We start from the raw sequence: 72089 nt of genomic DNA on the forward strand, positions 1-72089 counted from the left end.
AAGAAATCCAGAATTTCTACAATGTACCATTCACAATGTTCAAGATATAACACAAAATTTCTACACACACTCAAGCAAAATGGAGACTCATTATGAGATAATTCAAAGGATGCAATAAATAAGGATTTTCAAGTAGACATTATAACTATTCATTAAATTTTTTAAATAGATCATATGAAAAAACATAAACAACATATTTAGCACCACATAAAATAAGTAAATAAAATAAAGGTATTGTATCTGGCTACAACTAAAAATATAAATAAATAAATAACATTACCCAAATCCCAGATTTTGGGGAGACTGAAGTAACAGATTCACACAAAATAATATAGAAAGGACCAAAAGAAAATTCCAGAAGTGAAAACTACAACATGTAATTTTTTAAAAGCACTGAAACTTTAACAAACTCAACATGAAATTTTAAAAAAAGAGGTGCAAGTAAACATAAACTTAATAGTAGTTACCTAAGTTAAAAAGAGAGGTAAAGAGTATATGATCAGTTTTCTACCAGAAAACTCAAGTGACATAATAGATACACAATAGCAATTTCTTTTCTTTCTTGATAACAAAACTGAGATTTATATTTAACTATCAGCTTCATGGTCAGGAATGGTGGGAAAGAAGCAGCATGTTTATTTCAGGCTAAATTGGTAAATCCTATTTCCTTTTGTAACTGATGTTATGTTTGGTCTCGAAAATTAGACTGAGATGAATGAGACAGACTTTTTGGGAATGCTTCTTGCCCTTAAGAAGAGCAATAGGCAGGGACCTGATCTATGTTCCTGACTTTTCTAGTATGAGGATTTGATTTCTGTGACTGCCAGCACGATAGCAATAACCAAGAAAAATGGGAATAACATGGATGGTGGAAGGAGACCCTCATCATTATACAAAATACATGTATGAAGATGTGAATTTGTTGTCAACATACCTTATATACAATCAGAGACATAATAAATTGTGGTATAAAGGTGTATTAAGAATTGTAATGTAAAAAATAATAAATAAATAAATACAAAAAAAAATAAATGAAAAAAAAAACTAGAAAACCCTTGGGTCCTTGAAAATCTCTCTAAGTCTTGAGTCTATTAAGCTATGGATTTCCTGTTAAGTGCGTTAATAAATGCTTTACTTTATAATACACTGTGAGGTTGCATTTTCCCTAAGTTGCATCCAAGGAAACTTTTATGACATGAAAAACTTGTCACTGAGTCTATTCTACTCAAATATTTCCTGATTCTCATGACCAGATAAGGTAATAATTTTTTCCTTTAAGTCGCTACTTTTTTCTTTGCACATATGCTCTATTTTAATCTTGAATAGTTGTAATGTTATTTTATTAACAGTGTCTACTTTTATTTTCAGAAGTGCTACATATAGAGGAAATATTTTGAATCTCCAAATCTACTATGACATTTCTAATAGTTTCATTTAGATTGTCTCCTGCTTATTGATGATTCCATACTAATCTTTATGACAAGGACTTGTGTTTATCATTTTGTATATCCATACAACAATGACTATTTTGCATCAAAATTGGGCAAAGGACTACCACATAGGTCCTATTTCCTTTTAATTTTAAAGGCAAACAGAGGTGAAAAAACGGAAATGAGAAACACATATGATGCCACTAAACTGTAATTGATTGCTTCTCTTTCAAATTATGTGTTCTATCCTCTCATTTGGTATTGAATTTACTTTAAATGAGTTAAGTCCTTGAGAACAACTGTTCTAAATAAGGCCTACATGCTTATATAGGTGTTAAAAGACTACAAGAGGAACATAATTAAAATATTAAAATCTGGAGGTAGTACAGCATGTGCAGGGTTAAGGAAGTTGAAATAGGATAAGTAGAGGAAGAGGACGCTACCAGGGAGCCATGGCAGGAGTTTGTTGTTCATTCCCTAGAGGATACATGTCCACAGCTTTGGTTGTTACTCACTTATATCTATTTCACAGAACCAAGAAAAAATGTATTGCACACTCACTCATTTTCTATTCTATGTAAAGGGCATTACAAAATTTATGATAATTGGAATTAGATTTTATTAATAGGGAATAAGAATAATGCCCTCCAACCCTGTAATCATCTTAATGCTGAAGACAAGTAGAAAGTACCAAGAAATTCAAGAGGGACCTGTATAATTTCCACTCATCCATTACACAGGTTTTCTTCCTCTCTATATTCCATTTGAAAATGATAGGTTTCATTAAACACCTTCTTTAAAAATAACATGAGCCTGGGGCTGGGGTTGTGGCTCAGCAGAGGAGCGCTCACCTAGCATTTTTGAGAGGCCTTGGGTTCGATATTCAGCACCACATAAAAGTAAATAAATAAAATAAAGGTATTGTATCTGGCTACAACTATAAAAATAAGATTAGTCAAATCCCAGGTTTTGGTGAGACTGATGTAACAGATTCACAATTTTGAGGCCACCCTCAGCAACTTAGTGAGACCCTGTCTCAAAATAAAAAATAAAAGGGGCTGGGATGTAGCTCAGTGTTCTCTCTAGGCTCAATTCTCAGTACCATAAATAAATGGAATCAGAAAACTTATAAAATGAACTTTAAACAGAAGGTTATAAAATAGCAATTATATATGTATGGAGTATAATTGATAGCATGCTATCAATTATACTCCATACCTTATAAAGTATATTCATGAAAATATACTAAAATTTCAGTACTTATATCTAAAATTATAAATGACTTTCATTTCCTTCTTTGGCCTTTTCTGAATAAATGAATTCTCTACTATAAATTTATATTATATCTAAAATCAGAGAAAATTAATTCAAAGAAGAAAACAATGCTATTCAATGAGTAAGACATGATTAGGTCTTTGAGACATTATCCTTAGTATTCTACAATTTGTTACCATTAGGAAGATTTAAATTCAACTTTAAATCACTTGTGGGATTATAGAGTCTCTTAGAAGAAATCAAAGATGGATTTTAAATTGGCTGCCAGAAGCACCAATAGGCCCACTGGAAATAGTAGGAACCCAGAGGTTAGAGAGTACATAGGTGGCAGATTGACTTACTACAAACTCCAATTTATGACATGGGTTTGTATTAGACATAAAAGCTTTACTTTGATCTGCCTCCCACTGACTCCAACTACTAGCATTCATCAGGAGCTGCAGGATTCTAATGTATGGCTTCTATGGTATTAATAAGCTCAAAGAGAAGATAAATAAGTTTAAAACTAATATGAAGAGGAACAATCACAGCTACTTAATTCTTGAATTTATACTTCAGCATGAAGCCATGAAGTATCTTCATACTTCAATATATAAATAGAAAAATTAATGATATTCTAGAGGAAGTGAATATTAGTGATATCCATGGTTATGTCTACAATGTCTTAATTGTTTTGAAGATTGTAGTCCCAATAAACCAGGTAATTTATTCTATGTGGAGAATTTGGAAATCCTACACTAATATTTAAATGAGGTAAATTAGAGCAGAGTTGGGGAGAGCTATTTTCAGAAAGCAAAAAGGATGTAGCAGGTAAGAATTCTGAATGATTTATTATATTTGGTAAGATTTTAATAAAATAGTGAAAAGAACATGGGATATATTTATTTGATGAAGGAAATACCTTCAATATTTATGAACATCATTTTAAATTATTTTCTTCTTACCTTGGAAAATTAAAATTAAAATATGGCAGTTTAGGAGTTCAGAGTGAACTGACATACTATATACTGTGCACTCCCTTTGTGCCAAAATCTTCAGGTATGTTATGTTAATCATCTTAACACTGCAATAAGGGTATGATTAACCAATTTTTCATGACGCTCATGACACACAAGTTTGTATAGCTGGTAAATCACAGACCCAGACTGAACTCTAGGAATCCTGACTCTAAATCAACTGCTCTTTCCATTAAAATGTGGTCCTTCTCCATAAAGATACATAACTAACAATAATAACAAAAAAGAAGCTCAGACAAAATAGGCTTACATGGTAGAGCCTTAGAAATAACTGAATGTGTTGCATGTGCTAATCAATCCCAGAGATCATATGGCACAGATAGAAGTTCCTATAGGTAAGAGTTTAAAGCTTCCTCTGTATTCCTGGTATGGGAGGGATGCATTTTGTTCTCACATAATGATGGTAATTTTAAAAAAGAACTTAAAAAACAGACTGTTTTTTAAGACTGTTTAAAAAAAGAAAAAAGAGGGCTTAATTCTAACTCATCCACTATTGTTTATTATCAACTCCTTTTGGGGCTTCAAGGAAGTAATTTATTTAGATAAGCATTAGGGGCCTCATGCCAGTGAGTGATGTTTCATGCTGTGAAGACAAAGGCATTTTGTAAACATTAGGAAAACCTGTAGGAAGTGAGATGATGTTGTCAAACTGTTCAAACATTCCATGGGTTAAAATCAGAGAATTTGGGTGAATAACATACTTTACAACTTAATACTTTTTCTTTTTGATAAACATGCAGAGAAAAAGAGTGAATGCTTCATGATCAGCAGTTGCTTTCTTTCTTTCCACAAGTGATGCACAATGGTGAGGACCAATCTATGACTGAGTTTTTGGAGAGATGAATAAAATGTGGAGGACCAGGAATCAATATTATACAGTTTTCTGAGAGAAAGAAGAGAGGTAAAGAAACCCCTGATCTTTCCTCATGCTTCCATTTGTCTACCAAGTAACTCTGCTTCTGTGTGTGTGTGTGTGTGTGTGTGTGTGTGTGTGTGTGTGTGAGAGAGAGAGAGAGAGAGAGAGAGATTACAACATGATTTACAATGACTCCTATATACACTGCCAAACTTGATCACATATATGTAAGTGTGTGTTATATGTTCTTTTTATTTATACATGACAATAGACTCCATTTGAACAGATTTATACAAACATGAAGTATATCTTATTCTAATTAGGATCCCAGTCTTGTGGATGTACACAATGTTGAGATTCTAAATGGTGGATTGTGGAATTCTTTTATAATAACTGAGACTGTGTCAGGCTGTTTGCTATTAGTGGGTATCTGTGTGGGATTTACTGGATGAAATCAGAACACTAAATGGCATTGTATTCATCTAAATAATATAACACAACAAAAGTTTCCTTCAAATTTCCTGCCCAATGACTGTTTTATTTTCTGCTTGAGTTTGAAAGAAAACTGGTGTGAAAGTTGTGGATGTCCATTCTACTATTCTCTTCCTTTAAAAATTAGGAAATCATATATTTTATATTTACAATGATAAAATCTAGATCAATTAAAAATTATTTGGAAAATATGGACAACATTAAATTGGTAATGCTTCAAGTCTCACATTCCAGGGAAAACCTCAAAAAAGACAGTGTAATTCTTTTGGCAGTTTTTTTTTTTACAAAACTGCAATCATTTATGTAGTTTTTGGAAACTTCTTTTCTCTGGAAATATGTCATGAGCATTATCCTCCATTGTTTTCAACACTTCTCTAAGACTACAATTTGCATTGGTAATATTACATGTGACTTTATGTCTTTTCACTTGTTACACCATGGCCATAATATGCCAGAATTTCAGTATTAGAGGAGATAATATAGCAATTACTAAAGTATAATTTAACTTGAAATAAGAGACTGTGTGCAATGTCATTTATTTTTATATTCTGATCCAGTTGTTGGAACTGTCCATTAAAATGTCAAATAATAATAATGCATTTTAATGGCTTTTAGTAAAATACTTCCAGCATCTCAACACTTGAAATTATTTTGATCAACACTTTGAGAGAGATGATTTTATCATCTTAATAATTTATCTTCCTCAGTCTAGATTCCCAAAAGTTTATACCAAGAATGAATCCTGTATTCTATCAAATGCTCTTGCACATAGAGCTAGATGGCAGTGAATCTTATTTTTGTAACTAATTCACTTCATATATTGTCTTGACAATCTTTCAGGCATTAATGTGGAATTTCAAGCATTAATAAAAAATAAGTAATTTCACTTTATTGTGTAGTTGGATGTACCTTGTATGCTTTGCATATACAGTCATAAATTGGATTGAACAAAACTTTATTGGCTCTGACACATTTGGATAAAAATGATATTTTAATTTCATAAAATAATTTGTAACAATTTTCCACATTAAAGTGTTAGATAGCATATAAATTATTTGTTTCTTAAAATCCCAATAGTTATTCTGCATCCAGTGTCTATTTGGAAAGTCTCACATTGGAGCCCTGCTATATATCACAATAAAAATGGCATGGTTTGTGTTGGACAAATAAGTAAATGAAGTATTCTATGAAAGTAGGAAGCAAAGGGTTGTGTGACATAGCAGGAGCATCACCCTCTCAATAGAAGGTGACAAAGTTTCCTAGAAAAAAACAACATCTGAATTGAAAGAAGTCCTTCCAGTTTAAGAAAACAGCATGCACAAAGGCAAAAAGAAAAAAGATTTTAGTGTTTCAGGATGACTAAAAGATACTCAGCGTGGTCATCACATAGCTTTGGAAGTGTCACTAATGGTTTCAGAATTTCTACTTCAAAGGGACCAAAGAATGATTGCATGATTGGCTGGAGGTCTTTTAAGCTGTGTTGCATAGGCAGCACATAGTTTTTCCTCAGACTGTATTCCTCTGTTGGTGTGACTTTTATGAGGATACTGATGAGGAATATTCCAGGGCAAACCCACCCAGTAATTCCTTACTGCACACCAAAATGGGAAGAGAAATATCAGAAATGAGAGGAGGAATGAAAACTGAGGGAGACAAGATAGACTTTTTGTGAAGGATTAACTATATTTATGGAAACATGACTTTTTTGCTTCCTCTTAAAATCATCCTTAATTATGAAAAAATATACAATTGCCTGAAAGCAGAGAAAAAGGAAACCACGTTTTCTTCATGCCTATTTTTCCAAGAACCCTACTCTAGAATACAAATGTTTAGTGAACTCTATTTAACTACTTTATTTAACTTTATTTGACTACCTTTCCTTCTTTTCTTCTTCTTCTCTTCCCTGTCCTCCCTCTCTTCTCCACAAATGTCTTACAATAAATTAAAACTACTATCTTAACTCTTTCCTTTGTGGAATAAGTCCCTGTGGCCAATGTGCCTAGACAGGAAAGGAAAGATAGGAAGAAGGGAATAGTTTTCAATATGCTGATACTAGTACTATCACGTTTTTAGCCTTATCAAAAATCACTGTCCAAGGGATACTCTCCAAAAGGAAGACAAATGTAAAGGGGGAAAAATGAAGATTAAATTATATTTCCCATCCTGTCTTGTCCCTCATAGGAAGACAGTCCTGCTGTCATCTGTGACCCCCGAAGTAGTAAGTCCTTCGTCTATATCTTCAAGTTCTTGGGATACAAACAAGCCAAAAAAATCTACAGTTATATGATACATATGATTCAAAATGAATATTTTCATTCTATCACCACAACTCAGAGAACACAAGCTACAACAGTGAAGAAAAAAAAGAATAATAGATGAAATCCTTTATATAATATGTTTACATTCGTGTTTAAGCATCTTAAAAGTAAGTATGAAATAATTGGAACACAACTAAGTTTCTAATTATATAGTTTAAAGTTATAAGTAGACAGAACTTCAGAAAATATGAGTTGGGAGGAAAAAGGTAGAGAAGGCCAAAACTTTGGCCAAATTATATTGCTATAGGTGTGCATATCCAAATATCAACAAATCTCATCATTATGTATGACTATAATGCACCAATAAAAAATGTGAAAAAAGAAAAAATGTTAATTTGTGAAGCATAACTTGAAGGACACAAAATTCAGAGAAGACAACAAAAGGCCAAAATTAAGGTAACTGAAGTTCCAGAAGTGTTTACTGATTTTGAGAGGAAAGCCAAATGCTAACAATTCCAGGTGTGTGTTTGCTAGAAGCAAATAAGATGGTAAGGGTTCTCAGGCCATTATTCCTGATTACGCTAATCCTCATAATTGTGAAATTCCTTCCTAATGTGATAAATTAAGGATGCTATGATCCAGCCTTCAGAGCTTTCTGTCATAACACTTAAGGTCAGAAATAAAACAAACTGTCTTGATTCCTATGTAAGTGTAACACATTTTTCTAATAGTTTTCTGTTGCATAAAATCAGTATAGGAAACTGTGACATATAGTCTGGTCTGGTGGTTAAGAGGGCTGACTCTAGAATCATGACTAAAATACTCAATTCTAGTTTGATAATTTATTATATCATGACCTTGTGAAAGTTACTGCAATTTTTGTGTCTTTGTTTGCTCCACATAAAATAGGAGTTTAAAGTGATATTTGTATTACAGAGTTGCCCTGAAGTTTAAATCAGTTAACACATCCAGTGAGTTACATTAATCTAATATACTTAGAGCAAACTCAATATAAAATAGCCAGTATTAGTTTAGTCATTTACAAAAGCTTCATGGCCCAAAATAAAAAAAATAGGAAGATCCATGGATGCATTACAAAGCATCAAATATAATAAATGAAATAATAGATATATTAATATTATTTTGTGAAATGATAGGAATATGCCTAGAAATCATAAAATATACACCTAAAAGGCAAGTGGTAGAGAAAAAGGAACAGAGAATTTAGATTGACTGGAAATATATACAAGTAAGGAGGAAAGGTAATGTTTGGTACTTAAATTGAAGAACGGTGAATTGCAGGCCCTAGAAAATCTGTGCATAGTTGTGTGCAGTGATGCACACCTGTAATCCCAGCAGCTCAGGAGGCTGAGGCAGAAAAGTCAGAAGTTCAAGGCCAGCCTCAGCAATTAGCAAGTTCCTGTCCAATCAATCAATCAATCAATACAAAGTGCTGGGCATTTTGCTCAGTGGTTGAGTGCCCCTGGGTTCAATCTCTGGTATGTGCACCCCACGAAAAGAAAAACAAAATCTCCGAATAATGACAGCACAGATCCCTTTGTCCCAGCTAGTTGTTAGAAACCAAACTCCAATGAATCTCAGAATCTTAATTGATTACATGTCCCACAGATCAGGAAATATTCATTTTCATCAATGACATTTCCCAACTTCAAACCACATTTTTTAAAAAATCAACTTTTCCTTCTAAGCCCAATAAGGAGATTTTTAAATTGTAGTTTATTACAGTTAGAGATAAAGAACAATATATTTATTTTTGTTATATTTTATTATATTGTATTCTCACAGAGTTTTAGATGACATGTTGAAGCTGTCTATTGTACTTGCCACCTAATAGATGTTATCTAATTTAATTCTCACAAAAAATACCGAATAATTAATAACATCCTCCATTTTCCAGGCTGAAGTTAGTAGCTGAGCTAGTTGAAACTCAAAAAAGTTAGGTAACTTACAATGGATCATACTGAAGATAAGTAGCATGGCACTAAATCTACATGGTACTTTAATTTTGAATGAGCTTTATTAGAATAGTTTTATTTCAAAACATTCATTAATAAAGAGATTTTAAGGTATAAAAATTTGAATGCAATTTGTCTTAAATTTATACATAATAAAAGGCCTGGCACTTCTCAGCACAATTCCAAGTCTCCATTGCTATTTGAAGCTATGTAGTATTACCTATCTTTCAGTGTCTCTTTCATCATTAGTAAAATTAATATACTATCCCTGCTGTTACTGATTCCAGGACATGTTCTAAAAAGTCAAAATAAATAAATAATGAAAGTGAAATGATTAGATATAATACATCAAAAGTTCAGATTTCCCTGAGTCACCTCCTGATATGAACTCTGTAGATGACAAGGACACATGAAGATGGGGAATTATACTGCAGTGACTGAATTCCTTCTGGTGGGGCTTTCTCAATACCCAGAACTACAGCATTTTCTCTTTGTACTCTGCCTCATCATGTACAAGATTATCCTACTAGGAAACAGTCTCCTCATTATCATCACCATCCTGGATCCTCGCCTCCATACCCCTATGTACTTCTTTCTTGGAAATCTTTCATTCTTAGACATCTGTTACACATCATCATCCATTCCCTCAGTGCTTATTATATTTATGTCAGAGAGAATATCCATCTCCTTTCTTAGCTGTACTCTACAGATGTTTTTCACCCTTGGCTTGGGCTCCACAGAATGTGTCCTTCTGGCTGTGATGGCCTATGACAGGTATGTAGCCATCTGCAACCCACTGAGGTACCCCATCATCATGAACAAGGTGTTATATGTGCACTTGGCTGCGTGGTCCTGGGCCATAGGCTGCATGAACTCCTTAGTGCAAACAGTCATGACAATGGTGTTGCCTTTCTGTGGTAACAATGTTATTGATCATCTTACCTGTGAGATCCTGGCTCTTCTAAAACTTGTGTGCTCAGATATATCGATGAATGTGCTTATTATGACATTGGCAAGTGTTGTTTTATTGGTAATTCCTCTGCTGTTAATTTTTGTGTCCTATATTTTCATTCTCTCTTCCATCCTGAAAATTAATTCTGCTGAGGGGAGAAAAAAAGCCTTTTCTACCTGTTCAGCCCACCTGACTGTGGTGATCTTATTCTATGGGACAGCCCTTTTTATGTACACAAAGCCCAAGTCAAACAACACCAAAGTATCTGATGAAATCATTGTACTGTCTTATGGAGTGATAACCCCAATGTTGAATCCCATCATCTATAGCCTGAGGAATAAGGAAGTAAAAGAGGCTGTGAAGAAAATTTCGAACAGATACTTGCATATAACAAAAATATGAAAGGCCTTGAAACATGTGATTCTCTCAACACAGGATCAGATTAGGTGTATTATAGTCACAGAAAAAGTCTGCTTATAAGGCCATACATGGGACTCCATTCTTTTCAACATGGAATGCTCATATAAAGCTTCTGAATATTGTCTTGTTTGCAGTCTCTCTATGTGCACAGCTCCCCTAATTAGTCTCTAAACATCTTTCCATCATATACATCTTATTCTCTCTGCCCTCTGCTATCTCCTCTATTTTTCTTTCTTCCTCACTTTTTACTCCTTCTTCTCCCCTGTCTCTTTCTCCTCTTTGTCCTTCCCCTCAACTCTCCTTCATCTATTTCATCTCTCTTCCTTCCTTTTGTACTCTCAGTCTCATTTCTCTGTCATTTTAAATTGAACATGTATTGATTTATTTTTGTCTGGAATCCAATCTTCTGTTAAAAGTATCCTTCTTTTGATGAATCCACAGTCCATCCACTTGAGTTTGTATAGTTCTGGACAGAGCTGATCCAAACCTTTGGAAATAGTATAAGCACTTAACTTTGGCCTAATTGATTAAAAACAAAATCCTTCCTGCCACAGTGATTGATTTAACATTTCAAGTGATCCAAGTCAGGCTAATCAAACCCAATCTGTACTGTCCCTGTATGAGAAAAAAAGGGAACACTTCCTGCTAGAGTTGCTAAGTAGGTAGAGTATTCATCTGGAGGCAATCTTTGCCCATACATAGAGAAAGTCTAAATGAAAAATAAAACAAGAGTTGTGAGAGGGAGGGCGACGGGATGTATGACGCAGTGATTTTAGCTTCTTGATTAAGCTGTGTCTAAAGTCAAATTCCCAAGCATTTTTGGTTATATGAGTTATATTATTTATATAAGCTTATATTAGTCAATTAGTTAATTGAATAATTAGAGTCAATAAAAATAATTTCTTTAAAAACTAACTTTGAATTGGACTCTTAGTTACATACAATCAAATAGTCCTAACTAATGTATTCCTTTGTCGCCATTCCATTTTTATTTTAAGGCAAAAAAATTGTGGGGATAGATTATTTAAGTAGCCCCAAGTTCTCCAGAACTCAGGGATCCTTATTTTCCTTTCTTTAATTAAATTATGATCATATAATTTGTGTTCTGAAAGTAAGTAAGTACTCTAGTCAACTCCCCAATTATTTATTTATTTATTTATTTATTTATTTATATATGACAACAGAATGCATTATAATTCTTATTACACATATAGAGCACAATTTTTCATATCTCTGATTTTATACAAAGTATATTTACACCAATTCATGTCTTCATACATGTACTTTGGATAATAATGACTATCACATTCTACCATCATTTCTAACCCCATACCCTCTCCCTTCCCCTCCATACCTCTGCCCTATCTAGAGTTCATCTATTCCTCCTATGGTGACCTCTCCCTAGTCCACTATGAATCAGCCTCTTTATATCAGAGAAAACATTCAGCATTTGGCTTTTTGGAATTGGCTAACTTAGCATTATCTTCTCTAGCTCCATCCATTTTCCTGCAAATGCCATGATTTTATTCTCTTTTATTGCTGAGTAATATTCCATTATGTTTATATGCCACATTTTTAATCCATTCATTTATTAAAGGGCATCTAGGTTGGTTCTACAGTTTATCTATTGTGAATTGTGCTGCTATAAACATTGATATAGCTGTTTCCCTGTAGTCTTCTCAGCAAAAGAAACAAACTGTGAGGTGAACAGAGAGCCTACATTTTTGGGAGCAAATCTTTACCCCTCACACATCAGATAGAGCACTAATCTCTAGGGTATATAAAGAACTCAAAAAGTTAAATACCAAATAAACAAATAACCCAGTCAATAAATGGGCTAAGGACCTGAACAGACACTTCTCAGATGATGATATACAATCAATTGACAAATATATGAAGAAAATGTTCATCATTGCTAGCAATTTGAGAAATGCAAATCAAAACTACTCTAAGATTTCATCTGACTCCAGTCAGAATGGCAGCTATCATGAATACAAACAACAATAGGTGTTGGTGAAGATGTGGGGGAAAAGGCACATTCATACACTGCTATTGGGACTGCAAATTGGTGCAGCCAGAATGGAGATTTCTCCCCTATAATTTCTAAGCAGTGTTTACGTTTTCTAACATTCTGGTTTTCATTTTTGCCCCAGACTATCATTCTAAACTTTACTACTATTCCTTGAGTAATCTTAAATACCTCTTTGTTTTAAAACTCAACAGTATATTTTGCCCACAAAGAATAGACATAAGTCTCCTAAATAACCATATTCTACAGATCACTATATTTAACATCCTTCTGTAGGCTGAAAGATAAGATCAGTGAGATAGCAAGAAAAACATCACTGTTTTTGTTATTTCTTAGCCATGCCAATGCCCATGGCCCCTCTCAAGTCTATTTTCCTCTTTATCGATTTCCTGCTACGAGGTTGATATTGTCTATTCATTTTTAAAAGAACAGTGCTTACTGACCAGGAAATTGGGCCTTAATGATTTTAAAATATTAAAGTCCAATCTACAAGAACCTTGAATGATGAGTTCTGTTTGAAAATATATCAAGCTGCACACTTAGGATTTGTCCACTCTCAAAAAGGATTCAATAAAGTAATACACAACCCATTGCCTGCCTCACATAATAAATATTAGAATAATCATCACAGCCCTTCTAATACTAAGATCCACATGATTCATTCTTAACGATGGAAGTACCATGATTGGAATCCAGCAATCAAAACCATTTTTAACATCCTTTATTTGAGTTTCTTAGAAGTTCCAATACTAGAGTAATATTTTTTAAAATCCCATTGTATTTTAAAAATCCCTGCTCACAGCTGCTCTGGAGCATCTCCTTCCATCATTTCCTAAGACCCAGTCTTCTTTTTCTACAGTTTACATCCTTTCTTTTCTATTCCAACCTTCCTTGATCAGGATATTTTTCTCATATAAAATAGTGAATACTCTGATGGCAAGGAATTTAGAACGACATGGATTTTCAAGAAAATGAACATTTGAGCCCTAACTTCGGGGGTGGGGGGGGAAGCTGTTAAAATTCTCGAAAAGATTTATCCTACAATATTACTTACCAACACAAATCTAGCTTTTTTCACCACATTTTACAGATGTTATCTTTCTACCACTTTATCAACTTCTTTAGGAAGAAATTATTTCTTTCTCTTTTATTCTAATATAGGTTTTATAATGTGCCTCTGTTACATTTCTTGTTACATGTTTTATATTTATTCAGTGTAGCATAATTTGAGGATGGGCTTAGAGGTCAAGAAGAAATGATTGTGAACTATAGTTTACTAGAATTAGGAACTTTCATGTATTAGACTCTACATTTCCCATAAAGTAAAATGTTTAATTCAGTACCTAGACTGGGGGGGAGGGGGTAATTATGATTGAATTAAAAAAAGCAAAATGTCTTATTCATGTTTTGCCAATGTCATGCAATGAAAAATACATATATACTTCATACCTTTACACATATATACCTATCTCTTCAAATAGATCCCAAATTTCGTGAAGGGAAAATATGAAACTAATCTTTATTTAAGAGACCTTGGTATCCAGATAAAAGGCATTTGTTATAAAGTGTGTTGACTAATTGAATACATATGTGATTGCCTTTCTTATGCTATACATAAATAAGGATATTTGCCATTTCCTAAATAAGCCCTACAATGGCCATTCACTCCCACAAAATTGCCAATACTGTAATCAACCTGTAAAAACTCAAACTGCCTCTCAAAAAGGTCTCCTCTAACTTGAAGCCTTTTTTAAAATCCTAGCACAATTCTTAGCTCTTCTTCCTCTGTGTTAAATTTCCATAGCAAACTATTTAGGTTTTGGAATATTTATTATGTTAAGGTTTATATTCTCTTTACAATTAACCTTCTATTCATTGAAATTTTAACAGGGGAAAAGCCTGTGACTTATCTGGTCTTGTAATCATACAATTATTAACAAAGTGGGCTTCAATAAAAACATTAATGGTGTCATTGTAGAGTGCCATTTTGTATGAAGTTTATTCACTTAAGAGAATTTCATTTTCATACAATATGGGAAATATGACTGTGATATACATAATATATGCAAATACAAAAGAAAAAAAATTCTGGTTAAACTAATATGCCCTGTTTTGTATGTAGTATTTTTTTTAATTCTGGGCATCAGAAGATTGACTGTTAACAGATTGGCATAGTCTACCTAATCCATTTTCACATACATATAACCTCCAAGCTAGTTACAGAGACTTGACAATAACCAAAAGAAAAAGACATTAATATGAAGAACAATGAGTCCTATATGTGTGCCTCAGCCCTGAGAATGTGCATAATAGGCATTTTAAATATAACCAGTCCAAAACCAAAAGTTGATTTCCCCATCCTCAAACTACTTCTCAAGTCTTGATCATCTCAGGAAGAATAGCACCACACAGGAATGCCCATCCAACCCACCAGCACAATTTAGTGTGATCACCTCCATTGCTACCATACTATTCCAAGTCACATGGTCTTACCTATGCTAATACAAAAGCTTCCCAAATCCAGACTTTTTTTCTCCCACAACTCCACTTTTGTTTTCCCACAATTCATTCTTTGCACAGCAAACAGAGTTTTGTTTTTAGAATGGAAAGATAAAAACCTGTCAATGGTATTTTTAAAAATCAGAATAGTGGCTGTCATTGTGGGTGAGGGGTGATTTCAGGTATCAACTGGGCTGGGGCATGAGGAAATATTCTGAGACTATATTAATGTTCTGTAACTTGATAGGTGTTTCAGTGAAACAGGCATGCATTTGTTAGAAGTTTCTTACATTCACATTTGTTTATTGAAATTGTTTAAAAGGAAAACTAAATAAATATTAAACTCTAGTTAATAATAAAGATGCTCAACTATTTAAAGAAAAGTGTAATGATATCTATAGTTTGGTTAGAAATGCACCCAAAAAAAATGACCTGGACTTAATGTAGAGATACAGGGATAAATACATAGAATGAGATAAGCAAATCTACTAAAATATGGATGGTAGAATCTAATTGGTAAATATATAGGTATAACAATTTTTTTCAGTTTTTCTTTATGTTTCAAATTTTCACAGTACCATATTCAAAAAACTGTCAAAATCTGGCAGGAATACAGCTCTTGAATGAATTTTATATTCATGAATGAATGAGACAAGGACAGAATTTGGATCCTAAATGATATCATTATAAATTCTCTTAAACTTAGTTTAAGAAAAGTTTCTACTACTTTAAAATGGAAAACATAGTAATAGGTTATTTACAACTTTTAAAAGAGAGAAGTTAAAAATAAATTTTAATGGTCCCTATGAAACTTAATTTCCTATATTCAACTCTTGTCAGGGTTTCAGTTGCTAATCCTTGGGGAATTAGCACAAGGGGAGAAGGAAAGTGAAGAAAAGTAAGACATCAGAAGATTTACTAGAATTAAGTTCAAAGATAATAGAGAAAAGGAAAACAAATTTGTTTGATATGATGTGTTGTTGATGGTGGTCATTCATGTGTTTTTGGCTTTTTCTGACAGAACTAGTGATTCCCCTGTCATACTAGACTGTACAGGGTTTAGCAAAAGAAATTGGGCTCTTCCTATACCATGTATTTTGTCAGTATACACCTTTTCACTACAATTAAAGCCAAGAAGTTTTTGATGATGCCATTCATGTATTCACAAGATATTTGCCTATATACCTTGTAACGCTGATACCCTTAAAACAATCAAGTTACATAATTACATTTCCCTGTTTTCTTCTCACTCAGATGGGAGCTTCTCTCTCTCCAATACACCAGGTGCACCACTAGCCTGCGTATTGAAAAATTGGGATAGATTTGACCCTCAGACGCTCAAGAAAAAGCGCCTCATTTTCTTGGCCTGGCTTCAATACAAACTCTCTGATGGAGAAACCTGGCCACCAGAGGGAAATATCAATTTTAATACAATTTTACAGTTTGATAAAATTTACAAAAAAAGGAAATAGTGTGAGGTGCCATATGTTCAGATTTTCTTTGCTCTAAGGGAAAATCCTAAATTATGCCAACAGTGTAAAGTAGACTTACCTATGATGTCTGCCATAAAGAGAAAAAATCTTAGGGACTCACTGAGGAAAAGAATCAGGAGGACCCACAAAATCTCCATCTGCTGTCCTCTCTGCGTCTGCCCCAACAGGCAAACCAATTATATTACCTCTCCAGGAGATGCCAGGAGAATTTGGGTGGATCAAAGTACATACCCCCTTCCCCCTTCAAAACCTAAGGCAGATAAAAACTGACTCTACTGGAAAGTTAGGAGATATGCCAGATTGCCTGGGATTGGATCTATCCAAAGGAGCTAATCCTGTAAGTAAAAGGAGAGACTGAGGCACTCCCAGCAGCTGCCAAAGCCATTTTCGCTTTGGGGAAATTCCTCATTCCTTCCCTGCACTGTAAGGATGACTCCACCTCTGTCTACTAAAAAGAGAGAGAGAGAGAGAGAGAGAGAGAGAGAGAGAGAGAGAGAGAGAGAGAGAGAGAGAGAGAAGGGACACTGAATGCAGTAAGTCACACTGAGACCCTTGATTTTACACCTATAGTTGCCCCTATGTGAGAACATCTGATCCACTCGTGGGGAAATCTATGGTGCCACTAATGTAGAAGTCATAATTAAATGGGAGTTCAAAACCTGGGGAGACTTTTCCCTTATCTGGTCTGTTTTAAAGGTTATTATAGATTATTTCTTGGGGATGATCTTGGCTGAATGTGTATCTAAAAGATGATTTTTTTATTATAACAATCTGGTATCTAAATGAGTTTGAAGCATTGCATAATCTTGTAGTTAAAAGTTGGGGTTAGGTAATTGTTTAGTTTGTGATTTCAGATAATTCATGCCAGAGAACTTAAATACTTAGGATAGAAAATTAAAAGAACTCTACTTTCAAGTTGGCAAGTAACTCCCAATCATTTAGTTTTATTTTTTCATCAAATTTTTGAACTGGGTAGCCTGAGAAGATTTCACTAGGTATACCAGTGCATTAACTTGGGCAAGAATAGTAAATTATGATATGGTATCAGTTCCCCTCAGTGTGTAAAATTCAGGAAAAGAAAGTGTTGGATTGGGATGTTGGCCTGGCTTATTGAAATGACATTAAATAACAACAGTCTAAAATTTTTAAAGCTTAATTTTGGATATACATGGTAGTGTGTGGTTCTTTTTAAATTTTTTTCAGGTGATTTAATGTAACTTAATACTACTTTAGGAACTTCAGAACAAAGGAAGTGGCTTAATGATCCTAAAGAAATTTCTTCTGATGGTAGCTTTTATATTATCAAATAAGATCCTATTTTCAGTTTTGTGTGAGCAAGTTTTTCTAGTGTAGGAAGATGTAAAGGTATAAAATTTTATAAATTGTATCTTAAACTTGTATCATAAGTTTCAACATCCAAACCTGAAAATTGTGACTTATGGTTAAAATGCCTTAGGCATGAGGCTTCTCCTCAGAATTCCAGTTTTTCTTGCTCCTCCCAGACCTCAGGCAGGATTTAAGTTGAAATGCAAATAGAAGAAGCCTAGAGCTCAGTAGGAGACAGATCTGAGGCCCAAGGAAAAAAAAGAGTAAAAGTGTCTTTTTATGGGAACTCAAACTAGAACAAACCAAAAAGTAAATTGTATGGCATTTATTAATTACTGGCCGGTCAATTTTTTTCTAGGACTTTTGCCTTTTCTTAGATTCTATTTTTTTTGAGCTTATGATTTTGATCCTACAGACAAGTTAATGTTTTTCTGATAAGTTCAGTTTCAGAACTATAGTATTTAAGATTTATGAAGAGCCCCGCCTTACCTGAGATAAGGCTCTATGTCCCATCTCACTGCATGTGAAAGTGACTATGAAAGAAGTAGGCCAGATTTCAGTACATTTAAAGTTGTGTCCAAAAGCTGGTTTTTGTCAAGATTACTAGGATCTCAAACAGGGGATTATAATGTATAACTCCACCAAAATTCAAGGTAGTTATTATATGAACTAAATGTGTTTTTACTCTTGATAATTTTATTTTGTAGTTTTCTTATAAATGGTCTAAATATTGCCTGTTAATGTTTTGCAGAGGTACTGATTTAAGAACTCACAACCTGGGTTAATTTAAGATAATGAGTTATAATGAGGTATCACCGACAGCATAGAGAGAGACATTAAAGCCCAGTACTCTTAATATAAGGCTGTTGAAACTTATTTGCTGGATGTTTAAGATTAAGTTTTAAAATTAAAGTTAAATTAAAAGGGCCAAGAAAACCAATATTTGGCTCTTGCCCTCTGAGCCAGTCTGAATCCAGGGAACAGGGGACATTTCCAAAGAGCTTTGCAACTCTGGGCCACATAACCTCCTGATCAGGGAGATTAATGAGACCGCTGGAGGACAGAAAGCCAATCAGTGCATTTGCTATGAAGAGGAGGGTCATCAAAGAAGGAAGATATCCCTGATGCTTCCAAGGGAAGCCACATGGTCAAGCAAGGCCTGGACCCATCCTAGCGCAAATGGCACTAGCAGCGCAAATGGCACTAGCCGAACTGAGAAGCTGCTGTAAAGTTCCCTGAGGACTCCCGGGGAAACTCAGCTGACTGTTAACAATAGATAGAAACAAAAGTCAGTTTGACTTGCTTCATCTTAAACACTTAGCAAAGACGGTCAAAGCCAAAACACAACTATTCCTGGGCATTTTAAATGATAATAATAGTTAAATGTAACTTCCAAGAATAAGTAAACTGGAGGCTGCAAAAGAGATTCTCAGACAGAAATGCCTGATAACTATCAAAAGGAACTGCCAGAGTAGTTTTAAGTTTGAGGCCTACAAATATTCCTAACCTACACAGGTAGGCTTAGTGTTTGCTAGTATGACTATCCAGCCCTAAGTAACAGAATTAAAGGTTTCTCTATTAGACACAGAGGTCATACTAGTAAAAGGATTTTGCATGATCAGATGACATTAAATTATTAAACTGTATCTTAAGGAAAAGGACATCTGTAACTCTAAAAGTTAAATGTTGTGTTTACATTCCTGACAATTCTGACATTGTGACAAATATCCTTAAAGATTTACATGCTCAGACAGAAGCCATGTCCTCAGCAACTTTGTCATGGGAACAATATCTTAGCTCCTGGTTCTCTGGTACTTCCTGGTGGAAAACATTGTTAGTCTCTGTCTTTGTCATCATACTCATTGGCATATTCCTGTGCTGTGGCATTTATTGCTGCATCAATATGGTTCCAGTACTAATGAATTCTTGTTTCTCTTATAGACCACCCATCACTCAAATGGCCCTCCAGCCTATTACTTCTCAATCGGACTTTTATCATGGACCACTCCATAGATGCGATTTTTAAAGGGGACTCCAAACTGCTTGCCCCACACCGTCCCTTTTCAGCCTGAAGAAGCCAGAAGGATCTTCGCCCCCTTTCCTTACAGCAGTAAGGAGTTCCCCAAATTAGAGGGGGGAATGAAGCCAGATTTAAAGTTAGGTAGTCAGTGTAGTTAGGTAAATCAGGTTCAATATCATATCAAGTGAAATCTAAATTGGAGGCAATGCTGAGAATGATTCCAGAAACGCAGGACAACTCATGGAATGTTAATGAAGTCCCAGAAAGGCCCGAGGCCAAAGTCCACCTCAAAGAAATGTTAATGGAACCCAGGGAACAGACTCAGAAGATTTGAAGATAGCCCATCCCAAAGAAGTGTTAATGAAGTCCTTCCTGCCCAGATTACCTGTGTCCCACCCCCTTGGGCCTTCCAACCTACATTCCATCATCAAAAATATAAAAAGGGGAGACAACCGCACTTCCACGGATTCCACCTCTTGGGTCCCCTTCTTCCTCCAGGAGAAGTCTTTTCTGCTGCCCTTAAATAAACTTCTAATTTCTACTCTGAAAAAAAAATGTTGAACTTTGTGTAAATTCACAATAGTATTTGAAAGTGAGAAGAAGCTGTGGGTTGAAATTTGTTTTTTTGGATGTAATATATTTGCTATAATGTAAAACCCAACAGGATGACAGAATGGTCAAATGAAAATGCATAAAATTTGCTGTAAGATGTATGGAGAATTATTTTCTTTATTAAAGAATTCTTATAACTTATAATTCTTATAAGCATGCATATTTGTAAAAATGGTCTCCTGCATCAAGTACTTGCATAATCAGAGATGACTTATAAACTCATCTTGTAATAGCTCATTATTTTTGAAAGATTTCCATACTGAATTCTGGACATATGACCAAGAAACCGATGAAACAAAAGAAAATTGGAATTAAAAAATACTTTTAAATAATTCAAAGTTTAAAAATCATAATTGAAATTTAAAATATTTGAAATGTTAATGATAATAAAATTACAATCAAAATTTGTGTAATAAATGAATTATGTGTTCAAACACATACAATGGAAAATAAGAAAGATGGAAAATTAATACTCTAAGAATCCAGGAAGCTTAAAAATTTAGAAAAAAACAGGAAATAAAGAAATCCAATGACAGGTAGAAGACTAATAAGTAGTTTAAAAATTTTAGTAAGACATAACAGAAATACAAAAACAAATTAAAATTGGGCAAGGAAGTTGAATAGGCATATTTTCCAAAGAGGACATAAGAATGGCCAAAAGGATCAGGAAGAGATGCTCAATATCACCAATTATTAAAGAAATGCAAATCAAAACTATAGTGAGATACTACTTCACACCCATTAAGATGAATACTATCAAAATAACAAAAATAACATGTGCTAGAGAGGATATAAAGATATTGAAACCCATGTACTTTGCTAGTAGAAATGTAAAATGGTACAGCCACAATGGAAATAGTATGACAGTTTCTCAAAAACTTAAAAGTGCAATTACCATACAGAGCAGCAATTCCACATCTGAGTACACAACAATAAATAAATAAATAAATAAATAAATAAGTGAAGGCATGATCTCCAAGGGATATATGTATATCCATGTTCATAACAGCATTATTACAGAAGTAACCCAAGTTCTCTCTCTAAGGATACATGAATAGCAAAATGTGGTGTATATCTACAACATAATATCATTCAGTCCTAAAAGAAAAGGAAGAAAATTTTGACAAAGACTCCATAGATGAACCTTGAAGACATTATGCTAATTGAAATAAGCCAGTCACAAAAAAGACAGATACCATCTGAGCCTACTAATAGGAAGTAGATATTCAAGTAGTAAAATGCACAGACAGAAAGTAGAAAGGTGCTTTCCAAAAGCAGAAAAATAGAAGAAGGGAGGTTGAATGTGACTCCCAAATGCGTGGCTTCTCCTGACCTTCCTTCATCTTAGGACACTACAGCCATCACCATAGTCCTCCCCACATAGTAGCCTCTACCTTGGAACATCTGACAGGGTATGGATGAAGCTGCCTCTCATAGCAACACATGCCACAGCTCTACATCTCCTAACAGACCTCCCAAAGCTATCCTATGGCCTGCCCTTTCAGCCCCATCTCTGAAAGTGGTAGTTTCCATTTTGCGACACCTCCATGCCATCTTGGGTTATCTTCTTCTCTGCTGACACCACCACTTTCAGTATAGATTTGATGCTACTGCCACCACCAACTAGGGAAGTGGCCACTTCCATCTAGGGACAACAGCCAGGACCCAGAAGACCATAATCAAGTTCCTGCAGACCTGGTTACACCAGAGGTATCACTGCTAGATCTAATCACTGCTGATAGCCACCATCTTGTTACAGAGGCAGAAGAGAACCTTAGATAGGGTTTCCTCTTTCTCTCCTTTCTCCTTTTAATAGCCAACTTATTTTGAGTCATCTTTCACTTTGCCTACGATCTAACACCTCTATTTTCTCAGCTCCAACCTCATAAACTTCACACCCTTTACCTTCCACTTATGCCTTTGCTCACCAGTACAAACTGTAGACACTTTTGCAAACTTACTATTTATATTGCAGATAATAATTGAACACATCATTTAATCAATTACAAAACTAATTCATTAAACAGGAACTAGTTGGTTTAAAGCTGTGTAACACATGCATTGGGAACTGTTAATATTGATTCTCTCCTTAAAGGCAAGATACCAGAAATCTTCAGGGATACTTTTAAAATAGGGTAGAAACTGTAACACCTAAGATTCACACTGCTAAAGAGGAAGAAACACAAAAAGCATGAAAAGACAAGGGAAAAAAAGGACCCAAACAAACCAAGATGATACAAAATAGAATCCTTTAGAAGAACAGTAGATGAAATGTCAGAGAGGGAGTTTAGAATGTACATAATTAAAATGATCTGCAAATAAGTAATGACATAATAGACCAAATAAAGGCAACAATTGATCATTTCAACAAAGAGATAAGAGAGCAAACATAGGTAGCAAAAGATTACTTCAAGAAAGAGATGGAGATTCTGAAAAGAAAAAAAAAAACAAACAAATCCTTGAAATGAAGGAAACAATAAACCAAATAAGAAAATCAATAGAAAGCATCACTAACAGAGTAGATCACTTGGAAGAAAGAACCTCAGACAACAAAGACAAAATATACAAATTTGAGAATAAAGTTGACCACACAGTGAAGATGATAAGAAACCATGAACAGAACATCCAAGAATTATTTGGTCAAAAGACCAAATCTAAGATTAATTGGGATAGATCAAGGCATAAAACAAAAGGAAAGCTCAATCTCTTCAATAAAATAATATTAGAAAATTTCCCAAACATGAAGAAACAAATTGGAAAATCAAATACAAGAGGCTTACAGGACATCTAGTGCACAAAATTACAACAGATCTAAAGTGAGGCACATTATAATGAAAATGCCTGGCATACAGAATAAGGAATTTTAAAAAGCTATAAGAGAAAAGTCTCAGATTACATATAGGGGAAAACCAATTTGGATCTCAGTAGATTTCTCAACCCAGACCCTCAAAGCTAAAGATAAAGGAACAACATATACCGAGCTTTTAAAAGAAAATGAATGCCAACCAAGAATCTTATATCTAGCAAAATTTAAGCTTCAGATTTGACAGCAAAACAAAAACCTTCCATGATGAACAAAAGTTAAAAGAATAAAAGAAAGCCTGCATTACAGAACATCCTCAGCAAAATATTCCATGAGGAGAAAATGAAAAACTATAAGGAAACCCAGCAAAGGAAGGAACTACAGTAAAGTAAAAGCCAATCAAAGGAGAAACCAAGTCAAGTAAAACACCAGAAACACACCAAAATTACCAGGAATAAAGAAACATATTTCAATAATAATCCTGAATGTTAATGGCCTAAACTCATCAATTAAAAGACATAGACTGGCTGATTGGGTTTTTTAAAAACAAGACCCAAAAATATACTGCCTTTGAGAGACTCATTTTATTGAAAAAGACATCCACAGGCTGAAGGTGAACTGAAGGGAAAAAACATACCACTCACATGGACTGAGCAAACAAACAGCAGTTTCTATCCTCATATCGAATAAAGTGACTTCAAACCAAAGTCAGTCAGAAGGGAGAAAGAAGGATGTTTAATACTGCTTAAGAGAATCATACATCAACAAGACATAATAATCACAAATATTTAGCCCCAAACAATGGAGCATCCATGTATATCAAACAAACCCTTATAAATTTCAAGAATTGAATAGACCACAACACATTAATACTGGTGAATTTAACACACCTCTTTCACTACTGAATAGCTTTCCAAACAAAAAATAAACAAACTATAGACCTCAATAATACTATCAATAATTTAGACTTACAAACATATATAGACTATTTCATCCATCAACAAATGAATGTACTTTTTTCTCAGCAGCACATAAATCCTTCTCTAAAATAGACCCTATGTTACACCACAAAGCAAGTCTTAGCAAATACAAAAAAATGGAGATATTACCCTGAATTCCATCACACCATAATGAAATGAAGTTAGAAATCAATGATAAAATAAAAAATATAACAAAGTCCAACACCTGGAGACTAAATGACAGACTACTAAATGATGCATGGATAACAGAAGACATCAGGGAGGAGTTAAAAAACATTCTTAGAGGTAAATGAGAATACTGACACAACATATCAAAATCAACTACAAAGGCAGTGCTAAGAAGAAAGTTCATTGCATTAAGCTCTTTCATTAAAGAAGAAAAAGCAAACAAATAAACGACCTGGAATTACATCTCAAAGCCCTAGCAAAAGAAGAACAAATCAACATAAAAAGCAATAAAAAACAGGGAATAATTAAATCAGGGCTGAAATCAATGAATTGAAACAAAAGAAACACTTGAAATTTTTGAAAAAAAAAAGATTATTTGAAAAAAATAAATAAAATTGATAAACCCTTAGCCACCCTAATGAAAATAAGGAGAGAGAAAACACAAATTATTAAAATTTATGATAAAAAAGGAACCATCATGACATCCACAGGCTGTCAGACACGACTGAAATACAGAAGATAATTATGAACTATTTTGAAACTTTATACTCCAATAAAATACAAAATCCCAAAGACACCAACAAATTTCTAGAGGCCTATGATGTGCCCAAACTGAATAAGGAGGACATATACAAATTAAATAGATCAATTACAAGTAAGGAAATAGAAGACACCATGAAAGGCCTACCAACCCAGAAAAGCAAGGGACTAGACTGATTCTCAGCCAAGTTCTACAAGACCTTCAGAGAACAATTAATACCAATACTCCTCAAATTATTCCATGAAATAGAAAAGGAGCGAACACTTCCAAACTTATTCTCCTAGGCTAGTATCACCTAATACCAAAGCCAGACAAAGACTCATCAAGGAAAGAAAATTTCAGACCAATATCCCTGATGAACATAGACACAAAAATTCTCAAATTCTGTTAAATTACATACAGAAACATATTAAAAGGATAGTGCACCAAGATCAACTGGGGTTCATCCCAGAGATGCAAGGATGTTTCAACATATAGAAATCAATAAATGCAATTGACCAGATCAATGGACTCAAAGAAAAGAACCATATGATCATACCAATGGATGCAGATAAAGCATCTGACAAAAGACAGCACACTTTCATGTCCAAAGCACTGGAAAAACTAGAGATAGTAGGACATACTTCAACATTGTAAAAGCTATCTATGCTAAACCCAAGGCCAGTATCGTTCTAAATGGAGAAAGACTTCCTTCTACAAATGGGGAAAGACTAGGATACCACTTTTCCCCGTGTTTATTGAACATAGTCCTTGAAACTCTAGCCAGAGCAATTAGAGGGACAAAAGAAATTAAAGCGATATGAATAGGAAAAGAAGAACTCAAACTATCACTATTTGCTGATGACATGATTCTATACTTACAGGATCCAAAAAAATCCACCAGAAAATATATAGATGAAATAAAAGAATTCAGCAATGTAGCAGGAAATAAAATCAATACCCATAAATCAAATGCATTTTGATATATCACTGGTGAATCCTCTGAAAGAGAAATTGGGGAAACCATCCCATTCATAATAACCTCAAAAAAAATACTTGGGAATCAACTTATCAAAAGAAGTGAAAGACCTCTACAAAGAAAACTACAGAACATTTTTTTAAAAAGGAATTAAAGAAGACATCAGAAGATAGAAAGATTTCCCATTCTCTTGAATAAGTGGAATTAATGTTAAGACGGCCACACTACCAAAAGCACTATACAGATTCAATGCAATACCAATTAAAGTCCCAATGTCATACCTCACAGTAATAGAAAAAGCAATCATGAAATTCGTCTGTAAAAATAGAATAGCCAAAGCAATACTTAGCAAGAAGTGTGATGGAGGAGGCATCACAACACAAGACCTTAAACTATACTACAGAGCAATAGTAACAAAAACAGCCTGGTAGGCACTAAAACAGACATGTAAACCAGTGGTACAGAATAGAAGACAAAGAAACAAACCCACATAAAAATAGTTAGCTCATACTAGACAAAGGTGTTCAAAACACACATTGAAAAAAAGACAGCTCCTTTAACAAATGGTGCTAGGAAAACTGGAAAACCATATTCAACAAGATGAAATTAAACCCCTGTCTCTCACCATGCACAAAATTCAACTCAAAGTGGATCAATGACCTAGGAATTAGACCAGAAACCCTATGCCTAATAGAAAAAAAAGTAGGCCCAAATCTTCATCATGTTGGATTAGGCCCCAACTTCCTTAATAAGACTCTGAAAGTGCAAGAAATGAAATCAAGAATCAACAAATGGGATGGATTCAAACTAAAAAGGTTCTTGTCAGCAAAAGAAACAAACAGTGAGGTGAAGAGAGAGAGCCTACAGAATAGGAGAAAATTATTACCACACACACATCAGATAGTGCACGAATCTCCAGGATTTATAAAGAACTCAAAAAACTTAGCACCAAAAAACAAACAGCCCAATCAATAAATGGGCTAAGAATTTGAGCAGACAGTTCTCAATGGAAAATATACAATAAATCAAGAAATATTTGAAAACATGCTCAACATCTCTAGCAATTAGAGAAATGCAAATCAAAACTACTCTAAAATTTCATCCTACTATGAGTCAGAATGGCAATTATCATGAATATAAGAAACAATAAGTATTGGGGAGGATGTGGGGGAAAAGGCACATTTTGTTGGTGGGACTGCAAATTGGTGCAACCAATCTGGAAAGTAGCAAGGAGAGTCCTTAAATACTTGGAATGGAACCACCTTTTGACCTAGCTATCCCACTCCATGATCTATACCCAAAGGACTTAAAAATAGTATACTATACTGATGCAGCCACATCAAGGTTTATACCAGCACAATTCACAATAACCAAACTGTGTGACCAACTTTGATGCCCTTCAATAGATGAATGGACATAGAAACTGTGGTGTATATACACAATGGAATATTAGTTGACAATAAAAGAGAATAAAATTATGGCATTTGCAGGTAAATGGATGGAGCTGAGAATATCATGCTAAGCGAGGTAAGCCAATCCCCAAAAAATAAAGACCAATGCTTTCTCTGATACATGCATGCTAATCCATAATTGGGTGGGGAATATGATGAGTGGAGGAACTTTGAGTTGGGCAAAGGGGAGGGAGGGATGGGGAAGGGGAATGGGGATAGGAAAGATGGTGAAATGAGATGGACATCACTACCCTAGGTGATTACACAAATGGTGTGACCCTATTTCATGTACAACCAGAAAAGTGAAAAATTGTGAACCATATGTATTAAATTGAAGAGCATTCTGCTATCATGTATAACTAATTGAAACAAATTAATATTTTCAAAAAATAACAGGAATACCTGTATGAATATATCTCAATGAATTCCACATTTATATAAAAAATGAATGTAAACACATGAAGGAAGACCAGAAGAGTATAGGAAGGATAATGGGATTGCAGGGGAGTACTAGGGAATGTACTAGAGCAAATGATGTTATGTGCATTTATGAATATGTAAAAATCAACCACAATACTATGTATAATGAGAGTGCACTAGTAAAAACACATTTTTAAAGGAAGAGAGATGCAGTGGCTGCTTTATTTTCCTCCCAAAAACATTTAATTCAGTATTCATCACCCAACAGTTACCTAACAAAAATCTAATGATTCTAGTGGGACTCTGTAAGGAAAAGTGAAGAAAAGTTTTTATTCTTTTAATATCAATTACTGTTAATAATAAAAATGCAACATCACTTTATTGCAATTTTGTGCACTGTATAATCCAGCATTACACACATGAAAATACATACACACAATAAAAATAGTCATATATATTCAGAAACTTAATGAAGGGAAAGTTGGTCTATGCTTCCATCTACTACTATATAACAGGGCATTAAAAAAAAGAAGGTATTTACCCAGGGATGTAGCTCCAGAACATAAACACCTAGAGTTGAGCTGAAGCTGCTACCCACCTACTCCATTGAGACAGCATTGAATCCATCTCTCCTTCTTCCTGATGCACACTTGTATGAACCCAGCTTTTCAACAAAAGCTAGCAGTAGTACCATCAAGAGACTATATACCCTCAGCCACCTAATAATTTCCACCACCATGCAATTCATGCCTATTTGTAATACAAGGTGTAACAATGTATCTTCACACTCAAAGACCAAATAGGCAAAATAAGTTGGTCAGATAAACCTCATAAACTGCTTTTAAAAGGATAAAGTTATAAAATATTTTGTCAATACTTGGTAAAGATTAATATGAACATAATTTATGAACCAGGATTTCCACCGCGTGTTTTGTATACTACAGCAGCAGTTTGTAATCTCTAGTACACACAGAGTCAAAGGAAGTCTATTAAGGACTCTTTAGATGTGGTAACTTACATAATTAAAGGTTACATATTTATTGTCACTGCATTCTAATTGAAATAAAGCAATTCTTAGTTTATGAAGGGAGGTAATAAACTACAATATTATAGCAGATCTTCTGACTTTGTTAGCCAATAAAACTCATAGATGTCGTCAAACTTCATTTACAGTTCCTGCAAATACAACAAAATTTCTAGGCTCAATACCACTTTAAAATTATGTCTTTTTCACCCAGCACTAGATCTTCTGAGTCCCCTTATAAGAATGAAAAAAATAAGAATGAAATGAAATGAAATAGAAGATTTAAATCATGACATTTGCTGGTAATTAGATGGAAATGAAGAACATCATGCTAAATAAAATAAGCAAGACTCTGAAAATCAAGGGTCAAATGTTTTTCTCATATATGAAAGGTAAAACAAAATAAGTGGAAAGGAGAGGGGATCCCATAAAAATAGAAGAGAGCACAGTGGATTAGAGGAAGGAAATACAGAGGGATTAAGGGCAGATGGGAAAAGGGAGGAACTGCAGAATTATATTGGCCAAATAATTCTATGTACATATATGAATATACCACTGAATTTCACATTTACAAGTATCTATGAAGCACTGATTTTTAAAAACAATAAATAAATAGATGAAAAAACCGTAGACGAGAGTAAGGGGAACAGGGAAGCAAGGAAGGGCAGGAAAGAAGTACTAGGACCTGAAATACAGCAAATTATATTCCATGCAAGTTTGAGCATATCAAAATGATTCCCCAATATTACACATAACTTTTATGCTACAATAAACACACCTTTAAGAATAAAAGACTTAAAGGCAAGACCTGAAACCATGAAATGACTAGAAGAAAACCTAGGAGAAATACCTAAGGACATTGGAATGGGCAAGAATTTGGGAGATAAGACTGAAGCACAGGGAACAAAAGTGAAAACAGACAAATGGGATTATAATGTACTGGAAACTTGTGGAATGGTGGAATTCCTTGCACACTTCTCTTAGGGGCCCATGGCATGGCAATAGCTGAAAAAGTAGACAGCTAAGATGTGAACTAGCTTGAGGAAGTGCAACACTATTTAATTTAATATCGAGACAGGAAGAAGTGGTTAAACTGCTATAGAAAGTCATGATATAAAGCAATGAGTATCATTGTCCTAAAACTCTTGGAAACTGAAGTCCCAACATCTCTATCAGAATGATAATAAATTTTGAGAGACAAAGTCTTTCTCCCACTGGACAGTATTCATCTTATTTGATGGTTCAGCCTTTTTTATATAAATGAAAACCAAATAAAAGAACACAAATCTGATGACATCATCAGGCTACTTTATGGATTGATAACCCCAATGTCAAAAAAGCCTAATGAATAAGAAGATTAAAGAAGCTGTGAAAAGAGTCTTGTAGCAAACTCCTGTATTTACTGAAAACTATGAAATAGTTTGAGGCATTTGATATTCTCAATGGGAAATCAGATCTTGTCTTTGTGTTCTGATATTGTGATATTATGAGAGCTTGCATGCTTACACAACCAGATAGCAACTCCCATTTTTTTTCAACATAAAATATTCATGTAAACATTCAGAGCAGTGTCTTATCTGCTGCATTTACAGTTCTCAGGAATTCTGCCAACTGGTCCCATAAGGATCTTGATGCTCTTCATCAGGATAATATCAAGTGCACACACTCGCTCTCTCACACCACCTCATTCTCTGAACACAGCCATCATATTGTTATGTAGCTACATACAGTTGTCCTAGTTATATCATAAAACCCCAGCCAACAGCTAGAATTCTACTATCAGACCTGCAAGTAAGCAAGCATTCAGATGTTTCCAACCCATAGATTTCAAACTGCCAAAACTAGCACCAGGAGGAAACCTGTCCAACTAAGCCCAGCACAAATTAAAAGGTCAATAGCAAACTAAATGTTGTCCTTGTTCTAACATACTAAATTTTGCTATAGTTTGTTATCTATAAACAAATACCCAGAAATAAAATAAGAAAAAAAAAAAGAAATCCAGAATTTCTACAATGTACCATTCACAATGTTCAAGATATAACACAAAATTTCTACACACACTCAAGCAAAATGGAGACTAATCATGAGATAATTCAAAGGATGCAATAAATAAGAATTTCAAGTGACATTATAACTATTCATTAATTTTTTTAAATAGATCATATGAAAAAACATAAACAACATATTTAGCACCACATAAAATAAGTAAATAAAATAAAGGTATTGTATCTGACTACAACTAAAAATATAAATAAATAAATAAATAACATTACCCAAATCCCAGATTTTGGGGAGATTGAAGTAACAGATTCACACACACAAAATATATATATATATATATATATATATAAAGAACCAAAAGAAAATTCCAGAAGTGAAAACTACAACAATGTAATTTTTTAAAGGCACTGAAATTTTAACAAACTCAACATGAAATTAAAAAAAAGAGGTGCAAGTAAACATAAGCTCAGTAGTAGTTACCTAAGTTAATAAGAGAGGTAAAGAGTATATGATCAGTTTTCTACCAGAAAACTAAGTAACATAATAGATACACAATAGCAATTTCTTTTCTTACTTGGTAGCAAAACCAAGATTTATATTTAATTATCAGCTTCATGGTCAGGGATGGTGGGACAGGAGAAGCATGTTTATTTCAGGCTAAAATGGTAAATCCTATTTCCTTTTGTGACTGATGGTATGTATGACCCAGGTCTCGAAAATTAGACTGAGAATGAATGAGACGGACTTTCTGGGAATGCTTCTCTCCCTTAAGAAGAGCAATAGGCAGGGACCTGATCTATGTTCCTGACTTTCCTAGTATGAGGATTTGATTTCTGTCACTGTCAGCACAGTAGCAATAACCAAGAAAAAAAAATGGGTTTAGCATGGATGGTGGAAGGAGACCCTCATCATTATACAAAATACATGTATGAAGATGTGAATTTGGTGTCAACATACCTTATATACAATCAGAGACATGATAAATTGTGGTATAAATGTGTATTAAGAATTTTAATGCAAAGAAATAATAAATAAATAAATAATACAAAGAAAAAAGGGGAAAAAAAAACCTGGAAAACCCTCGTGCCCTTGATAACCTCTCTGATTCTTGAGTCTATTAAGCTATGGAGTTCTTATTAAGTGAGTTAATAAATGCTTTACTTTATAATACACTGTGAGGCTGCATTTTTCCCTAAGTTGCATCCAAGGAAACTTTTCTGACATGAAAAACTTGTCACGAGCCTATTCTATCTCAAATATTTGCTGATTCTCATGACCAGATAAGGTAATAATTTCTTACTTTAAGTCACTACTTTTTTCTTTGCACATATGCTCTATTTTATCTTGAATAGTTATGATGTTATTTTATTAACAGTGTCTACTTTTATTTTCAGAAGTGCTACATATAGAGGAAATATTTTGAATCTCCAAATCTACTATGACATTTCTAATAGTTTCATTTAGATTATCTCCTGTTTATTGATGATTCCATACTAATCTTTATGACAAGGACTTGTGTTTATCATTTTGTATATCCATACAATAATGACTATTTTGCATCAAAATTGAGCAAAGGACTACCACATAGGTCCTATTTCCTTTTAATTTTAAAGGCAAACAGAGGTGATAAAACAGAAATGAGAAACACATATGATGCCACTAAACTGTAATTGATTACTTCTCTTTCAAATTATGTGTTCTATCCTCTCATTTGATATTGAATTTACTTTAAATGAATTAAGTCCTTGAGAACAACTGTTCTAAATAAGGCCTACATGATTACATAGGTGTCAAAAGACTACAAGAGGAACATAATTAAAATATTAAAATCTGGAGGTAGAACAGCATGCGCAGGGTTAAGGAAGTTGAAATAGGATAAGTAGAGGAAGAGGACGCTACCAGGGAGCCATGGCAGGAGTTTGTTGTTCATTCCCTAGAGGATACATGTCCACAGCTTTGATTGTTACACACTTATATCTATTTCACAGAACCAAGAAAAAATGTATTGCACACTCACTCATTTTCTATTCTATGTAAAGGGCATTACAAAATTTATGATAATTGGAATTAGATTTTATTAATAGGGAATAAGAATAATGCCCTCCAACCCTGTAATCATCTTAATGCTGAAGACAAGTAGAAAGTACCAAGAAATTCAAGAGGGACCTGTATAATTTCCACTCATCCATTACACAGGTTTTCTTCCTCTCTATATTCCATTTGAAAATGATAGGTTTCATTAAACACCTTCTTTAAAAATAACATGAGCCTGGGGCTGGGGTTGTGGCTCAGCAGTAGAGCAATCACCTAGGATGTGAGAGGTGATGGGTTTGATATTGAGCACCACATAAAAGTAAATAAATAAAATAAAGGTATTGTATCTGGCTACAACTAAAAAAAATAACATTACCCAAACCCCAGGTTTGGGGGAGACTGAAGTAACAGATTCACAATTTTGAGGCCACCCTCAGCAACTTAGTGAGACCCTGTCTCAAAATAAAAAATAAAAGGGGCTGGGATGTAGCTCAGTGGTAGGGTGCCCCTAGACTCAATTCTCAATGCCAGAAATAAAGGAAATCAGAAAACTTATAAAATACATGAACTTTAAACAGAAGGTTATAAAATAGCAAGTACAACATGCTATCAATTATACTTCATACCTTATGAAGTATATTCATTAAAATATGCTAAAATTTCAGTACTTATATCTAAAATTATAAATGACTTTCATTTCCTTCTTTGCTGTTTTCTGAATTAATCAATTCTCCATTAAAAATTTATATTATATCTAAAATCAGAGAAAATTAATTCAAAGAAGAAAACAATGCTATTTAATAAGTAAGACATGATTAGGTCTTTGAGACATTATCCTTAGTATTCTACAATTTGTTACCAATAGGAAGATTTAAATTCAACTTTAAATCACTTGTGGGATTATAGAGTCTCTTAGAAGAAACCAAAGATGGATTTTAAATTGGCTGCCAGAAGCACCAATAGGCCCACTGGAAATAGTAGGAACCCAGAGGTTAGAGAGTACATAGGTGGCAGATTGACTTACTACAAACTCCAATTTATGACATGGGTTTGTATTAGACATAAAAGCTTTACTTTGATCTGCCTCCCACTGACTCCAACTACTAGCATTCATCAGGAGCTGCAGGATTCTAATGTATGGGTTCTATGATATTATTAAGCTCAAAGAGAAGATAAATAAGTTTAAAACTAATATGAAGAGGAACAATCACAACTACTTAATTCTTGAATTTATACTTCAGCATGAAGCCATGAAGTATCTTTATACTTCAATATATAAATAGAAAAAATTAATGATACTAGAGGAAGTGAATATTAGTTATATCCATGCTTATGTCTACAATGTCTTATTTGTTTTGAAGATTGTAGTCCCAATAAACCAGGTAATTTATTCTATGTGTAGAATTTGGAAATCCTACACTAATATTGAAATGAGGTAAATTAGAGCAGAGTTGGGGAGAGCTATTTTCAGAAAGCAAAAAGATGTAGCAGTTAAGAATTCTGAATGATTTATTGTATTTGGCAAGTTTTAATAAAATAGTGAAAAGAACATGGGCTATATTTATTTGATGAAGGAAATACCTTCAATATTTATGAACATCATTTTAAATTATTTTCTTCTTACCTTGGAAAATTAAAATATGGCAGTTTAGGAGTTCAGAGTGAACTGACATACTATATACTGTGCACTCCCTTTGTGCCAACATCTTCAGGTATGTTATGTTAATCATCTTAACACTGCAATGAGGGTATGATTAACCAATTTTTCATGACGCTCATGACACACAAGTTTGTATAGCTGGTAAATCACAGACCCAGACTGAACTCTAGGAATCCTGACTCTAAATCAACTGCTCTTTCTATTAAAACATGGTCCTTCTCCATAAAGATACATACCTAACAATAAGAGCAAAGAAGAAGATCAGACAAAATAGGCTTACATGGCAGAGCCTTAGAAATAACTGAAAGTGTTGCATGTACTAATCAATCCCAGAGAGCCTATGGCACAGATAGAAGTTCCTATAGGTAAGAGTTTAAAGCTTCCTCTGTATTCCTGGTATGGGAGGGATACATTTTGTACTCACATAATGATGGTAATTAAAAAAAAAGAATAAAAAAAAAACAGAATAATTTTTAAAACTGTGTAAAAAAAGAAAAAAGAGGGTTTAATTCTAACTCATCTACTACTGTTTATTATCAACTCCTTTTGGGGCTTCTAGGAAGTTATTTATTTAGATAAACACTAGGGGCTTCATGTCAGTGAGTGATATTTCATGCTGTGAAGAAAAAAGGCACTTTGTAAACATCAGGAAAACCTGGAGGAAGCAAGATGATTGTTGTCAAACTGTTCAAACATTCCATGGGTTAAAATCAGAGAATTTGGGTAAATAACATAATTTACAACTTAATACTCTTTCTTTTTGAAAAACATGCAGAGAAAAAGAGTGAATGCTTCATGATCAGCAGTTTGCTTTCTTTCTTTTCACAAGTGATGCACAATGGTGAGGATCAATCTATGACTGAGTTTTTGGAGAGATGAATAAAATGTGGAGGACCAGGAATCAAAATTATACAGTTTTTTGACAGAAAGAAAAGAGAGGTAAAGAAGCCCCTGATCTTTCCTCATGCTTCCTTTTGTCTACCAAGTAACTCTGTTTCTGTGTGTGCATGAGTGTATGTGTGTGTGTGTGTGTGTGTGTGTGAGAGAGAGAGAGAGAGAGAGAGAGAGAGAGAGAGAGAGAAAGAGAGAGAAAGAGAGACAAGAGAGAGAGAGAGTACAGTATGATTTACAATGACTCCTATATACTGTGTCAAACTTGATCACATTCATGTGAGTGTTATTTGTTCTTTTTAGTTATAAATGACAATAGACTCCATTTGGACAGCTTTATACAAACATGAAGTATATCTTATTCTAATTAGGATCCCAGTCTTGTGGATGTACACAATGTTGAGATTCTAAATGGTGGATTATGGAATTATTTTACAATAACTGAGACTGTGTCAGGCTGTTTGCTAATAGTGGGTGTCTGTGTGAGATTTACTGGATGAAATCAGAACACTAAATGGCATTGTATTCATCTAAATAATATAAAGCAACAAAAGTTTCCTTCAAATTTCCTGCCCAATGACTATTTTATTTTCTGCCTGGGTTTGAAAGAAAACTGGTGTAAAAGTTGTGGATGTCCATTCTACTATTCGCTTCCTTTAAAAATTAGGAATAGTATATTTTATATTTACAATAATAAAATATAGTCCAATTAAAAATTATTTGAAAAATATGGAGAAGATTAAATTCTTAATGCTTCAAGTCTCACATTCCAGGGAAAACCTCAATAAACACAGTGTAATTCCTTTTGGCAGTTTTTTTACAAAACTGCAATCATTTATGTAGTTTTGGGAAACTTCTTTTCTCTGGAAATATACATGTGTATTATCCTCCTATGTTTTTAACACTTCTCTAAGACTACAATATGCATTGGTAATATTACATGTGACTTTATGTCTTTTCACTTGTTACACCATGGCCATCATATGCCACAATATCAGTATCTTAGGGGAAATAATATAGCAATTACTAAAGTATAATTTAATTTGAAATAAGAGACTGTGTGCAATGTCATTTATTTTTATATCTGATCCAGTTGTTGGAACTGTCCATTAAAATGTCAAATAATAATAATGCATTTTAATGGCTTTTAGGAAAATACTTCCAGCATCTCAACACTTGAAATTATATTGATCAACACTTTGAGACAGATGACTTTATCATCTTAATAATTTATCTTCCTCAGTCTAGATTCCCAAAAGTTTGTACCAAGAATGAATCCTGTATTCTATCAAATGCTCTTGCACATAGAGTTAGTGGCAGTGAATCTTATTTTTGTAACTAATTCACTTCATATATTGTCTTGACAATCTTTCAGGCATTAATGTGGAATTCCAAGAATTAATAAAAAATAAGTAATTTCACTTTATTGTGTAGTTGGATGCACCTTGTATGCTTTACATATACAGTCATAAATTGGATTGAACAAAACTTTATTGGCTCTCACACATTTGGGTAAAAAAGATATTTTAATTTCATAAAATAATTTGTAACAATTTTTCACATTAAAGTGTTAGATAGCATATAAATTATTTGTTTCTTAAAATCCCAATAGTTATTCTGCATCCAGTGTCCATTTGGAAAGTATTACATTGGAGCCCTGCTATATATCACAATATAAATGGCATGGTTTGTGTTGAATAAATAAGTAAATGAAGTATGCTATGAAAGTAGGAAGCAAAGGGTTGTGTGACATAGCAGGAGCATCACCCTCCCAATAGAAGGTGACAAAGTTTCCTAGAAAAAAACAACATCTGAATTGAAAGAAGTCCTTCCAGTTTAAGAAAACAGCATGTACAAAGGCAAAAAGAAAAAAGATTTTAGTGTTTCACGATGACAAAAAGACACTAGCGTGGTCATTGCAGAGCACTGGAAGTGTCACTAATGGTTTCAGAATTTCTACTTCAAAGGGACCAAAGAATGATTGCATGATTGGCTGGAGGTCTTTTAAGCTGTGTTGCATAGGCAGCACATAGTTTTTCCTCAGACTGTATTCCTCTGTTGGTGTGACTTTTATGAGGATGCTGATGAGGAATATTCCAGGGCAAACCCACCCAGTAATTCCTTACTGCACACCAAAATGGGAAGAGAAATATCAGAAATGAGAGGAAGAATGAAAACCGAGGGAGACAAGATAGACTTTTTGTGATGGATTAACTATATTTATGGAAACATGACTTTTTTGCTTTCTCTTAAAATCATCCTTAATTATGAAAAAATATGCACCTTGCCTGAAAGTTTTTGAACAGAGAAAAAGGAAACCACGTTTTCTTCATGCCTATTTTTCCAAGAACCCTACTCTAGAATACAAATGTTTAGTGAACTTTATTTAACTACTTTATTTTACTTTATTTGACTACTTTTCCTTCTTTTCTTCTTCTTCTCTTCCCTGTCCTCCCTCTCTTCTCCACAAATGTCTTACAATAAATTAAAACTACTATCTTAACTCTTTCCTTTGTGGAATAAGTCCCTGTGGCCAATGTGCCTAGACAGGAAAGGAAAGATAGGAAGAAGGGAATAGTTTTCAATATGCTGATACTAGTACTATCACGTTTTTTAGCCTTATCAAAAATCACTGTCCAAGGGATACTCTCCAAAAGGAAGACAAATGTAAAGGGGAAAAATGAAGATTAAATTATATTTCCCATCCTGTCTTGTCCCTGATAGGAAGACAGTCCTGTCATCTGTGACTCCCCAAGTAGTAAGTCCTTCGTCTATATCTTAAAGCTCTTGGGATACAAACAAGCCAAAGAAAACTATAGTTATGTGATATATATGATTCAAATGAATATTTTCATTCTATCACCACAACTCAGAGAACACAAGGTACAACAGTGAAGAAATAAAAAATAAAAGATGAGATTCTTTATATAATATGTTTGCATTCATGTTCAAGCATCTTAAAAGTAAGTATGAAATAATTGGAATACAACTAAGTTTCTAATTATATAGTTTAAAGTTATAAATAGACAGAACTTCAGAAAATATGAGTTGGGATGAAAAAGGTAGAAAAGGCCAAAACTTTGGCCAAATTATATTGCTATATTGTGTGCATGTCCAAATATCAACAAATCTCATCATTATGTATGACTATGATGCACCAATAAAAAAATGTGAAAAAAGAAAAAATGTTAATTTGTGAAGCATAACTGGAAAGGACACAAAATTCAGAGAAGAAAAGGCCAAAATTAAGGTAACTGAAGTTCCGGAAGTGTTTACTGATTTTGAGAGGAAAGCCAAATGCTAACAATTCCAGGTTATGTGTTTGCTAGAGGCAAATAAGATGGTAAGGGTTCTCAGGCCATTATTCCTGATTATGCTAATCCTCATAATTGTGAAATTCCTTCCTACATGTGGAAAATTAAGGATGCTATGATCCAGCCTTCAGAGCTTTCTGTCATAACACTTAAGGTCAGAAATAAAACAAACTGTCTTGATTCCTATGTAAGTGTAACATTTTATAAATAGTTTTCTGTTGCATAAAATCAGTATAGGAATCTGTGACATATAGTCTGGTCTGGTGGTTAAGAGGCTGACTCTAGAATCATGACTAAAATACTCAATTCTAGTTTGATCATCTATTATATCATGACCTTGTGAAAGTTACTGCAATTTTTGTGTCTTTGTTTGCTCCACAAAAATGGAGTTTAAAGTGGTATCTGTACTACAGAGTTGCCCAGTTAACAAATCCAGTGAGTTACATTAATCTAATATACTTAGAGCAAACTCAATATAAAATAGTCAGTATTAGTTTAGTCATTTACAGAAGCTTCATGGCCAAAAATAAAAAATAGGAAAATCCATTGATGCATTACAAAGCATCAAATATAATAAATGAAATAATAGATATATTAATATTATTTTGTGCAATGATAGGAATAGGCCTAGAAAACATAAAATATACACCTAAAAGGCAAGTGGTAGAGAAAAAGGAACGGAGATTTTTGATTGACTGGAAATGTATACAACTAAGAAGGAAAGGTAATTTTTGGTACTTAAATTGAAGAACGGTCCAATGAATAAATAAATTAATAAATAAATTAATAAAAGTGCTGGGCATTTTGCTCAGCGGTTGAGTGCCCCTGGGTTCAATCTCTGGTATGTGCACCCCATGAAAAGGAAAACAAAATCTCCGAATAATGGCAGCTCAGATCCCTTTGTGCCAGCTAATTGTTAGAAACCAAACTCCAATGAATCTCAGAATCTTAATTGATTACATGTCCCACAGATCAGGAAATATTAATTTTCATCAATGATATTTCCCAACTTCAATCCACATTTTTTTATAAATCAACTTTTCCTTCTAAGCCCATCAAGGAGATTTTTAAATTGTAGTTTATTACAGTTAGAGATAAAGAACAATATATTTATTTTTGTTATATTTTATTATATTGTATTCTCACAGAGTTTTAGATGACATGTTGAAGCTGTCTATTGTACTTACCACCTAATAGATGTTATCTTATTTAATTCTCACAAAAAATGCCGAATAATTAATAACATCCTCCATTTTCCAGGCTGAGGTTAGTAGCTGAGCTAGTTGAAACTCAAAAAAGTTAGGTAACTTAAAATGGATCATACTGAAGATAAGTGGCATGGCACTAAATCTACATGGTACTTTAATTTTGAAGGAGCTTTATTAGAATAGTTTTATTTCAAAACATTCATTAATAAAGAATTTTTAAGGTATACAAATTTGAATGCAATTTGTCTTAAATTTATACATGATAAAAGGTCTGGCACTTCTCAGCACAATTCCAAGTCTCCATTGCTATTTGACGCTAGATAGTATTACCTATCTTCCAGTGTCTCTTTCATCATTAGTAAAATTAATATACTATCCCTGCTGTTACTGATTCCAGGACATGTTCTAAAAAATCAAAATAAATAAATAATGGAAGTGAAATGATTAGATATAATACATCAAAAGTTCAGATTTCCCTGAGTCACCTCCTGATATGAACTCTGTAGATGACAAGGACACATGAAGATGGGGAATTATTCTGCAGTGACTGAATTCTTTCTAATGGGGCTTTCTCAATACCCAGAACTTCAACGTTTTCTCTTTGTGTTCTGCCTCATCATGTACAAGATTATCCTACTAGGAAACAGTCTCCTCATTATCATCAGCATCTTGGATCCTCACCTCCATACTCCCATGTACTTCTTTCTTGGAAATCTTTCATTCTTAGACATCTGTTACACATCATCATCCATTCCCTCAGTGCTTATTATATTTATGTCAGAGAGAAAATCCATCTCCTTTCTTAGCTGTACTCTACAGATGTTTTTCACCCTTGGCTTGGGCTCCACAGAATGTGTCCTCCTGGCTGTGATGGCCTATGACAGATATGTAGCCATCTGCAACCCACTGAGGTACCCCATCATCATGAACAAGGTGTTATATGTGCACTTGGCTGTGTGGTCCTGGGCCATAGGCTGCATGAACTCCTTAGTGCAAACAGTCATGACAATGGTGTTGCCTTTCTGTGGTAACAATGTTATTGATCATCTTACCTGTGAGATCCTGGCTCTTCTAAAACTTGTGTGCTCAGATATATCGATGAATGTGCTTATTATGACATTGGCAAGTGTTGTTTTATTGGTAATTCCTCTGCTGTTAATTTTTGTGTCCTATATTTTTATTCTCTCTTCCATCCTGAAAATTAATTCTGCTGAGGGGAGAAAAAAAGCCTTTTCTACCTGTTCAGCCCACCTGACTGTGGTGATCTTATTCTATGGGTCAGCCCTTTTTATGTACACAAAGCCCAAATCAAACAACACCAAAGTATCTGATGAAATCATTGGACTGTCTTATGGAGTGATAACCCCAATGTTGAATCCCATTATCTATAGCCTGAGGAATAAGGAAGTAAAAGAGGCTGTGAAGAAAATTTTGAACAGATACTTGCATCTAACAAAAGTATGAAAGGCCTTGAAATATGTGATTCTCCCAACACAGGATCAGATCAGGTATTTTATAGTCACAGAAAAAGTCTGCTTATAAGGCCATACATGGGACTCCCATTCTTTTCAACATGGAATGCTCATATAAAGCTTCTGAATATTGTCTTGTTTGCAGTCTCTCTATATGCACAGCTCCTCTAATTAGTCTCTAAACATCTTTCCATCATATACATCTTATTCTCTCTGTCCTCTGCTATCTCCTCTATTTTTCTTCCTTCTTCATTTTTTACTCTCTCTTCTCCCCTGTCTCCTTCTCTTCTTTGTCCTTCCCCTCAACTCTCCTTCATCTATTTCATCTCTCTTCCTTTCTTTTGTACTCTCAGTCTTATTTCTCTGTCATTTTAAATTGAACATGTGTTGATTTATTTTTGTCTGGAATCCATTCTTCTGTTAAAAATATCCTTCTTTTGATAAATCCACAGTCCATCCACTTGAGTTTGTATAGTTCTGGACAGAGCTGATCCAATCCTTTGGAAATAGTATAAGCACTTAACTTTGGCCTAATCGATTAAAAACAAAATCCTTCCTGCCACAGTGATTGATTTAACATTTCAAGTGAGCCAAGTCAGGCTAATCAAACCCAATCTGTACTGTCCCTGTATGAGAAAAAAAGGGAACACTTCCTGCTAGAGTTGCTAAGTAGGTAGAGTATTCATCTGGAGGCAATCTTTGCCCATACATAGAGAAAGTCTAAATGAAAAATAAAACAAGAGTTGTGAGAGGGAGGGCGACGGGATGTATGACGCAGTGATTTTAGCTCCTTGATCAAGCTGTGTCTAAAGTCAAATTCCCAAGCATTTTTTGGTTATATGAGTTATTATTTATATACGTTTATATTAGTCAATTATTTAATTTAATAATTAGAGTTAATAAAAATAATTTATTTAAAAAACTAACTTTGAATTGGACTCTTAATTACTTACAATCAAATAGTCCTAACTAATGTATTTCTTTGTCACCACTCCATTCTTATTTTAAGACAAAAAAAAATGTGGGGATATATTATTTAAGTAGCCCCAAGTTCTCCAGAACTCAGGGGTCCTCCTTTTCCTTTCTTTAACTAAATTATGATCATATAATTTCTGTTCTGAATGTAAGTAAATACTCTAGTCAACTCCCCAATCATTTCTTTTATTTATTTATTTATTTATTTATTTATTTATTTTTATATATGACAGTGAAATGCATTACAATTCTTATTACACATATAGAGCACAATTTTTCATATCTCTGATTGTATACAAAGTATATTTACACCAATTCATGTCTTCATACATGTACTTTGGATAATAATGACTATCACATTCTACCATCATTTCTAACCCCATACCCTCTCCCTTCCCCTCCATACCTCTGCCCTATCTAGAGTTCATCTATTCCTCCCAGGGTCCTGCTTCCTATTCCACTATGAGTCAGCCTCCTTATATTAGAGAAAACATTCAGCATTTGGCTTTTTGGGATTGGCAAACTTAGCATTATCTTTTCTAACTCCATCCATTTTCCTGCAAATGCCATGATTTTATTCTGTTTTATTGGTGAGTAATATTCCATTGTGTATATATGCCACATTTTTTCAATCCATTCATTTATTAAAGGGCATCTAGGTTGGTTCTACAGTTTATCTATTGTGAATTGTGCTGCTATAAACATTGATATAGCTGTTTCCCTGTAGTCTTCTCAGCAAAAGAAACAAACTGTGAGGTGAACAGAGAGCCCACATTTTGGGGAGCAAATCTTAACCCCTCACACATCAGATAGAGCACTAATCTCTAGGGTATATAAAGAACTCAAAAAGTTAAACACCAAATAAACAAATAACCCAATCAATAAATGGGCCAAGAACCTGAATAGACACTTCTCAGATGATGATATACAATCATCAATAAATACATGAAAAAAGTTCATCATTGCTAGCAATTAGAGAAATGCAAATCAAAATCACTCTAAGATTTCATCTGACTCCAGTCAGAATGGAAGCTATTATGAATATAAACAACAATAGGTGTTGGTGAAGATGTGGGGGAAAAAGCACACTCATACACTGCTGTTGGGACTGCAAATTGGTGCAGCCAATATGGAGAGCAGTATGGAGATTTCTCCCCAATAATTTCTAAGCAGCATTTACGTTTTCTAAGATTCTGGTTTTCATTTTTGCCCCAGACTATCTTTCTAAACTTTACTACCATTCCTTGGGTAATCTTAAATGCCTTTTTGTTTTAAAACTCAACAGTATATTTTGCCCACAAGGAATGGACATTAGTCTCCTAAATTCCCATATTCTATAGGTCACTATATTTAACATCCTTCTGTAGACTGAAAAATAAGATCAGTGAGACAGCAAGAAAAACATCAGTGTTTTTGTTATATCTTAGCCATGCCAATGCCCATGGCCCCTCTCAAGTCTATTTTCCTCTTTATTGATTTCCTGCTACCAGGTTGATAGTGTCTATTCATTTTTAAAAGAACAGTGCTCACCAGGAAATTGGGCCTTAATGATTTTAAAATATTGAAGTCCAATCCACAAGAATCTTGAATTATGAGTTATGTTTGAAAATGTATCAAGCTGCACACTTAGGAGTTGTCCACTCTCAAAAAGATCCAATAAAGTAATGCACAACCCATTGCCTGCCTCACATTATAAATATTAGAATAATCATCGTAGCCTTCTAATACTAAGGTCCACATGATTCATTCTTCACAATGCAAGAACCATGATTGGAATCCAACAATCAAAACCAATTTTAACATCCTTTATTTGAGTTTCTTAGAAGTTCCAATACTAGAGTAATATTTTTAAAAATCCCATTGTATTTTTAAAATCCCTGCTTACAGCTGCTCTGGAGAATCTCCTTCCATCATTTCCTAAGACCCAGTCTTCTTACAGTTTACATCCTTTCTTTTTCCATTACAACCTTCCCTGATCAGGATATTCTTTTCATATAAAATAGTGAATACTCTGGTGGCAAGGAATATAGAGCGACATGGATTTTAAAGAAAATGAACATTTGAGCCCAAACTTCAGGGCAGGAGGGAAAGTTGTTAAAATTATCAAAAAGATTTATCCTACAATATTACTTACCAATGCAAATCTAGCTTTTTACACCATACTTCACAGATGTTATCTTTCTACCACTTTATCAACTTCTTTAGGAAGAAATTATTTCTTTCTCTTCTATTCTAATATAGGTTTTATAATGTGTCTTTATTACATTTCTTATATATGTTTTATATTTATTCAATATAGCATAATTTGAGGATGGGCTTAGAGGTCAAGAAGAAATGATTATGAACAATGGTTTACTAGAATTAGGAAATTTCATGCATTAGACTCTACATTTCCCATGAACTAAAATGTTGAATTTAGTACCTAGACTGGGGGGGGGGGTAATTAGGAGTGAACTAAAAAATGCAAAATGTCTTATTAATGTTTTTAAAATGTCATGCAATGAAAAATACATACATTCTTCATACCTTTATACATATATACCTATCTCTTCAAATAGACTCTGAATTTCCTGATGGGAAAATATGAAACTAATCTTTATTTAAGAGACCTTGGTATCCAGAAAAAAAGGCATTTATTATAAAGTGTGTTGACTAATTGAATACATGTGTGACTGCCTTTTTATGCTATACATAAATAAGGATATTTGCCATTTTCTAAATAAACCCTATAATGGCCATTCACTCCCACAAAATTGCCAATACTGTAATCAACCTGTAAAAACTCAAACTGCCTCTCAAAAAGGTCTCCTCTAACTTGAAGCCTTTTTAAAAATCCTAGCACAATTCTTAGCTCTTCTTCCTCTGTGTTAAATTTCCATAGCAAACTATTTAGGTTTTGGAATATTTATTATGTTAAGGTTTATATTCTCTTTACAATTAATCTTCTATTCATTGAAATTTTAACAGGGGAAAAGCCTGTGACTTATTTGGTCTTGTAATCATACAATTATTAACAAAGTGGGCTTCAATAAAAACATTAACGGTGTCATTGTAGAGTGCCTTTTTGTATGAAGTTTATTCACTTAAGAGAATTTCATTTTCATACAATATGGGAAATATGACTGTGATATACATAATATATGCAAATACAAAAGAAAAAAAATCTGGTTAAACTAATATGCCCTGTTTTGTATATACTATTTTTTTAATTCTGGGCATCAGAAGATTGACTGTTAACAGATTGGCATAGTCTACCTAATCCATTTTCACATACATATAATCTCCAAGCTAGTTACAGAGACTTGACAATAACCAAAAGAAAAAGACATTAATATGAAGAACAATGAGTCCTATATGTGTACCTTGGCCCTGAGATCGAGCATAATAGGCATTTTAAATATAACCAGTCCAAAACAGAAAGTTGATTTCCCTACCCTCAAACTACTTCTGAAGTCTTGGTCATCTCAGGAAGTATAGCACCACACAGGAATGCCCATCCAACCCACCAGCACAATATATTGTGATCACTTTCATTGCTACCATACTATTCCAAGGCACATGGTCTCACCTATACTAATGCAAAGGCTTCCCAAATTTCATTACAGACTTTTTTTCTCCCACATTCCACTTTTGTTCTCCCATAATCCATTATTTACACAGCAAATGGAGTTTTGTTTTTAGAATGGCACATACTTAAGTCATAAAAGGGATAAAAAACTATTAATGGTATTTTTAAAATCAAAATAGTGGCTGTCATTGTAGGAGAGGGGTTATTTCAGGTATCAACTGGGCTGGGGCATGAGGGAATTTTCTGAGGTTATGTTAATGTTCTATAACTTGATAGGTGTTTCAGTGAAACAGGCATGAATTTGTCAGAACTTTCTTATATTTGTTTATTGAAATTGTTTAAAAGAATAACTAAATATATATTAAACTCTAGTTAAAAAAACACATGCTAAACTATTTAGAGAAAAGTGTAAGTAATATAGTTTGCTTAGAAATGTATCCAAAAAAAGACTTGGACTTAATGGAGGGTTACAGAGATAGATACTCAGACTGATACAAGCAATTCTGTAAAATATTGATGGTAGATCTAGTTGATGAGTATGTGATAATTAACAAAATTTTTTTACTTTTTCTTTATGTTTCATATTTCCATAATATGGTATATAAAAAATATATCATTAATCTGTCAGGAATATACCTCTTGAATTAATTTTGTATCCATAAATGAGACAAGGAGAGAATTTGGATACTAAATGATATCATTATAAATTCTCTTAAACTTAGTTTAAGAAAAAGTTCTACTATTTTAAAAGGGAAAACTTTTTAATAGGTTATTTACAACTTTTACAAGAGAGAAATTAAAAATAAATTTTAATGGTCCCTGTGAAACTTAATTTCCTATACTGAACTCTTGTCAGGGTTTCGGTGGATAATCCTAGGGGAATGAGCACAAGGGGAGAAAGAAAGTGAAGAAAAGAAATAGATAAGAAGATTTGTTAGAATCAAATTCTAAGATAATAAGGAAATGAGAAAACAAGAAATTCTTTGATATGATGTATTGTTGACTGTGGTCATTCCTGTTTTTGGCTATTTCTGACAGAACTAATGATCGGGCATTCAGACTGTATAGACTTTAGCAGTTGGCTTTAAAGTTGACTCTTCCTACAGCATTTATTTTTAAGTATACTTTTTGAATACAATTAAAGCCAAGAAGTTCTGATGATGCCATTCATATATCCACAAGATATTTGCCTGTTAACCTTATAACACTGCTACCCTTAAAACAATCAAATTACAATAGATTAACTCTAGATAGGGAAGAGGGGTGAAAGGGGAAGGGAGGGGGCATGGGGTAATTAATGATGGTTGAATGTGTTTATCATTATATCCAAAGTACATGTATGAAGACACGAATTGGTGTGAGTATACTATATATACAACCAGAGGTATGAAAAATGGAGCTCTACATATGTAATAAGAATTGTAATGCATTCCACTGTTATATATAAATAAATAATATGGAAAAAAATTAAAGAAAGCAAAAAAAATCAGGTTACATAATCACATTCCCTGGAGCCTTTTCTGACCTAGAACCTGAATAAAAAAATAAGTTGAATTTAATTCAAACAATCTATAAATTAGATGAACTATTACTATTCCATGCTACTCATGTTCTCACACCAGATATGTGACAAATATTTTTATAAATGTGAGTTACTATTGGGTAAGGATAACATAAATAGACAGTGGCTATATTATAATAATAATTCAGGTGATTACAGAACACAAGTGTTAATATGTAGGCTATATTATGTATCATTATTTAAAATGGGAAATGAGAGTACTCAACATATTGAACACTAATGGTATTAGTGATGAAAGACCTACTGAGTATGAATTTTATGCTCCTGATAAAAGTTTAAATTTCCAAGTGTTGAGAGACAGCAAAAATGAAAAAGTCAGTGACTAAATAACAAGTGAAATAAATTACTTAAGACATTAATCAAGACAATTTGATGGCAAAGACTATATAATATAATAATCTAAATTCAGAAGGAATGATGTCTTTGTGAGAAATGCATGAAGATTTAGGAATCTTAATGTCTTTTACTCTCTCATGCAGTGGAATGGTATTCAGGAACAAAAATGCAAACATATAATCCCAATGCAAATACCAAAATAATTATATAAGAGTCATAAAGCAAAACAGATTTTATTGAACTAAAATAGAAAATTTTATTATGTTTTTAAACTAGTTGTCTCACTATAATAGTGAAGTCATAAGAATAATTATGTAGATATATGGTGTGTACAAAATTACATGCTTCTATATGTATATTGACATTGGTATTTGCCTTACATCTCTTCTTTAAGATACCAAATTATAAAATAAAGAATTTACTTATTAGCTTTAAAACATAAAGAGTAAAATGATAACACCTACAATAAGACCCTGTCTGAAGTAGATAGCTTTCTGGTTTTTTGTATGTGCAATACAGCCTAGGTTTTGTAGTTAAATTTTGCAGGCTCATTTAGATTTTAAAATCTAAAACTTATGAAAGGTGGTTTTAATTAATCATTTTATAATATGTAACAATGATTACATAAGGCTTACAACTAAGTAACTCACTTTTAAAAAGTAAATACAAGTATATAAGCATGTTTATAGATAAGCAAAATGTAATGGTAAAAATAAATGCCTAAAAGGAAACCTAGAAATTGGTCTAAGACTGTCATGATGCTTCCCACATAGAATAGTTATTCCAGTTTCTTAAAACTGAAGTTCAGTCTGCTCTTAATAGTGAATGATCTTATTATATATTAATATCATATAATAGCATGTATTTTCTCAGATGCTTCAAAATAATTTTAAAAAGTTAGCAATGAACACAAAACCTCATGTCAATGGAATAATTTCTTTAAATTATCCAAATAAAATAACTGGAAACTGGGAATTCTATATCATATTAAACTTTCATGAGAGAAGGCAAAATAAAGACATTTTTAGGGAAAAAAGAAAAAGATTTTTACAATACAGACAGTCCTAGAAAAAAAATCCCTAAGCTAAAAGAATGAAATTAAAATGAAAATATGGTAAACAAGGAAATTGCTGAATACATAGGTATATCTAAACTGTCATTGGCTTTGTACAAGAAAGAAAGAAAGAAAGAAAGAAAGAAAGAAAGAAAGAAAGAAAGAAAGAAAGAAAGAAAGAAAGAAAGAAAGAAAGAAAGAAAAAGAAAGAATAAGGGACTTAAAAACAAGATCAAAAGGTATAACATGAAAGATGATAAGAGAGTTTAAATGTAAACATTTTAGGGCCCTTGTATACCCATATTTAAAAGTTAATGTAATCTTGGTGGGGATGTGCTTGCATAGTAGAAAATGTTTTAAATGCAATAAAATGTTTATAAAACTGAGGATGCATTGCAGGGGGGTGGGGGGAAGCAAGTTTCAATGAATACCAAAGACATTCAAACCACAACCCATATTCACAATACAAAATACATTATAAATTCATTTCAAAAAGAACCCCTCCTAGAAAATAACATTTAAATATAGAAATTTGTGCAAATGATCAGTAGTATTTGAAAGTTAGAAGCAGCTGCAGATTGTAATTTGGTTTATTAGATGTGATAGACATGCTAAAATGTAAAACCCAACATGATGAATGAGAAAATGAAAATGCATAAATTTGCTGTAAGATATATGGAGATTTCTTTTCTTTATTAAAGAATTCTTATAATAAAACATGCATATTTATTAAAATGGTCTCCTATGTCAAGTATTTGCACAATCAGAGCTATCATATAAACTCTTCTTGTAATAGCTGATTATTTTGAAAGATTGACATATTGAATTCTGGAGACACCACCAATAAAAGTGATGAAACAAAAAAAGTGAGAATTTAAAAAAGAACACTGTTAAATAATTCATAGGTTAAAAAGAAGATAATGGAAACTTTAAAATATTTATAAAGTTAATAATAATAAAATTACTCTCAAAATTTGTGTGATAAAGGAATTACGTGGTCAAATACATACTCTAAAAAACAAGAAGGATGGAAAATTAATGCTCTAAGAATCCAGCTTAAAGATTTATAAAAATGAGTAAATAAGGAAATCCAATTACAGGTAGAAGACTAATAAGTAGTTTAAAAATTTAGTAAGACACAAAAAATAAAAACAAATAAAAAATGGGTAAAGAAGTTGAATAGGCATATTTTCCAAAGAGGACATGTGAATGGCCAAAATGGGCAGGAAAGATGCTGAGTATCACTGGTCATTAAAGATATACAAATCAAAACTACAATGAGCTACTACTTCACAACAATAAAGATGACTACTATCAAAATAACAAAAGTATCATGTGTGGAGATGTGGAAATATTGGAACCCATGTACTCTATTGGTAGGAATGTGAAATGATACAGCCACAATGGAAATAGTGTGAGTGTTCCTCAAAAACTTAAAAATGAAATTACCATACAAAGCAGAAATTCCACGTGTGAGTACACACCAAAAAATAAAGGCATGATCCCCAAGATATATATATATATATATATATATATATATATATATCCATATTTATAACAGCATTATTACAATATAAAACACTGAAGTAATGCAAGTTTTCTCTCAATGGATACATGAATAGCAAAATGTGGTGTATACCTACAACCTAATATCATTCAGCTTAAAAAGAAGGAAATTTTGACAAAGGAACCATAGATGAACCTTGAAGACATTATGCTAAGTGAAATAAGCCAGTCACAAAAAGTCAAATACTGTATGATTCTACTAATATGAAGTAGCTATTCCAAAAGTAAAAAACCAAAGAGAGAAAGTAGCTTGCCAGAATAGAGAAATAAAAGGAAGGAGGTTATTGTCTCATAAGTACAAAGTTTTAGCTTTACAAGATGAAAAGAGTTATAGAGATGGATACTGGTGATGGTTGCATCACATTATGAATGCATTTAATATCAGTGCACTGTACACTTAAAAATGATTAGATGGTAAAATTTAGGTTATACGTACTTTTATCTCAGTAAAAAATGATAATTTTTTTCATTTACTAGGTCAAATGATTCTAATACAACCCCTATGATATATAAATTAGTTCATAAAAGATTACAAAGCAGTTATGGAAAGCTCCCCTACCTTTTATAAGCCTGATATAAACTTGAAGCAAAAACTGATCAGGGATAATATGAGACAGGAAAACTTATGGAACAATCTCACTTATGAACATATGCAGAAAAATACTAAATAAAATCCTAAAAAAATCTATAAAGCTACAAAACAACAATACCTAACAATAAAATAGGGTTTCTTCCAAGATGCAAGGAATTCTTAACATTAAAAAATAATATAGTGCAATTCATGATAATATTAATTGGAGAATTAAAAACAAATTATAATTTCAGTAAATGCAGAAAAATATTTTAATAACATTCCCTATTCATTCATAATTAAAAAAGGTAAATAACTTAGCAAACTAAAAACACAAGATTTCCTTAACCTCATAAAACTTACTTATTGAAAACTTACAATTCACAAATTATTTTAAAGTTCCAAAAAAAAAAGAGAATGACTGTTTTTGTATCCCTATTCAACGTTGCAGAGATCCTACAAATAAAGGTGAAGAGGGGAAGATAGGATAAGGAGAGTAAGTGAAAGAAGGAAAAATGGAAAGAAAAATGAAAAATAGGACGATAGGGAGCACATGAGGAAGACAATAAGGAAAGGCATAAAGGAGAAACAGAGTGACAGGAAGTGTGAAGACTATACAAAGAGAACCACAATTCTCAGTCCTGACTGAAAAGGTTGTCTATGTAGAAAATCAGAAAAAAATCTGTAAAAAGAAAAAATTTAAACTCATAAGAGTCTCTGACATAGCTGCCAAGCACATGATCAATATGCAAAACTCAGTAGTAGTTTTTGCAACCTGTACAAATGGTTAGAGAACATACTTGAAGAGCATATTAGGAAGCTGGTCACAGTGATATATCCCTGTAAATCTAACTACTTAGGAGGTTTAGCCAGCCTCATAAGTTCAAAGTCAGCCTCAGTGAGAAACTCTCTCAAGATAAAAATAAAAAGGGCTAGGAATAAGGTTCAGGGGTAGAGTATCCCTGGGTTCAATATCCAGTACCATGAGTTGAGGTACCGAGGGGTGGGAAAGAAAAAGAGAGAAGTGGGGTGGGGGAAAAGGAGAAGGATATCAACAACAAAAGCCAACAAAAAGTATAAAGTACCCGTGAATAAAAACTGCACAAGGAATTTTTGAAGAAAAATATAAATATTCACTAAAACACACTGCACAAAACCTCTCATAAGCTGGGCAACTAAATATCGTTTATGTGAGGAAACTCAAGAATAAACATGCAAATTCATCCCAATTCTTTATATGAATGTAATGCAATTTCAATCAAAATATACTTGAGGGGTTTTTTTAATTTTCTAAGTTTACCCAAAAATTCAGATTAAGTAGTAACAATCAAGAATAGCCAAGAGGACGACAGAATAAGAAATGCATATTTACTTAGCCAAATGACAAGATCAATAAAAAACAACAGTAATTCAGATATCTTACCATTGGCATAGTTCAAGACAGATATATCAATGCAGTAGACTATATACAGAAAGCAGAAATAATCTGAATTTAGGTGGAATTTTGTATTCTAAACTAATGGTATTTGATTTAAGAATACATTACAAACAGTAGGGAATGATCAACTAACTATTTAATAATTTTTGCTTTAGTAATGGCCTTCTAATTTTGAAAAAAAAATCAAATTAAAGCTATACATTACTCTGTGACCACAGTGAGTTTAAGACAGATTAAATATTTAAGGTCTGAAAGCAAAACTATATAACATCTGGTAGAAAATATTAAAGTATCTTCATATACAAGGAAAGGAAAAGTATACCATAAATATGGCCAAAAGAAGCAGAAAATGTAAAAGACTACAAAAGTGAAAATAGACAAATGGGATAATAATGCACCAAAAACTTTGGAATGGTGGAATTCTTTGCATTCTTCTCTTAGGGGCCATGGCATAGCAACAGCTGAGAAAGAAGACAGGTAAGATGTGAACTAACTTGAGGAAGTGCAACCCTATTTCATTTCATATTGAGACAGAAAAAATTGGTTAAACTGCTACAGAAAGTAATGATATATAGCAAATTGGGAAGGCAGTCTTTCTCCCATTGGACAGTAACCATCTTATTTTATGGTTTAGCCTTTTTTATGTATGTGAAAACAAAATCTCATCACAAATACATCTGATGAGATTATCAGGCTATTTTTATGGAGTGATAATCCCAATATCAAAAAAGTCTAAGGAATAAGAAGATTAAAGAAGCTATGAAGAGAGTCCTGTAGCAAACACTTGAAAACTATGAAATAGCTTGAGGCATGATATTCTCAATGGGTAAACAGATCTTGTCTTTGTGTTCTGATATTGTGATATTATGAGAGCTTGCATGCTTACACAACCAGATAGCAACTCCCATTTATTTTCAACATAAAATATTCATGTAAACCTTCAGAACAGTGTCTTATCTGCTGGATTTATAGTTATAAAGAAGTCTGCCAAGTGGTCCATTAAAGATTCTGATGTTTTTCATCAAGATAGTCTCAAGTGCATAAACTCCCTCTCTCACACCACCTCATTCTATGAACATAGCCATCATGTTGTTATGTAGCTACATACAGTTGTTTTAGTTATATCCTAAGACCCCAGCCAACAGCAAGCATGCTACTCTCAGACTTGTAAGTAAGCCAGCATTCAGATAATTCCACTCCACAGAATTCAAGCTGCCACAACTAATACCAAGAGGAAACCTGCCCAATTAAGCACAGCACAAATCATAAGGTCAATACCAAAATAAACATTGTCCTTGATCTAACCCCTTAAGTTTTTCTGTAGTTGGTTACCTAGAAACAAATAACCAGAAAAAAAAATGAAATCCAGAATTTCTACAATGTACCATTCACAATATTCAAGAGTTATCACAAAATAACACACAATCAAGCAAAATGAAGTCTGATCATGAGATAATTCAAAGGATGCAATAAATAAAAATTTTCAAGTAGACATTATAACTATTCATTATTTTTTAAAATAGCTCATATGAAAAAACAAGCAAGAAATCTTTGCAAAAAAAATACTAACTATAGAAAGAACCAAAAGAAAATTCTGGAAGTGAAAACTACAACATATAATTTTTTTAAAGCACTGGAAGTTTAACAGCAAACTCAAGATGACATTTGAAAAAAGAAGAAGAGTTGCAAGTAAATATAACTCAACAGTAGTTACCTAAGTTAAAATGAGAAATAAAGAGTGTATGATCTGGGGTTGGGGTTGTAGCTCACTATTAAAGTGCTTGCCTAGCAGACATGTGAGGCCCTGGGTTCAATCCTCAGCACCATATAAATAATAAATGAATAAAATAAAGCCATATAAAAAAGTTACTCCATTAAAAAAAAGATTCTATGATCTGTTTCCTATCAGAATGTTGACATAATAGCTTAAACAATAGCAATTTCTTTTCTTTCTTGATAACCAAACCTAGGTTTATATTTAACTATCAGCATCATGCTCAGGAATGGTGGGGACATGAAGAAGCATGTTTATTTCAGGCTAAAATGGTAAATCCTATTTCCTTTTGTGACTGATGGTATGTATGCCTACCTTTAGATAGGCATATGACCCAGGTCTCGAAAATTAGACTGAGAATGAATGAGATGGACTTTCTGGGAATGCTTCTCGCCTTTAGAAGAGCAATAACCAGGGACATGTTCTATGTTCCTGACTTTTCTAGTATGAGGATTTGATTTCTGTCACTGCCAGCACTATAGCAATAACAAAAAAAAAAGAAAGAAAAAGAGGAAAACTTGTAACCTTGATGACATCTCTGAGTCTTGAAACTATTAGAGTTCTTGTTAAGTGAGTTAATAAATGCTTTACTTTAGAATATAATTTGAGGTTGCATTTTCCATAACTTGCATCCAAAGGAATCTTTGCTGGCACCAAAAACTTGTCACAGAGCCTATTGTATCTCAAATATTTCCTGATTCTCATGATAAAGTAACAATTTCTTCCTTTAAGTCACCAATTTTTTCTTTGCACATATGCTCTATTTTATCTTGAATAGTTGTGATGTGATTTTATTAACAGTATCAAATTTATTCTCAGAAGTGCTATGAATAGAGGAACTATTTTGAATCTCAAAATCTACTCTGAATCCTCTAACAGTTTCATTTTAAATTGTCTCCTACTTATTTACGATTCCCTACTAAATTCGGGGGCAAGGATTTTATCATTTTTGTATATCCATAAAGCAATGAGTATTTGGCATCAAAATTGAACAAAGGACCCACCACATACGTAGTAGGCCCATTAAATCTTAAAAGGTGAACAAAAGTGACATAATGAAAATATGAAACACATACCATGCCACTAAACTGATCGCTTCTCTTTCAAATTATTTGTTCTATCCCCACATTTCATATTGAATTTACTATAAATGAGCTTAAATTCTCTAGAGTAACTGTTCTCCTAATTAAAGCCTACATGATTACAGAGGTGCCAAAAGACTATAAGTGGAATAGAATTAAGATATTAAAATCTGAAGGTGGTATAGCATGGGCAGGGTCCAGAAAATTGAAATAAGATAAGCAGAGGAAGATGTTGCTGCCAGGGAGCCATGGCAGGAGTTTGTTGTTCATTCCCTAAAGGTTACATGTCCACATCTTTGGTTGTTACACCCTTGAGTCTATTTCATATCATCAAGATAAAAATGTATAGCACACTTACTCATTTTCCATTCCATAGATAGGGCATTGCAAAAATATCTGATAGTGGGAATTATCTTTTATTCACAGGGAGTAAGAATAATACCCTCAAACATTGTAGTTACTTTAAAAATGCTGAAGACAAGTAGAAAGTGCCAAGATTCAATAGGGGGACTATTTAGTTTCCACTCATCCATTACATGTGTTTTCCTCCTCTCTGTATTCCATTTTTAAATGATAGGATTCATTAAAACCCTGTTTAAAAATAACATAAGCCACATCCCAGCTATTTGGGAGACTGAAGTAGGATAAAGTTTGAGGCCAGCCTCAGCAACTTAGTGAGACCCTGTATCAAAATCAAAACATACAAGGGACTGGGAGTAGCTAGTAGTAGGGTGCCCCTAAGTTCAATCCTCAGTATCATAAATAAATAAAATCAGAAAATTTATAAAATACATGAACTTTAAACAGAAGGTTATAAAATAGCAAGTACAACATGCTATCAATTACACTTCATACTATATGAAGTATATTCATGAAAATATGCTAAAATTTCAATACTTATATCTAAAATTATGAATGACTTTCAATTCCATATTTGGGCTTTTCTGAATAATACAATTTTCCTCAATGAATTTCTACTATTTCTAAAATCAGAAAAAAAATTCAAAGAAGAAAACAATGCTATCAATAAGTAAGACATGATCAGGTCTTTGAGACATTACCCTTAGTATTCTACAATTTGTTACCATAAAGAAGATTTAAAATTTCAACTTTAAATCACTTATGGGATTATAGAGTCTCTTAGAAGAAAAAAAGATGGACTTAAATTGGCTGCCAGAGGCACCAGTAGGCCCCCTGGAAATACTTAGAACCAAGAGGTTAGAGAGTACTTAAGAGGCAGATTGACTTACTACAAACTCCAGTTTATGACATCGGTTTGTATTAGACATAAAAGCTTTACTTTGATGTGCCTCCCACTGACCCCAACTACTAGCATTCATCTGGAGCTGTAGGATTCGTATGTATGGATTCTATGGCATGATTATACCTCAAAGATACCTAAGATTAAAACAATATGAAGAACAGTCAAGTTTCTTCATTCTTGCCTTCATATTTCAGCATGAAACCATGAAATTTCTTCATGAAGAACAAAGAAGATGATCAGATCACAGTAGGCTTCCACGGAAGAGCCTTGGAAATAATTGAATGGTTTGCATGTTCTAGTCAATCCCAGAGTGAGCCTATTGCACAGATAGAAGTTCCTACAAGTAAGAGTTTAAAGCTTCCTCTGTATTCCTAATAGGAAAGTGATGCATTTTGTATTCACATGATGATGTTAAAGAAAAAAGAAACAGAATAATTTTTAAGACTATGTAAAAAAAAAAAAAGAAAAGAGAGCTTAATTCTAACTCACCCACTACTGTTTATTATCAACCTTTTTTAGGGCTCCTAGGAAGTCATTTATTTAGATAAGTACTAGGGGCCTCCTGCCAGTGATCTTTCATATTGTGAAGAACAAAGGCACTTTCTAAACATTAGGAAAACCTGGATTAAGCAAGATGACTGTTGTCATATACTGTTCAAACATTCTATGGGTTAAAATCAGAGAATCTGGGTGAGTTTGTATCCTTTACCAACTACTACTCTTTCTTGTTGATAAACATGCAGAGAAAAAGAGTGAATGCTTCATAATCATCGTTTGCTTTCTTTCCACAAGTGATGAGAATGGCGAGGACCAATCTATGAATGAGATGAATAAAATATGGAGGACAAAGAACCAAATTTTTACTGCTTTCTGACAGAAAGAAAAGAGAGGTAACAGAATCCCCAGATCTTTCCACATGCTTCCTTTTGTCCAACAAGTATCTCTGTGTTTTCTTTGTGTGAGTGTGATACTACAGGATGATTCACAGTACCTCCTATATACGCTGCCAAACTTGATCACATTCATGTGTGTGTGTGTATCTGTGTGATCTGCTTTTTTTAGTTATACATGACAGTATACTCTATTTTGACAGCTTTATACAAACATGAAGTATATCTTATTCTAATTTGGATCCCAATCTTGTGGATGTATACAATGTTGAGATTCTAAATGGTGGGTTATGGAATCCTTTTACAATAATTGAGGCTGTGTGAGGCTGTATGCTAATAGTGGGTATCTGTGTGAGATTTATTGGTTGAAATCCTAACACTAAATGGCATCGTTCACCTATATGATACAAAGCAACAAAAAGTTTCTCTCCAATTTCTTGTCCATTGACTGTTTTATTTCCTGTGGGGGGTTTTAAAGAAAACTGCTGTGAGAGTTCTGAATGTTCATTCCACTACTCCCTTGCAAGAAAAATTTGGAAAAAGTATATATTTTATTTATAATAATAAAGTACAGGCCAATGAAGAATTATTTGGAAAATATGGAGATTTAAATTGTTAATGCTCCAAGTCCCACTTTCCAGAGAAAACTTAGATAAACACAGTGTAATTTCTTCAGGCAGGTTTTTTTTTTTTGGTACATAACTTCAATCATTTATATAATTTTGGGAAACTTCCTTTCTCAGGCAATATGTCATGAGCATTGCCCTCCATTGTTTTTAACACTTGTCCAAGACTACAGTTTGCATTGATGATATTACATGTGACTTTATGTCTTTACACTTGTTCTACCATGGCCATCAGATTCCAGAATTTCAGTATCTTACAAGAAAATAAATAGCAACTACTAAAGCTTAATTTAATTTGAAATATGATAGTATGTACAATGTCATTTATTTTTATTTTCTGACCCAATTGTTGGAAATTTTAGGTAAGAAGTCTGATAATAATACATTTTAATGACTTTCTGGAATATACATGCAGCATCTCAACACTTGGAATTTTTAAAATTTATTTTAATTAGTTATATATGATAGCAACAGGATGCAATTCAATTCATATTATACGAACAGAGCTAAGGTTTTCATGTCTCTGATTGAACACAAGAGTAGAGTCACACCATTCATGTTTTCATACATATACTTTGGTAATGATGTCCATCTCATTACTTGGAATTTTATTAATCAACAGTTTCAGAGATAATTTTTATCATCTTAATGATTTATTTTCCTAAATCTAGATTACCAAAATGCTGTGTCATGAATGAATGATGTTGTATTCTATATATGTATGCTCTTTGACTAATTAACTTAGATGAAAATGTATTTTATTTTTGTAACAATTTCATATATTATATTGGCAAATTTTCAGAAATTAATGTGGAATTCCAAGCATTAATAAAAATAATTAACATCACTTTATTGTATAACTGGATGTGCCCTGTATTCTTTGCATATAGAGTCATAAATTGGATTGACCAAAGCTTTATTGGCTCTGACACATTTGGGTAAAAATGATATTTTAATTTGATAAAATAATCTGCAATAATTTTTTACATTAAAGTGTTAGATAGCATATAAATTATTTGTTTCTTAAAATCCCAATAGTTATTCTTCATCCAATGTCTGTTTTGAAAGTCTCATATTGGAGCCCTACTATATGTCACAGTATATATGTACAGTTTGTGTTGAACAAATAAGGAAATGAAGTATGCTATGAGAGCAGGAAGAACACGGCTGTTAAATAGCACATAGTGGGAGCATTCACCCTAATAATAGGTGGTGAGAAATTTTCCTAGAAAAGATAAAATCTGAAATGAAAGAAGTCTTTCCAGTTTAAGAAAACAGCATGTACAAAGGCATAAAAAAAATTATTGTTTGAGGATGACTAAGAGACATTCAGCATGGTCATTGCAGAACACTGGAAATGTCAGTAATAGTTTCAGAATTTCTACCTCAAAGGGACCAAAGAATGATTGGAGTTGGGGCCGGAGGTCTTTTAAGCTGTGTTGCATAAGCAGCACATTGTTTTCTTTAGACTGTATTCCTCTGTTGTTGTGACATTTACAGGGGTCCTGATGAAGATTATTCCAGGGCAAACCCACCCAGTAACTCCTTCCTTGACACCATCATGGGAGAAGTAATATCAGAAGTGAGAAGAGGAAGGAAAATTCAGGGAGTCAATATAGACATTTTGTGATGGGTTAACTGTTTTTGGCAACATGACTGGTTTTTTTCTCTTATTCATTCTTGATTATTAAAAAATATGCACCTTTACCTGCAAGTTTTTTGAACAGAGCAAAAAGAACCCACTTTTTCGGCATTCCTTTCTTTCCAAGAACCCCACTCCAGAATACAAATGTAGTGCACTTTATTTAATAGTAAATATTAACTACTTTCCCTTCTTTTCTTCTTCTTTCCTCTCTGTCCTCCCTCTCTTTTTCCACAAATGTCTTACAACAAATTAAAACCGCTGTCTTAACTCTTTCCTTTGTGGAATATGTTCATGTGGATAATGTTCATAGAAGAAAAGATATAGGAAGAAGAGAATTTTCCAATATACTGATATTGATAGTATCATTTTTTTTTAGCCTTACCAAAAAAATCACTGTCCAAGTGATACTCTCTAAAAGGAAGATAAATGTGAACGGGAAAAAAATGAGGATGAAATTATTTTTCCGGTCCTGTGTACCCTTGTAGGAAAACAGCTCTGTCATCTGTGACCAGCCAAGCAGTAAGTCTTTCATCTACATCTTCAAGCTTTTGGGATACAAACAAGCCAAAAGATATGTGTAGTTATCAATGAGACTGATCAACAATTAGTATTTTCATTCTATCATGACAACCCAGAGAACACAAGCAATAATAGTGATGAGTTAAAAGAATAAAAGATGAAATCTTTATATAATATTTTACACATATTTGAGCATCTTAAAAAATAAGTATAAAACTAGTGGAACACAATAAGTTTTTAATGATATAGGTTAAAGTTATATGTAGATAAAACTCGGGGCTGGGAATATGGCTCAGTTGGTAGAGTGCTTACCTTGAATGCACAAGGCCCTTGGTTCAATCCCCAGCACCCCCAAAAAATAAAAAATAAAAATAAAAAAATAAGTAGTCAGAACTTCAGAAATTATGAGTTGGGAGGGAAAAGGTAGAAAAGGTCAAACTTTGGCCAAATTATATTGCTATATTGTGCACATGTACAAATGTAACAAATCTCATCATTATGTATGACTATAATGCACCAATAAAAAATCTGAAAAAAAGAAAAGAAAAGAAAGTTAATTTGTACTGGATAACTCAAAAGGATTCAAAATTCAAAGACATTTTTAAAAAAGGCCAAAACTGAAGTATATTTGTTTTTGAGAGGAAAGTCAAAGGCAAAAGATTCCAGGTGTGTGATTGCTAGAGGCAAATAAAATGGTAAGGGTTCTCAGGCCATTATACCTGATTATGCTAATCTTCATAATTGTGAAATTCCTTCCTCCTTTTGGAAAATTAAGGAAGCTATGATCCATCCTTCAGAGCTTTCTGTCAGAAATAAAACAAACTGTCTTGATTCCTATATAAGTGTAACACATTTTTCTAAAAGTTTTCTGTTGCTTAAAATCAGTATAGGAATCTGTGACATATAGTCTGCTCTTGTGGTTAAGAGGGCTGACTCTAGAACCATGACTAAAATACTCAATTCTAGTTTAATCATCTATTATATCTGTGGTCTTGCGAAAGTTACTTCAATTTTTGTCTTTGATTGCTCCACATAAAATGGGAGTTTAAAATGGTATCTGTATTACAGAGTTTCCCTGTAATTTAAATCAGTAAACATATTGAGTTACATCAGTGTAATGTGGCTACAACAAAGTGCTCAATAAAAATTGGCCAGTATTAGTTTAGTCACTTACAGAAACTTCATAGCCAAAAATAAAAGTAATTAGGAAGGTCCAGGTATGCATTCCAAAGCATCAAATATTAAAAAATGAAATTATATATATTAATATTAATTTATGAAATGATATTAATATGCCTGGAAACATGAGGTATGCAAATAAATGGTAGAGAATAGAATGGAGAATTTAGATTGACTGGTAATGTGTAAAAGTTAGGAGGAAAGGTAATGTTTGGTGACTTAAACTGAAGGAGGATGAATTATAGGCACTAGAAAAATCTTCGTATAGTTTGGTGTGGTGGTGCACACCTGTACTCCTAGCAGTTCAGGAGGCTGAGGCAGGAGAGTCACAAGTTCAAAGCCAGTCTCAGCATTTAGCAAGGCCCTGTGCAAAATAAAAAATAATAAGGGCTAGGGATGTGGCTCAGTGGTTAAGTGCCCTTAGGTTCAATCTCTTGTTACTACCCCTCCAAAAAAAGAAAGGAAGACATGTGCATAATGACAGCCAGGTCTACTTAGTGACTACAAGTTCCTAGAAACCAAACTCCAATGAGTCTTAGAATCTTAACTGATTACATGTCCCACAGATCAGAAAGTATTCATGTTCATCAGTTATGACTCCCAACATCAATCCTCAGTTCTTAAATCAACTTTCTCCTTCTGAACCAATTGAGTAGACCTAAAAATGGTAGTTTGTGACACTTATGAATATAGAAATATATATTTAATATTGTTATATTTTATTCTATATTTTATTATGCTATATTCTCACATAGTTTTAGAATGGCATGTTGAAACTGTCTACTGTTCCTGCCACCTAATAGATGTTATCTAATTTAATTCTCACAAAAACCTACCAAAGAATTAATAACATCCCCCAATTTTCTAGCTGAGACGAGGAGCTTAGTTAGTTAAAACACAAAATAGTTAGGTAACTTAAAATGGATCATACTGAAGGTAAGTGGCATGACACAAAAATTTACATGGAACTTTAAATTAGAATGAGCTTTATTAGAATGGTTTTATTTCAAAATATTTGATAATATGAAAATTTTTATGTGTCCAGATTTGAATGTAGTTTGTCCTAAGATTATATGTAATCAGAAGCCTGGCATTTCTCAGCACAATTTCAAATCTATGCTGCTGATGCTAGGTAGTATTACCTATCTTTCAGTGCCTCTTCCTTCATTAGCAAAATTAATATACTATCCCTGCTGTTACTGATTCCAGGACATGTTCTAAAAATTTAAAAAATAATAATAATTGAAGATAAATGAATAGATATAATACAACAAATATTCAGAATTCCCCAAGTCATATCCTCATATGAACTTTGTAGATGACAAGGACACATGAAGATGGGGAATTATTCTGCAGTGACTGAATTCTTTCTAATGGGGCTTTCTCAATACCCAGAACTCCAGAATTTTCTCTTTGTGCTCTGCCTCATCATGTACAAGATTATCCTACTAGGAAACAGTCTCCTCATTATCATCAGCATTCTGGATCCTCGCCTCCATACTCCCATGTACTTCTTTCTTGGAAATCTCTCATTCTTAGACATCTGTTACACATCATCAACTATTCCCCCAATGCTTATTATATTTATGTCAGAGAGAAAATCCATCTCCTTTCTTGGATGTGCTCTACAGATGGTTATCTCCCTTGGCTTGGGCTCCACAGAATGTATCCTCCTGGCTGTGATGGCCTATGACAGGTATGTAGCCATCTGCAACCCCCTGAGGTACCCCATCATCATGAACAGGGTGTTATATGTGCACTTGGCTGTGTGTTCCTGGACTATAGGCTACATGACCTCCTTAGTGCAAACAGTCATGGCAATGGTGTTGCCTTTCTGTGGTAACAATGTTATTGATCATCTCACCTGTGAGATCCTGGCTCTTCTAAAATTAGTGTGCTCAGATATATCGATGAATGTGCTTATTATGGCAGTAGGAAGTATTATTTTATTGGTGATTCCTCTGCTGTTAATTTCTGTATCCTATATTTTCATTCTCTCTTCCATCCTAAGAATTAATTCTGCTGAGGGGAGAAAAAAAGCCTTTTCTACCTGTTCAGCCCACCTGACTGTGGTGATCTTATTCTATGGGTCAGCCCTTTTTATGTACACAAAACCCAAGTCAAAGAACACCAAAGTATCTGATGAAATCATTGGACTGTCTTATGGAGTGATAACCCCAATGTTGAATCCTATCATCTATAGCCTGAGGAATAAGGAAGTAAAAGAGGCTGTGAAGAAAATTTTGAAAAGATACTTGCATCTAACAAAAATATGAAAGGCCCTGAAACATGTGATTCTCTCAACACAGGATCAGATTAGGTGTTTTATAGTCACAGAAAAAGTCTGCTTATAAGGCCATACATGGGACTCTGTTATTTTCAATATGGAATGCTCATATAAAGCTTCTGAATATTGTCTTATCTGCATTCCCTGTATGTGCACGGCTCCTCTAATTAGTCCCTATACACCTTTCTATCATATAAATCTTATCCTCTCTGCCCTGTGCTATTTTTCACCCCCTTTTTTTACTCTCTCCTATTTCTTCTTTTTGTCCATCCTCTCCTCTCTTCATCACCTATTTCATTTCTCTTCCTCCCTTTTGTCCTCTTAGTCTCCTTTCTCAGTCATTTATAAATGGAAAATGTATTGTTTGGGGTACTTATTTATTTATTTATTTTGTCTTGCACAGTCTCTTCTGGTGAACGTATTTTTCTTTGGTGAGCCAACAATCCTCCATTTAAGTTTGTGTGGTTCTAGATAGGGTTGATCCAATCTTTTTCAAATAGTGGTAAGCCATGAACATTGGCCTAGTCAATTAAAAACAAAATCCTTCTTGTCAAAGTCAGCATGGTGAGTGAGAAAATCCAAGAAAATCTAACTCAATCCAAGATTACTGTCTCTTAATGAGAAAAAAGGGGAACACTTCCTGCTAGAGTTGCTAAATAGGTAGAGTATGTATCTGGAGCCAGTCTTTCCCTTTACATGGAGAAATCCTAAATAAAAGATAAAAGATGTGAGAAGGAGGGGGAGAGGATGTCTGATGCAGTTATTTTAACTTCTTGATTAACCTGTATAGAAAATCAAATTCACAAATGTTCTTTAGGTTATATGAGTAAATAAATTATATTTCTATTAAAAACTAACTTTCAATTGTATTCTTAATTACTTACAATCATATAGTCATAATTAATGTATTCCTTCTTCCCCTCTCCATTCTTATTTTTGAAGCAGAAATTACAAAGATAGATAATTTAATAGTCCAGTGTTCTATAGCACTCAGGGGTTCTCCTTTTTCTTTCATTAACCTAAATTATGATCATATGATTTTCTGTTCTGTATGCAAGTAAATACTCTAGTCACCTCCCTTATAATTCCTAAGCAGTGTTTACATTTTCCTACATTCTGGTTTTCATTTTTGCCCCAGATTAATATTCTAAACTTTACCACTATTCCTCTGGTAATCTTATATGCCTCTTTGTTTTAAAACTCTCAACAGTACATTTTGCCCAGAAAGAATAGGCATAACTCTCCTAAATACCCATATCTAAAGATCACTATATTTAACATCTTTCTTTAGGTTGAAAAATGAGATCAATGACACAGCAAGCAAAAGTAGAAATATTAAATATCACTTTTTAAAAAATTTCTTAGCCAAGCCAATGCCCATGGCCCCTCTCGAGTCTATTTTCCTCTTTATCATCTTTCCTGATACCAGATGGATAGTGTCTATTCATTTTTAAAAGAACAATACTTACTCACCAGGAAATTGGGTCTTAATGATTTTAAAATATTGAAGTCCAATCTACAAGAAACTTGAATGATGAGTTCTGTTTGAAAATGTATCAAGCTGCACACTCAGGATTTGTCCACTCTCAAAAAAGATCCAATAAAGAAATATATAACCCATTGCCTGCCTCACATTATGAATATTAGGATAATCATCACAGCCCTTCTAAAACTAGGATCTACATGATTCATTTTTAACAAAGGAAGAACCATGATTGGAATATAGCAATCCAAAGCACTTCTAACATCCTTTATTTGAGTTTCTTTAAGCTCCAATACTACAGCAATATTTTTAAAAATCCCATTGTATTTCAGCTCACAGTTGCTCTGGAACATCTCCTTCCATCATTTCCTAAGACCAGCCTTCTTACAGTTTCCACCCTTTCTTTTCCCATCCCACACTTCCTTGATCAGGATATTCTTTCTATGTAAAACAGTGTGGGTTCTGAGGGCAAGGGATTTAAAGCAACATGGATTTTAAAGGAATTGAGCAATTGAGCCGTAAATTGTGGGGAGGAAAGCTATTAAAATTCTGAAGAAGTTTTATCTTCCATATTTACTTATCAACACAAATCTAGCTTTTTTCACCACACTACACAGATGTTATCTTTTACCACTCTATCAGCTTTTTCAAGAAGAAATTATTTCTTTCTCTTCTTTTCTAACATAGGTTTTTAGTGTGCCTTTAGTGTGTCTTACATTTATTGTTATATGTTGTAATTTATTCAATGTAGCATAGTTGGAGAAGGGCTTACAAGTCAAGAAGAAATGATTATGAACTACAGTTTACTAGAATTATGAACTGTCATGTATTAGACTCTACCTTTCCCATGAACTAAATGTTGAATTTATTACCTAGCTGGGGGCAGGAAGGGAGTTGTGAGGACTAAATTAAAAAATGCAAAATGTTTTATTCGATGCTTTTCTAATGTCATGCAAGAAAAATACACATTCCACATATGTTTGCCCATATACACCTATCTCTTCTAATAAACTGAATTTCCTGAAGGCATGATATAAAAGTAATCTTTGTTTAAAAGACCTTTGGTGTCAGGAAAAAAAATACATGCATTTATTGTGAATGTGTATTGAATAAATGAATGAATGTATGACTTTCTTATTCTAGAGGTAAATAAGGATATTTACAATTGCCCAAATAATCCCTACAAGTGTAATCAACCTATAACACCTCTAACTGCCAGGCTAGGGTTGTGGCTTAGTGGTAGAGTACTTGCCTAGCATGTGTGAGCCACTGGGTTCAATTCTCAGCACCACATATAAATAAATGAATAAAATAACAGTCCATTAACATCTTAAAAAGACTCCATCTGCCTCTCAAAACTGTCTCCTCTGACTTAAAGACATTTTAAAAATCCTAGCACAACTCTCATCTCTTTCCACTAAGTTAAATTTCTATAGCAAACTATTTAGGCTTTGCAATATTTATTATGTTAAGATTTATATTCTCTTCACAATAAACCTGCTATTTATTGAAATTTTACTAGGGGAAAAGCCTCTGACTTGTTTGATCTTATAATCCCACAATTATTAACAAAGTGGGCTTCGATGAATACATTAACTGTATCATTTTATACTGCCTTTTTAAAAAAAAATTTTAGTTATAGTTGGACACAATACCTTTATTTTATTTATTTATTTTTATGTGGTGCTGAGGATCAAACTTAGCACCTTGCTGGTGCTTCTTGAGCACTCTACCACTGAATCACAACCTAAGCCCCTTTATAGTGACTTTTTGTATTAAGTTTATTTACTTGGAAGAATTTCATTTTCATAGAATATGGGAAGTATGACTATGATATATGTAATACATACAACGACTATAGCAAAAATCCTGGTTAAACTAACATGCCTTGTTTTATATATTAGTTTTGGGGGTTTTTTGTTTTGTTTTTTAATTCTGAGCATCAGAAGATTGACTGTTAACAGATTGGTACAGTCTACCTAATCCGTTTACACATACATATAATCACTGAACTCATTACAGAGCACTACACATACATAACTTGACAATAACCAAAATAAAAAGACATTAAAATGAAAAACAATGAGTCTTATATGTGTACCTCAGCCCTAAGATCTAGCATTATAGGCATTTTAAATATAACCAGTCCAAAACAGAACACTGATTTTCCTATCATCAAAATATTTCTCAAGTCTTGCTCATCTCAGGAAATACAGCATCACACAGGAATGCCCATAACCCACCAGCACAATTTAGTGTGATCACCTCCATTGCTACCATAGTATTCTAAGCCACATGGTCTTACCTATGCTAATACAAAGGCTTCCCAAATCCCATTACAGACTTTTGTTCTTCCACAATTCCACTTTTGTTTTCCCACAATTTATTCTTTACACAGTAAACAGAGTTTCGTTTTTAGAATGGCATATACGTAAGTCATAGAACAGATACAAACCTAACAATGGTATTTTTAAAATCAGTATAGTGGCTATCATTGTGGAGGAGACGTTATTTCAGGTATCAGCTGGGCTGGGGCATGAGGGAACTTTTTAGAAGTTATATTATGTTCTATATCTTGATAGGCATTTCAATGATGCAGACATGCATTTGTCAGAACGTTGTTACATTCATATTTGTTGAATACAATTAATTAAATGAAAAACTAAATAAATATTAAACCCTAGTTAATAATAAAGATGCTGAACTATTTAGAGGAAAGTGCAATGATATCTATAGTTTGCTTAGAAATGCACCCAAAATATAACTGGGAAATAATGGAAGGATACAGAGATAGATAATACATAGAATGATATAATTAAATTTAGTAAAATATTCATGGTGGAATCTAGATGATGGGAATATGATGTTTAAAAAATTTTTCACTTTTTCTTTATGTTTCAAATTTTCATAATATGCTATCCAAAAAATGTATCATTAATTTGTCAAGAATATACCTCTTGAAAGAATTTTGTATCTATAAATGAGAAAAGGACAGAATTTGGATACTAAATGATATCATTATAAATTCTCTTAAACTTAGTTTAAGGAAAAGTTCTACTATTTTAAAAGGGAAAACTTTTTAATAGGTTATTTACAAGTCTTACAAGAGTGAAATTAAAAATAAATTTTATTGGTCCCTTTGAAACTTAATTTCCTATACTGAACTCTTGTCAGAGTTTCAGTTGCTAATCCTTGGGGAATGAGCACAAGGGGAGAAGGAAAGTGAAGAAAAGAAATAGATAAGAAGATTTACTAGAATCAAGTTCTAAGATAATAAGGAAAAGTAAAAACAACAAATTTCTTTGATATGATATGTTGTTGATGGTGGTCATTCCTGTGTCTTTGGCTATTTCTGACAGAACTAGTGATTCCCCAGGCATATCAAACTGTATAGATATTAGCATTTGGCTTTAAAGTTGGCTCTTCCTATAGCATTTACTTTTTAAATACACTTTTTGAATACAATTAAAGCCAAGAAGTTTTGATGATGCCATTCATATATCAACAAGATATTTGTCTGTAACCTTGTAACATTGCTACCTTAAAATAATCAAGTTACAATAGATGAACCCTAGATAGGGCAGAGGGGTGGGAGGGAAAGAGAGGGGGCATGGGGTAATTAATGATGGTTGAATGTGATTATCATTATTATCCAAAGTACATATATGAAGACATGAATTGGTATGAGTATAATATGTATACAACCAGAGGTATGAAAAATTGAGCTTTACATATGTAATAAGAATTGTAATGCATTCCACTGTTATAAATAAATAAATAAATAATATGGAAAAAAAACATTAAGGAAAATCAAAAAAAAAATCAAGTTACATAATCACATTTCCTGGAGCCTTCTCTGACCTGGAACCTTAATAAAATATAAGTTGAATTTAATTCAAACAAACTATAAGTTAGATGAACTGTTACTATTCCATACTACTCATATTCTCACATTTCTATAAATGTGAGTTACTATTGGGTAAGGCTAAAATAAGTGAACACTGATTATATTATAATAATAATTCAGGTGATTACAGAACACAGGTGTTAATATGTAGGCTGTATTATGTATCATTATTTAAAATGGGAAATTAGAGTACTCAACATATTGAACACTAATAGTGTTAGTGATGAAAGGCCTACCAAGTATGAATTTTATGCTCCTGATAAAAGTTAAAATTTCCAAGTGTTGAGAGACAGCAAAAATGAAAAAGTCAGTGACTGAATAACAAGTGAAATAAATTACTTAAGACATTAATCAAGACAATTAGATGGCAAAGACTATATAGTATAATTATCTAAATTCAGAAGGAATGATGTCTTCGTGAGAAATGCATGAAGATTTAGGTATCTTAATGTCTTTTACTCTCTCATACAGTGGAATGGTATTCAGGAACAAAAAAGCAAACATACAACCCCAATGTAAATACCACAATAATTATATAAGAGTCATAAAGCAAAACAGATTTTATTGAACTAAGATAGAAAATTTTACCATGTTTTTAAACTAGTTGTCTCACTATAATAATGAAGTCATAAGAATGATTATGTAGAAATATATGATGTGTACAAAACTACATGTTTCTATATGTATATTATGACATTGGTATTTGCCTTACATCTATCTCTTCTTTAAGATACCAATTTATGAAATACAGAATTTAATTATTAGTTTTACAACATAAAAAGTAAAATAACACCTAGAATAAGACCCTGTCTGAAGAAGATATCTTTCTGTTTTTTTGTATGTGCAATACAGCCTACGTTTTGTAGTTAAATTTTGCAGGCTCATTTAGATTTTAAAATCTAAAACTTATGAAAGATGGTTTCAATTCATCATTTTTATAATATGTAACAATGATTACATAATGCTTACAACTAAGTAATTCACTTTTAAAAAGTAAATACAAGTATACAAGCATGTTTATAAATAAGCAAAATGTAATGGTAAAAATAAATGCCTAAAAGGAAACCTGGAAATTGATCTAAGAATGTCATGATGCTTCCCACATAGAATAGTTATTCCAGTTTTTTAAAACTGAAGCTCAGGCTGCTTTTAATAGTGAATGATCTTATTATATATTAATATCATTTAATAGCATTTATTTTCTCAGATGCTTCAAAATAATAAAAAATGTCAGCAATGAACACATAGCCTTGTGTCAATGGAATAATTTCTTCAAATTATCCAAATAAAATAACTGAAAACTGGGATTTCTATATCAAATTAAACTTTCATGACAGAAGGCAAAATAAAGACATTTTTAGGGAAAAAAAGACAAAGATTTTTACCGTATAGACAGTACTAGAAAAAAAAATTCCCTAAGTTAAAAGAATGAAATTAAAATGAAAATACAGTAAACAAGGAAATAGCTGAATACATAGGTATATCTAAACTGTCACTGGCTTTGTGAAAGAAAGAAAGAGAGAGAGAGAGAGAGAAAGAAAGAAGGGAAAGAGAGAAAGAATGAGGGACTTAAAAACAAGGTCAAAAGAATAGATGCAACATGAATGATGATAAGAAAGTTTAAATGTAAACATTTTAGGGCTTTTGTATTCTCATCTTTAAAAGTTAATGTAATCTTGTGGGGGACGTGCTTGCATAGTAGAAAATGTTTTAAATGCAATAAAATGTTTATAAAACTGAGGATACATTAGGGGGGGAAAAGCAAGTTTCAATGAATACCAAAGACATTCAAACCACAACCCATGTTTACAATACAACATACATAATAAATTCATTTCAAAAAGAACCCCTCCCACAAAAATGACTTTTAAATATAGAAATTTATGTGAATTATCAGTAGTATTTGAAAGTTAGATGAAGCTTCAGATTGTAATTTGGTTTGTTGGATGTAATAGACATGCAAAAATGTAAAACCCAACATGATGAATGGGAAAATGAAAATGCATAAAATTTGCTGTAAGACATATGGAGATTTATTTTACTTATTAAAAATTCTTATAAGAAAACATGCATATTTATAAAAATGGTCTCCTATGTCAAGTATTTGCACAATCAGAGCTATCTTATAAACTCTTCTTTTAATAGCTCATTATTTTGAAAGACTGACATATTGAATTCCGGAGACACGACCAATAAAAGTGATGAAACAAAAAAAGTGAGAATTAAAAATAGAACACTGTTAAATAATGATAATGGAAACTTTAAAATATTTATAAAGTTAATGATAATAAAATTACTCTCAAAATTTGTGTGATAAAGGAATTCACATGGTCAAATACATACACTGGAAAACAAGAAGGATGGAAAATTAGTGCTCTAAGAATCCAGCCTAAAGATTTAGAAAAACGAGTAAATAAGGAAATCCAATTACAGGTAGAAGACTAATAAGTAGTTTAAAAATTTAGTAAGACACAACAGAAATACAAAAACAAATAAAAAGTGGGCAAAGAAGTTGAATAGGCATATTTTCCAAAGAGGACATGTGAATGGTCAAAATGGGCAGGAAAGATGCTGGGTATCACTGATCATTAAAAAAATGCAAATCAAAACTACAATGAGCTACTAAAGCCATAAAGATGACTACTATCAATATCAAAATAACAAAAGTATCATATGTCAGAGAGGATGTGGAGATATTGGAACCCATGTACTTTATTAGTAGGAATGTAAAATGACATAGCCACAATGGAAATAGTGTGAGTGT

The 72089-nt window shown here is 33.1% G+C and overlaps 3 protein-coding genes across 3 annotated transcripts; all 3 read left to right on the forward strand.

The window, feature by feature from the left end:
- The first annotated feature begins 9712 nt into the window (after window positions 1-9712).
- LOC120889500 (olfactory receptor 13D1-like) lies at window positions 9713-10657 on the forward strand. The gene has a single exon (XM_040283815.2). It carries the CDS (start codon window positions 9713-9715, stop codon window positions 10655-10657), a length of 945 nt encoding a protein of 314 aa, XP_040139749.2.
- Window positions 10658-40626: 29969 nt separating this feature from the next.
- Window positions 40627-41571, forward strand: LOC144376910 (olfactory receptor 13D1-like). The gene has a single exon (XM_078045172.1). It carries the CDS (start codon window positions 40627-40629, stop codon window positions 41569-41571), a length of 945 nt encoding a protein of 314 aa, XP_077901298.1.
- Window positions 41572-62979: 21408 nt separating this feature from the next.
- Window positions 62980-63924, forward strand: LOC101978213 (olfactory receptor 13D1). The gene has a single exon (XM_005329748.2). It carries the CDS (start codon window positions 62980-62982, stop codon window positions 63922-63924), a length of 945 nt encoding a protein of 314 aa, XP_005329805.2.
- Window positions 63925-72089: the final 8165 nt, after the last annotated feature.

Source organism: Ictidomys tridecemlineatus, chromosome 4, assembly GCF_052094955.1.
Source record: "Ictidomys tridecemlineatus isolate mIctTri1 chromosome 4, mIctTri1.hap1, whole genome shotgun sequence".
Lineage (NCBI taxonomy): Eukaryota > Metazoa > Chordata > Mammalia > Rodentia > Sciuridae > Ictidomys > Ictidomys tridecemlineatus.

What these genes read in the sequence shown, in the direction of transcription:
- LOC120889500 (XM_040283815.2), top strand. Translation starts at nt 9,713, where the DNA reads ATGAAGATGGGGAATTATACTGCAGTGACTGAATTCCTTCTGGTGGGG.
- LOC144376910 (XM_078045172.1), top strand. Translation starts at nt 40,627, where the DNA reads ATGAAGATGGGGAATTATTCTGCAGTGACTGAATTCTTTCTAATGGGG.
- LOC101978213 (XM_005329748.2), top strand. Translation starts at nt 62,980, where the DNA reads ATGAAGATGGGGAATTATTCTGCAGTGACTGAATTCTTTCTAATGGGG.